Source organism: Aythya fuligula, chromosome 9, assembly GCF_009819795.1.
Source record: "Aythya fuligula isolate bAytFul2 chromosome 9, bAytFul2.pri, whole genome shotgun sequence".
Lineage (NCBI taxonomy): Eukaryota > Metazoa > Chordata > Aves > Anseriformes > Anatidae > Aythya > Aythya fuligula.
The window spans coordinates 25,028,201-25,095,378 of record NC_045567.1 but is presented as its reverse complement, the minus strand read 5'-3'; the positions used below and the strand labels follow the sequence as shown (position 1 = coordinate 25,095,378).

The 67,178-nt window shown below is 44.7% G+C and overlaps 1 protein-coding gene across 4 annotated transcripts; it reads left to right on the top strand.

Annotated features, from left to right (window-relative positions):
• Nucleotides 1-12,606: 12,606 nt before the first annotated feature.
• LEKR1 (leucine, glutamate and lysine rich 1) lies at nucleotides 12,607-64,575 on the top strand. 4 transcript variants are annotated; one of them, XM_032193643.1, is made up of 12 exons: nucleotides 12,607-12,670; nucleotides 20,508-20,722; nucleotides 30,152-30,271; nucleotides 30,762-30,937; nucleotides 33,699-33,884; nucleotides 51,924-52,005; nucleotides 53,843-53,920; nucleotides 54,217-54,420; nucleotides 56,102-56,165; nucleotides 59,663-59,815; nucleotides 60,756-61,055; nucleotides 63,527-64,575. In XM_032193643.1, the coding sequence occupies exons 1-12, from the start codon at nucleotides 12,611-12,613 to the stop codon at nucleotides 63,932-63,934; spliced, it is 2,046 nt and encodes a 681-aa protein (XP_032049534.1). In that variant the 5' UTR covers nucleotides 12,607-12,610; the 3' UTR covers nucleotides 63,935-64,575. The 4 variants fall into 4 exon arrangements, with proteins under 4 accessions (XP_032049534.1, XP_032049533.1, XP_032049536.1 ...); XM_032193642.1 differs by having other exon boundaries at nucleotides 56,072-56,165; XM_032193644.1 differs by lacking the exon at nucleotides 12,607-12,670 and adding an exon at nucleotides 13,727-13,858 and having other exon boundaries at nucleotides 56,072-56,165.
• Nucleotides 64,576-67,178: the final 2,603 nt, after the last annotated feature.

The window sequence follows — 67,178 nt, the reverse complement described above, 5'->3', positions numbered from 1 at the left end:
ATGTTCAATAAAACTGCAGAAGTGTTTATAGGAACCTACATTTTTTTTTTTACCACGTTCTGGAGGCTGTTAGCCCCTATAATGCACACACACCAACAATTACTGCGAGCAGCATGCCAGCGGAGCCACAAGCCTTGCTTAGCACGAGGGCACGCCGCGGCCCAGCTCGCTGTGGCGCTGGGGATGAGGGGCTGCGATAACAGCACAGCAGCGGTCGTTCTTGAAGAATAAGATGCCCAAGAGTGCGGAGGTTGCCTTAGGAAGGAGCAGCGATGGAAACGAGCGGTGTGGCGGATCAGCAGAGGACAGGGATCCCGCAGCGGATGGCAGCGTGCAAGCCACGAGATGATCTCTGACCTAAGAGGCTTAGAGCCCAGCCGGGGGCGACCGGCAGGAGGAACAGACTCGGTGGGAGTGTGAGCCGGGGGGATTAGCCTGGTGACAGAGGCAGATTGCACAGATTAGCCACCGGTGGCACGGGGCTGCCGTGTCCCCGAGGAGCCCCCGATGGCTCCTGCTGGCTCTCTCCTCTCCCCGCAGCCCTGCCCCGCAGCCGGTCTGGCCCTATGCAAACCAGCAGGTACAGGCAGCACAACTCCTAGTGCCAGCATCTTCCATCACCAGCTGGGACTTTTTGGTGATTTCACCAGCCCTCATGTAGGTCCAAGCCAGAAATGTGTTTAAATCCTATCGCTTTCCATGCAGCTCAAATGCACGCTTAGAGTTAAGCAGATGCTAGGTGCTCTCCTAGGCCTGGGGTTTTGCTTCTCTTTTTGCATTAAATCATGTGCTGTTATGGCATAAGTAACGTGCCTGAACTACTTTGGTGATCCTTGTGTCTGAAAGTATCTCGTGGCTTTCAGAAGGGAGGTAAAGCAAAAAGAGGTGTTGCCATTGTATTAAACAAAGCTCTCAGCAAATCCCAGCTGCCAAGCAGGGGAGCATTACCCCTCGAGAAAGAAAGAAAGAAAAAAAATAATTTGGTCTTCTAGGGTGCATTTTCCTTTTGCTGTGCCTCTGCAAGGCCAATTAACGTTAATGGGAGTTGTATATACCAGCCCAGAGCAGAACAGACCCTTACAGGAGGACCTCGTTAGCTCTTTCTGACTGTGGTTTTCATTCCGAGTTGCTAAATTTTATGGATTAGCAAGAATGCTAACAAATATGGAAAAGCAATCCTGGCTGTTGCCATACCAAAGTGCTTACTTAATGAATTTTAACGAGTCAGGTTTGAGAATGAATTGGTGGGACCATTTATAACTAGACCTCTGGAAAAACTATACAAAGGCAATCTGATCAGCCAGCTGTACAAATATCCCACTGCCTGGTCCTGACCTCTTCCACTCACACAGTGTAATTCCCTGAGAAACAGTTTCCAAGGGAAAAACACTAGAAATTCACATAAACTTTGCTTTCTCGACCTGCCAAAGAAGAGGGGGTTGCAAAGGGAGTCACGCATAGGAGAGCACCCCCAGGATCTCCTGGGGACAGCAGTGGTGCAAGGACTGCCCATCTCCAGGGATAACACTGCGAGCCCCCAGCCTGGAGCCAACCGAGCTGGTATTTTCAAGGACACTGTGTATTTAAGACAACTATGAGAAACCTGCAGCCTCTGACTTCATTCCTCTGGCCTATGGATGCTCGATTTTTCCCACGTTATGGTGGGATAACGCTAGATGTGTTTCATGTGTGGTCTCCCAATGGCATGTGAAGAGCCCTCAGCAAGGAAAGATTCTCCCTTGTTTCTTCTTCTCCCCATGGGTTTGAGGGATGCCATTGCAAGAGGAAGGCAGGTTCAGCAACAAAGCTCTTTCTCATCCCTCTCTTACCATACGCACCATGGAGGCAGCCATTTAAAGCCATGTAATTATTTAAAGCAGGCTGTCCTATGTAAGCGCCAGCAGCGCCCACAAATTCCTCAGCTTCACTCTGCAATCGCGTCCCCGCAAGGCCAGCGATGGGAAATTGGCCTCATTTTTAAAGAGAAAAAGTTGAAAATCGTGAAGAAACGCAGGTTTTGAATAGGGAGATGTCCCTGAGCAGCAGCAGGAATTTCATCCAGCCGCCTTCCTGCAGCACGCCCTGCCTCCTCCCCGCCACAGCCCCTGTCCTGTGCTGCGTGGCAATTCCTCGCCCCTCGCAGCCTGACCGTCGGCGAGGCGACTGCTGGAGCACGAGGGGCAGTGAGCAGCCCCCCCCCCAAGCTCAGCTCATTATCTCTATCAAATGAAAGCAAGCTGCATTCACGGGGAGCTTTCGAAGGCCTGGAAAGTCTCAGGACTGCCCGGATGCTCTCTTTCCTTCCCTGCAGTCAGCTTCAAAAGCATTTCTGTTCTTGTCTGCTTCTCCACGGAATATTTTCCATTCTTAAATTGATTATTTGCCCTTTCAAATGTTTCTGTATGAGGATTTATGCTGCTCCAATGAGGCACATGAATAGAAAGCTGAACTCTAAAAGCCGTGCTGCCTTGATTACATATCTCTGAATTGCCATTTTTTTCTCCTGACTGCTCACCCTGAGCATCCACTTATCTCTGTCTGCATCTCTGCTCTGCACCAGACAGGTCTCGCTGCTCTGGGCTCGCGGCAGGGCAGACATCATTCATTGTTCTTCCCCCAGCCGACACGCAGACCGAGCACTGCTAGGAGAGCACCGCTCGCATTTCACCACTTTGCTTTTGAAATTCTGTTACGTTAAATCGTGCCGTGCCCTGGCTGGGGCTCACTTGCATTTTTTTCTCTACTATGCAGGAGAAGCTGTAGCTAGTGTGCCAGCTGGGGCAGGCAGGCCCAGGGCTGAGTTCAGGGATGCCCAGAGCAGTGGCAGACAGCAAAGCCTCCGAATATATCTGGGTGAGCAGAGGAAGGGGACAGCCAGGCCCCAGGGGCTGGGTGGGAGGACAGGGAGAGCCATGAGAACACCCAGGGAAGAAGGGACTGGCGGTGTCTTCTTTAATCTCAGGCTGTCGCCGGTCCATCAGTCCTCTCCCTGCCTGTCTGCACTTCCCAGGCCGGTGGTGCCCAGCCTAGTTTACATCGCCCTCTTCTCGGGGCAGGACTCCAGCACAAACCATCCCATGGAGGGAGCGGGGTCCTGCAGCCGACCCCCACAGGCTGCCTGGCCCCTCTGCTGTCCTAACCATGGCTTTCAGGCTCTGCCCTTTTCCACCTACTTCGTGGGGTTGAATTTAACTTCCTTATTTCCAAAAAATCAAGCGAACAAAAAGGCAAGTTTTTCTTTTTTTGTTTTTATTGTCATTTCCAGCCCAGCTTTTTCAATGCTATTTTTAGACTCCTGTATTTTAACGCTGTGGCATGAATCGCTGAGATTTCCCTTTGCTACCATAAAATAGATGATTTGCACTTTGGAGCTAGCAGTCAGACAGGAAACCCTTGCCTGTTGCCAAAAATGGGCTTTCTTTCATAGATCTGTATTTGTTTTAATTTCCCTTCGCAGCAGTGACACGCCAGATTAGCTGCATTGGTTTCTTGTCATGTTATGTAATGCCATATAACACGCCAGGATTAACTGGAAACGAGCGAGCAATTTTGTCTCTGTTTGATTCACCGATGATGCACGCAGCTGGGAAATGCTGGTTTGCGAGCACGCAGGGAGGGGGCTGTTTTCTCATCCCCGTAAAGAAAAACTGGCAGAAGGCAGGGTTCTGCAGGGAGCTTGAAATGATTTAAAACATAAATGATGATTCCTGTATGACTAACTGCCTTTGGGGCCTTGATAGAGTTACCTTTTGCTGATCACACGTTTATTACAAGGCAAGGAAGCTGCAATCGGGTGGGCTGAAAGCTACTGAAGCATCCAGAAGTCCGGGTCCCCTTCCAGTGCTGCCAGGCTGTGAGCGACCTGTCTGTTTTGCTGTGAAATGGGAATCAGTCTGCTGATCCACTGCCTGTGCAGTCTGAGAAGGAAAAGGGCTCTGTATAAATAACTTGCAATTAGGCCTCTCCGGATCAAAGCTAAGTCCCCAACACTCATGTCCTGTTGCTGCTGCGGCCGGTCCCTTCCTCTCAGCCAGGAAGGCATTACGTGGGCAGGCTTACGTGAAGCAATTTTTTAACATCTATTTTTAAGAGTTCTGAAAGGCGATACCTAAACGTTAGTCATTGCCATCCTTAAAATAAACCAGGAGGCAGCTCCAGGCACCTCGCCGTGCAGGGGGAGGCGGGGAGCAGGGCCGTGTTGTAGCCAGGCTCATGGCCCTGTGGGGCAAGGCTTTGGGAGCACCGTGCCAGCCCGCACGGCTCCTCACACCCCCTCCAAAACCACAGCTCGCACGGACATGGCCCAGCAGCGCTGTGGCAGCCAGTTCCAGGACCAGGGGGCAGGAGGGCTGTGTTTTATCACACAGGATGAAGCCACCTTCCGGGGTTCAGCAGCTGTTTGGGGCAGCCCTGCGGTCCTCAGAAGCGCTCTCCAAGGCGCCCCGCGAGTGCTGCTGTCGCGGGGGTGACCTGGCAAAGCCCTGCCAGCAGGTCAGCCCAGGCGAGTCACGGACTGCTGGAAATGAACAGAGAGCGAGGCAGCAGCCAGTGAGCAGATGATGCGAGACCTACATTCATTTCTCATGAGCAGATCCCTGGAGGCTAATGAAATCCCAGCGAATGTGCTGGCACAAATGCCTGCGCGCTGTTCTCACTGCAGCGTGGCGATGTAGAGGAATGTGCGTGTGAAGAACCAGGTCACAGGCAGCAGCGACAGGGAGTTGGGAGGCACAAATGCAGCCGGAGCACCAGGTACTGGCCTCGATTTATTCCTCCGTGGCCTGGCCTGCAGTGAGCGGCTCCTCCATACAGGCTACGTGCTGGGGACCAGGAGGCCAGGAGCCCTGCAGGCTCGCGTCAGCTCCCTGATATGAAGTCAATTTCTAGTGAATGAACTCATGCCCACCCGAGCAGGCTGCCTGGATGGCTGGTTTGCTGGAGAACCATTTTGCTGGCCGTGGGCAGGTTTCCCCAGGCAGGCACGGGTCTGCGGCCTCTCCTTAGCTCTGCCCCCCGTGCTGAGTGCACCCAGGCCACGCGATGGGGCTCCTCCATTGGGGCTGTGCCTTTGAGCTCTGCCGGTGCCGGTGTAAGGAGCGTTACACATTCTTGGACTAAATGTGTGCTTGATCTTATTTACTAGCAGGCTGATTTCCACAGGCAGACCTGTGTTATGAGACGAGTCCTATTGATGCCACGGCTGTCCCAGCCGGTGAAAGGTCCACATCCCATCCCTGCACTTCCCTTCGGGGTCACCCCCTCCAGGATTTCCTCTGCTGTCAGCCCAGAGCTCTGACCAGGAGCTGCTGCCCTCGGTGCCGGGCTCGGTCACGTCCAGGCATGGGCCCTGCTTCCTGCCCCGTGCTGTGGAGGCCGTGGTTGCCACAAAGGCCAGCAGTGAGCAAGCAGCCCCATCCCACCGCCTGCTACAGGCCACCAGCCCGACACGGTGTCACCTCCCTGACTTATTAATGCCTGCAGCACCCCTGTGAGAAGCTGCAGGGTTTGATAGCTGGCGGGTTGCACAAGGTAGGGGCTGAGTCAGTGGCCCAGGATGTCTGAGGAACAGGAATTGAATGCGGACCTCCCACGGCCACGGGCTGTGCTTCTGACTACCTGAAATCCCCTTCTTGTAATGGTTGTTTCAGGAGAAGAGCTGCTTTTCGATGCAGAAAGCTCCCCCTGGGCTGTTTGGGTTGTTTTTTTTTTTTTGTTTTGTGGCTCGATTCCTTCCCAGTCTGCCCAGTGGCAGGGCAGCGTGCCTCACACCGGGCGGTCGCTCCCAGCAGAGGGGCTGCAAAAACCAGCAGGAGCCAGGGCCTGGCACCGAGGCAGAGCCCTCCGCCCTCCAGCACTGCCGATAACACGCCTGGTCTGTGAACAAACAGGAGCTTTGTGAAGTGGGCACGGCGGGACAGCCCAGGCAAACAACCTCCCCAGGGCCACCGGCATGGCCGCGCTGGGGCTGCATTCTTTCGGGGCAGGGACCGGCCCTTATCGCAGGCTTTCAGAGCACCGAGCGCTGTGGACCTTAATCCTGATGGGGCCTCTAGGCGTGACAGCTATATCAATATTTAATGTGCGGAAGGTGACTTGTATCCCAAGAGGGAGTGCTGATCCCCGGGCTGTGTGCCGGTGCTGTTCCTGGGCTTTGAGATACGATGCTGACAGTAGCTGCCGGTGTGTTTTGGGGTGTACTCAACCATTTACTGCACAAAGAGCAACCAGCAGCATGGGGGGGCTCAGTTTTCTGTAATTTTCTGTTCTGCAGGGAAGAAAAACATTGGCTGTGAAAGGAGCTTGTAAGCTGGAGGATGCGAGGTTTGCTCTTCTCCGCAGCTTTCCTGTGGCTCAGGACGTGACTAATGCCCTGTGACAGCCACATGCTTGGAGCCTGCCTTTCTTACTGGTGCAGGTGGGGACGCTGCAGCTTTTCCCATTACAAATGTTGTCCCTTGCTGTCCCACGTTACCCAGGGAGCAATGTCACCCCTGTGGTGTATTTGGGCAACTCTCCAGTCTGCCCTAACTTGTACCCCAGCGGCTGCAGCCTCCGTGGGCTTTCAAGAAGTAGGAGGCAACCGCGACGTCTCCTCTCAGCCTCCTGCTCCACAGGATGCTGTGGTGAGCCCGGGCTCAGCACCACCAGCCCCTGCCTGCCACAGACCCTCTATTTCAGAGCGTACCACAGAAAAAGCTCTGGCAAGACGTGGCACCCCAGCGTGTCGATGTCACTCAGAAATTGCTGCTGCAGTTCAGTGGTGCAAAGCTACTGGTGAAATATTATGTAAACAGGAAGAAAATATGCCTGTTCCCTTAGTGACTCCATAGTGACAGGCAAATGCTGTCCAATTTCACAATCGTCTCTTTCCTCTTATGGGTCAAGTTTTATTTGTTGGCTCTCCTGCCCGGGCGCACTGCTGTCAGGTGAGGGAGACAAGCTGGTTTCAGCCCTCCGCAGCACTTTGTACTCGCAGAGTGCTGCATGGCACGACACGGCCAGCCCTCCACGCTGTGCTGCCCCTGGACTTCTGACCTCCCACCTCTCCCTGGAGACAAGCTGCTAGGCAGCTAAAACATACACCGTGAGCCCCAGGCTCCGGTAAACAGCCGGACCTTAACTTATCCCGAGCCTTATTGGGGAGCGAAGTGGGGCAGAAATCCGACCTGAAGCCGTTCCACGTGCTGATCTTCCCTTGGAGCCTGGCAGAGGGGACACGGTGCTGGTGAAAGCTGCATCCCAAGCCTGGCTGGCACCAGACACGCTCTCAGCAGAGCTACAAACACCCCTTTGTGCATACTCCTGATAAGATACTTCAGTCTCCACTCATGCTCCCAAAACATCTCAACAGTTCTGGGCCTTTTGCTGACCACCGTGCCAAATCCCTCAAGAGCTTTTTTCAAAGCAAGTAACAAAGAAATCTAGAACTTATAAGGCAAATGTTTTGCCTAAAAATTTCCTTCCTTAACCACTTGGGCTAATTGCAAATACCACACAGATTATGTAAATCACGACTTGCTGACAGGTAATTCACCGAAATGAGAGCCAACCCGATGGGACGAGTTGTGGTGTGAGCAGCTCCCCATGCTCTTAAGTGCTGTAGGAGACCTGAAGGAACCTGTAGGAGACCACCCTGGAACGTAGCTCTGTTGATTTCTGTCCCAGGTCCCCCACAAGCCAGCTCGCGTGGTGGCGGTGATGCCTGCCACAATTCATTTAGCTACGCGAGCTCTCAGGAGCTGTCAGCTTAGCCAGCATCGGAGCCGCAGCACGATGCAGGCCACCTGAGATGGCCACAGGCCACGATGCTGAGCTCACTTTTCTTTGTGCACCACTGCTGGCAGCTCAGCTGGGCATGTCAGTGCACAGGGGTCAGGGAGCACAGTCAAGTCAAGCTCACCTGGCCATCACCTACCCCTGTATCGATCTTCAGATCACTGAAACAAAACCAACCAAACCAAACCAAAACAACCAGCCACATTTTTGCACTTCAGTACTGTTACCTATATCAAGTAAAAAAATTACAGGCCCCTCTTTTGGATGGGGTCTTGCCCATACCCCGTTTGAAGTCAAGGACTGTAAGAGGAAACAGGTCAGGCTCTAAAGCAGAGCAAGAAAATTCTTAGTGTTTCGTATTTTCACCCAAGCTGTAATGATAGGGCTGTATGTTAACAAGGTTGTAGCTACAGCGTGCAATCAGCACACGCATGGTGTTATCTCCTTGTGGTGCATAAATTGGAATTGTCAGGCCGTGCCATGGAAATGCAACATTTGCATTTTGCTATCAGGATGTGCCAGGACATTACACTGCAATCGCAAATCAAGAGGTAATACTGTGAAGTAGAGGAAGGAGCAGCCTAACCCACTGCAGAGGATTTGCTGTTATTTAGCGTTTTAAAAGGGCACCCATAGCACCAGGAGATGGGGTGGAGCCTGAGGAAAGCTCCCAGACTGTTTCAGCAGTAGGTATCATGGCATAATTTCAGGGCTTGCAAACCCTGACCGTCCTCAGTAATCCTCCTTCGTATGAACAATCCCGTCCACTTAATTGGAGTTGGGAGACTGCAACATCATCCTGGCCAGCTGGATCTCAGAATGATGTATGCAGGCCCCCTGATCTGGCTCCCAAATTCAAGTCAGGCTCGCCATCCTCCTTGATATCCCCATTCCTGTAAACATCCAGGCTTCCTTCATTTGTTTTTCCTCTTTATCTTTCCCTGTTTCACAGTGACTGCAGCTCCTTCATCACAGGAAGATACACGCTTCTTCCAGTAGCTCGCTAAGGCTGCGAGGAACATCTGTCTTATTTCAGCCATTCTCACACTCTTTGTTTCAACAGGGAGGGCTGTGTGTGCTGTGGAGTCTTTTTTTTTTTTTTTTTTTTTTGTAAGCCAGCAGTATAAACGTTCCCCTCCCTACAGATTGTGTGTTTAAATTAGGAGAGAGCAGCTCTGCTTGTGGACAGGGGGAGGGGAAAGATTTATGGGGTTTCCGAGTTCCCGTGGGAGTTTCCTAGCAGGCCCCTGGGAAACTGCTGAGCCCCGCAGAGACAAACCTCACCCGTATGGATAAGGCTCTGCTTTGCCTTAGGAGCCGTCAGACACAACCATCATCACTGGCGTCCCGGAGCTTTAGGTGATCTTTCAGATATGCTGAGCCCAGGCCCTTGGCTGCCTTACAGCACAGGACCTTGAACCCCTCGGCACCATCTCCCAGGCGTTTGGGCTTCTCCTTGGCCGCTTCCCCCGAGCACGTCGTGCTGGCTGGCCCTGCCCTCCTGCCTTTCGTGCCTCTTCCGAATCTGCTGACTGCCGAAACAGCCTCTGCTCCCTATTTCTTTCTCACTTCAGCCTTGTATCTGGGACGCTTTTCCTGGCAACCTTCCCAAGCTCTCTTGCTGCCAACTCGGAGTCAGTATGAGCTTCTTGTATTCCCTTTCAAATCCCTTCCTATCGTGGCAAATAAACCCACTGTCCTCTACGCACACACTATTGATATTATCCTTGACAGCTCTTCACTCCTGGCACTCAGCTGCTGCTTAATCATCCAGATTCCTCCTCTGATTCACCTCATGTGCTCCTGCAGCCAAAAGCTTGTCTTTGATTTGGCAATGTCACGGCAGGAGCACTGGGATCTCCTCCCTTATGACTCCTGCCCTGCATGTCTCCCTGTTGTTAGCACGCTCCGATTTCACTTCTACCGGGGCTGGCGTCGCGCCACCTTCTGCGTCCCCTACCATCACCTCTGCCTTTCTGCCCCACTGCCAGTACCCTGCTTCCTTGTGCTGCCCCTGATTTTATCGTTTCCACGCTGCTTTGGAGAGTTTCCGTCCTGCTATGGCTTTGCACGGGCTGACCCGCCTGTCCCTGGCTCCCAGGTAGCCTTCACCTTCAAATCCCTCCTCCAGACATCCTTTCCCTGAGACTGCTCTCCCAGGACGATCTCGTCCTTGTGACATTGATAAAGGGGAGGGGGGTGGGGGGGGAGCAAACCAAACAAACCTCGCAAACAATATGTCTTGAAAACAGGAACTAACACGCTGTGCACGCAGCACCAGAAATAACCTCGCTGCCGCGTGCGGTGCAAACCCTGTCCTTCCCCTGACCCCTCCCTGCACGTCTCCTGCTGCCATCTCTCCTCGCCGTCAGCCGCCGCCGCTCTCCTCCCGGGCTCTCGGCACGGCTCCCGGTGCCCGTGCCCGCGGCTCGGTGGCACTGAGCGGCCGAGCTCGGTCCTGCCACGACATCCAGCAGCTTCCCCAGGTTCTCAGGCAGCGCTGCGAAACCGCCTCGCTGCGCTGCTCTTTGTACCGAGCACACGAAAAGGCAGCCCGAAACTAGAGGGCTGGGATAAAAATACCACTTTGCTTTTAATCGGGACGCTGGCTTAACCGGGAGACGTTGCGGGCGCTGGCAGACCTGTTCACCCTTACACTCGGTGACCGGGTCCTGCTTTGTGCAGAGGGTGCTCGTGTTTATTAGCCTTTTTCCCTGGCTGCCCGCTGCCATGGACTTTGCTCCTCCGGGTTGGGATTTGCAGGCAGCGGGAGGCTTTCCACGTGTGTTTGAGAAGGTACAAAGCCTGCAGGAAAACAATGGAAATAGCTGGCTTATGACTGCTGCGTGTCACGCACTCGTTTCTTGCCCGGCGGTTTGTCCTTGGAGCTGCGCACGCCGCCTGGAACCTGCTCTGCAGCGGCGGCGGTGATGGGGGCTGGCACGCACGCCGCGCCGCCGCCACGCCACGTGGGGAATGGGATCGCTGCCACCCGCAGCCATCGCCCACCCCGTGGGGCCAGGCCGGGGGAATGGGGGTCTGGGGGGGATTTTGGGGTGGCCTCAGAGCAGAGCGAGGTGGGGGCTGCGTGTCTGGTGCTGCGTTTCTCTGCAGGGCCCCCTGACTTTGAGCAGCTGGGGCTGGGGGCAGTGAAGTCCCTGGCAGGCTCCCCTCGTCCCCCTTGAGAGCCTCCTTACCGCATCCCTGTGTCAGTTTCTTCACAGACCCCATGTCAGTTTCCTCACATCCCTTCATCTCAGCTCCTTTAGCCCCATATTAGCCCCCTCATCTCCATATCACCCCCCCAGCCCCATATCACCCCCACAACCCCATATCACCTCCCCCAGCCCCATATCATCCCCCCTAGCCCTGTATCAGCCTGCCCAGCCAGCCCCATATCACCCCCCCATCCCCATATCACCCCCCCATCCCCATATCACCTCCCCCACCCCCACAACCCCCCCCCAGCCCCATATCACCCCCATCATCCCCATATCACCCCCCCATCCCCATATCACCCCCCTCAGCCCCATATCACCCCCACCACCCCCACATCCCCCCCCAGCCCCATATCACCTCCCCCACCCCCACATCCCCCCCCATCCCCATATCACCTCCCCCATCCCCACATCCCCCCCCATCCCCACATCACCCCCCCATCCCCACATCCCCCCCCCATCCCCCTATCACCCCCCCAGCCGCCCTCCCGTCCCCCCACCCCCCCGGGGCCGTGCAGGGAGCGGCGGGGCGGTGCTGCCTGCCCCGTTGCGTGCCTGCCCCGTTTCCCAACCTCCGCGGGCTCGGCACGGCAGGGCCCGGCTCGGCACGCCACGGGCGGCCCTCGCGTGCGATCCGCCGGCCCCGCCGCCCCCCCCCGCCGCGCCGGCGGCACGCAGCGCCCAGCTGCCGGGGAGGCGCCGCCGGGACCGCACCGAGCCGCGGGGGGGGGATGCGGCACCACGCCGCCTGGGGGCACACCTCGGGGGGGGGCACACCGGGACACACATCGGGGCACACCGGGGCACGGGGGGGCACACATTGGGACACACACCGGGGCACATTGGGGCACACCGGGGCACAGAGGGCACACACCGGGACACAGGGGGGCACAGGGGGGCACAGGGGGCACACACCGGGACACATTGGGGCACATCGGGGCACACCGGGGCGCCCCCCGGGACACACACCGGGACGCACTGGGGCACAGGGGGGCAAAGGGAGGCACAGGGGGGTACAAACCGGGACACATTGGGGCACACCGGGACACAGGGGGCACACACCGGGGCACAGGGGGGCACAGGGGGCACACACCGGGACACAGGGGGGCACAGGGGGCGCACCAGGACACAGAGGGGCACGGGGGGCACACATCGGGACACACCGGGGCACAGGGGGCACACACCGGGACACACTGGGGCACACCGGGGCACACACGGGCACATACCGGGGCACCCCGAGGTACACACCCAGACACATCGGGACATATTGGGACACACATCGGGACACACATCGGGACACCCCGGGGCACCCCGAGGCACACACCGGGGCGCACCCCGGGGCACCCCGGGGCCGTTTCCCCCCCGGTTGGGGCTGTGCCTCCCCCCGGGGCTCCGCGCATCCCCGCACCACCCCCGGACCCCCACCGGGGGCTCGACGAGCCCGGTCTCCCCCCCCCCCGGCTTCCCCAAGGCACCGGGGATGGGGGGAGAACCGAGAGAACCGAGACCCCCACACGCATCCCCGAGCGCGCTCCCGTTGTCACCCGCGCGGGGGCGCGCCCGGTGCCCGTGCCCGCGCCGTTGCCGCGGTGACAGCGCCGGGGCCCGGCGAGGAAATGGCGGCGGCCACGGAGCGGCCCGGGGCGATGCACGCCCTGCCCAGGGGCATCCGAGAGGTACGGGCTGGGGAGGGGGGGGTGGTGGCGGTGCCGGGGGGGCTCAGCCCCAAATAACTGCCCCTCAGGGCTGCCGGGGTGGCTGCTGAGAGCTGGGGCTTTCGGGAAAAGCGAATCACCGGGAATTTAGGAAAGAGCGAAAATAGCCAAAAGCTTGCGAGTCCCGCAAAAGGAAAGGGCGATAGGATTGGGTTTGCTCGCTCAAGGCACACTGACGGCATTCACACGTTGTCCTGTATCTGCAGCCTGACATTAACCTCATCCTCACCGTTCTCATCTTGCTTTTTACCCCAGACGCAGGTTTCGGAGCACTGGAGCAGTCCCACGTTCCTGTCCCATCCTGCCCAGTCTCCCCACCGTCAGCTCCAAGGCATCGACAGGCCAAGATTTTGGGATCGGTTGCTCATGGCTTTACACATCCTTTGCTGCTGCTCATTTCTTCACCCAGCTGGCTTGCCTTGTAGCTGCAGGACAGTTACAGGATCCTGGGCTCGCTTACAAGCCATTCTCACAATCTCCTATCCTGGTATTTTCCACCTTTTATGTGGACATGTTCTTATTCCCTTCGCATTCTCTGCTTCTTGGGTTTTATAGCATCTCTTTTGCAATCTTGCTTTTAGGTTGCTCCTAGCATAAGCAGAACTTGTGCCAGCTGTAGGTTGTTCTGCCGAACGGAGCACATGCTCCCGACATGCAGCTCGCTGGCCGAAGGAGCACGAGTACCCAGGGGGAATACGCTGAGCACTGTGATTCCAGCACCCAGCAGCGAGCACTCGTGGTTCCACAGCTGCTTCCAGCTGCCTTGCTTGGCTGGGCTGTAGGGCTCAGAGTGGGGCAAAGCAAAGGATGCAGGACAGAGCTGTCATCGTTCTGCTCTGCTCTGGAGGATGGAGCTTCAAAAGCTGCTGGTTGGTACTTAGAGAGTGACATTGCAGCCTCCAGAGCTGTGCTCCTCTAGAGGATGTCACAGAGAGGGAAAGTGCAGGGAGCGTCAGCCTGGAGCAGCCTGTCCTGCACCGTAAAGCCATGGCCAAGTCCTGTGTTTGTTTCAGTTTCTGCTGCCCTTTCAATGTACCTGGACGGGAAGGTGCAGTTTTGCCAGGAAGATCTTAGCGAAGCGGGAAGCAGAGCAGCAGCCACCTACAGAAGAGTCAAGTGACACCCTGAGTCCTCCAAGTAGCAAACAAGGTTACGCCTAATTGTGTATTTTATTTGGCAAACAAATGACCCTTGCTTAATACAGATCACATAATTAATTGGGCACAAGACATTCTTACATATTAGTAGTTCTCTCGCCCTAGGAGCTTAAGAAAGCGAGCAGTGCAGGAACTTCGAAGCTGTGTTACACATCGGGGCAGAATGTTCCGGGGTATTTGACTGTCCACCAAACATCACGTACATTGCTAGCAGCAAATGGGTACTCGTTAGATTTGCCACGTGGGCTATAGATTGAGCACATAAAGGTAACTTTATAAGCACATTACGGTAACTTTCTTTGTTGTCTTTGGACCTGGGATTATTTTCCTTTACGTAGATTCTTATATAGTTTCAGTCTCTTTAATTAGCTAAAGAATCTGTCATGCCAACAGAGACTTTCCTTGTAGATGCGAGCCGTACCCAAGGTCGTTATGCATATACTACTTGCAGTGTTAATATCAATTTATAAGCAGCAGGATTTCTGCCTGTGCCTCTGGATGTAGCACTGACATGCAGAGTGGCAGGAGGTCCTATTGTCTCGTACTTTACGAATGCTTCTTCAGATGGTGTTCACAGGTTGTGAAATCTCTGTGTTCACAGAGATTTTCAGAACTTAGCTAAAGAATTTTAGCCATTTTGATTTCATTGGGATGCCAAGCTCCAGCTACGTGAGTGTTCTCAGTGGCTGTAACGTGCTTTGGAAATGTTCGAAGGTATCAGCCCGTTCGCAGTCTGAGCCCACGCAGTGCAGTCTGAAGAGCTGGGAAGCTCTCAGCGCCATGGACCTGTGGTTGATTTGGGATAACCAGATAAACACTCTGTAGCCAATAACTCAGGCTCAGGCGAGGATCCCAGTGAAGCAGTAATTTATTCATGATTGCAATGGCGGGTGCCCCACAAGCAGGAGAACGCCCCTCCTAGCTCCAAAACACAGTTTGTGTACTTCTTGCTGACAGGACCCTCCCCTATTTCCCCATGGAGTGGGTAATGCAGGTTCACAGTCTGATACTTCACAGACTGCATGGCCTTCAGCTGCCGGCCTGTTACATTTCAAATTTCTTTTGACATTTTTACTGCTCGAAGTGGTAATGTTGCTTCACTCATCTGACTTAACACCGTGATTTTCACCTAGTTGTCCTAAGGAGTCTGGTTGTCTGCGTTTTACAAGGTCGCCTGCTAAGCTTTCTTATCACTGCAAGCATATCTCAGTACCACATTCCTTCCCTCTAAACAATGCAACTCTGCAAAAACAACATTTCTATTCCCACACTGCTGTTTGTCAGGGTGCTGGAGGCTTTGTGAGAGCAGATCCCAATGCAGGCAGTGATGGTCGGTTCTGAGAGTCCTGGTGTCGCTGGTGATCGCCCAGGGCAGGGAGGCGTTTTCATCTCTTGCTGTGCTCAGAAGGCTGGGGCTGTGTTCACGAGGTGTGAGCTTTTCGGTGTCCCTTCTGCAGCCAGTGTCCACGTACCTTGCCAGGAGTTTGAGGGTTTGCACAATCCCTCGCATCTCAAGCGTTCGGGTTGTAGCTAGGAGGGACTTCCCAATGGTTGCAACTGCAGGTGTCAAATCAGTATCGTCAGATGAACAAAAGGTTAATGACGGGCTAGAGCATCAGTCCTCTCACAGGTGTCACGGTTAGTTGTGATACAGTGGGTCAGTTATAGGAATTCTCTGCTCTGTGTTGCACCAGAGAGCTGGAGTGCTCCTTAACACAGCCCCAAGGAGTTCAGGAGCAGCAGTGAGGTCTGCATGGCATGCCAGACACATGCTGGATGTTAACAGGGCTCGTGTGTGCAGTCAGCAGCAGTGCAGCATGCTCTCTTATGATTCATTAGTCTGCTTTAAACAGGCAGGAAAAAATTAAAGCTACCTGAAATCCGAGTATTACTTCCTGCTGTGGCAAACCGATTCTTTTGGGGCATGTTTTGAATGGGATACTTGAGAGCAGGGCATTCTGGTTTTACTGCAAGGCTCTTCCTACGTTATTCATAAGTATTCAAAGCAAGTATTGTTATTTTTTATTTTGCAACTGCTTTTTTATGGAAGCTGAACAAATTATTATGTATGCAGCGTGGCTTAGCATTGCGGCCTGCATTGCTCTCTGACTGGATGCTGACTGAAAACTCTGCTCACAATAAACTTTTTTAAAGAAGTTAAAATTCTACTGGGACTCTTAAAATATTTCAGTGAAAAAAAAATAGATAATTTCAATCAACTAACTCTTTGGTTTTGCACATACAGTGGAAGACTCCATTTTCTTCCTAAAATATCATTTGTGTGGCTTGAGTAACCATTTCTCTTTGTGTAATAGGGATTAGGTAGTGTGCTAGACGAGGGAAAACAGCACAAGAGAAATGGAAGTAGTATGGTAGAAGAGGAGTAAAATGAGAAGAAAATGCATTCAGATAATCAGGTAGAAGCAAAATGAAACAATCAATACACAGAAATAATATAAGAGCACCCAGTTTAGTGTAATGACATTTTATTTTCTGGATTATTGTGTTGTTCTGCTAGGAGCTTAGGTTGGACAAATGCAGTGGTGGTGGTTGTTGTTGTTTTGGCTTGTTTTTTTTGTGCAGTCCTTGCTAAAGCGGGCTCGGCATGATGGAGCAAGTGGAGGGGGAGCACGAGCTGTTACTGCTGTACCATGCCCCGAGGGGCACGGGGTGGTGCAGGGAGGATGGTGAGTGCCTCAGTTCCTCAAGCTCTGCCTCCCCTGCACTGCACAAGGAACGTACGTGGAGTACATCTGTGTTCATGGCTCTGTTTTTATTTCAGAAACATGTTGAAAACTTTTTAAAACAATCTCATTAATTGTGGACTTAAGGTCCAGCTTTTTAGAGTCATGGCCAGTTATTAGTTTCTTCGTACTGTCTGCTTCCAGCATCGGTGACCCGTATTCTGGATGTCTTAACAACAAGGCACTGCTAAGTGCATAGGTAACTACTTTTCTTTTAACCAGAACTTAGCTCTTTATTATTATGAGGTTTGCCAGTGGAATTTGAAATACTAGCGGAGGCGAATGCAGTGCCCAAGTCAGCATTCCCTGTCATTATTTGGTCAAGTAGAAATTATGTAAATTCCTGTCACGTCATATTTCAGAAGCTTGGAGAGAAGCTTGTTATTCAGAAAGCTGAAAATGGGACAGACCACCAGTCTTTTTTTTCTTTTTTCCATATAACATATGCTGTGCATATGCTTACAGCATTGAGTCAGACAGACCCAGCCATCCTGGCTCAGACCTCCACTTGTCCTTGGTAGCTAAAGGTAACCGTGGAATAATATTAGTTCTTCCAAAACTGAACGCAGCTCAGAGCTGAAGCTACTCCCACAGCTGCTGGAATATGGTAGTTAGAAATACTGCCTTGCGAAGTGATTTGTTCTGCACATAGCTCTGTCCTTCCTATCAGAACTGCAGACCAAAACCTCACGGATCAAATTCATTTTTAGCTTATACACTTTGTCCTTAGTGAGTTGCTTTCCTTTTCTTTTCGTCTTGCTAACTCAACTAGCAGGCTTTTTTGAGGATCTTTGTTTTCTCTGTTCCCTGTATCTCTGTTATCTTTTCGTTCCTTGTTTTCCCTGAGTTTCTCTGTCCAGGATGACCAAAACCACAATATTAAGTTACATTCCTTTTTAAAAATTCCTAACTGATTTTTTTTTTTCTATTCACTGCTTATCCTCCCAGTCACTTTTCTAGTTACAGTTCTTCATTTTCTGGTCCTTCCAAATTGCGTTTCTTCCCTTATTTTTTTCCTGTTTGCATTTGAGATGATGACAACAGTCTTCTGATCAACTGTAAATAGGGAAAAATAGAATCTGAAAGTGCAAATGGCCATGCCAGTAATACACACTCTTAGCAGTTACTCAGTACTCCTCTTCCAGAAAAGGTAGCTTTGTAAGCAGAGAACCAATGAAAATTTGCTTCCTGTATATTTGTATGTAATGATTGATCAACTTTGGTGCCTCAGATGCAAGGAGAGGTGTCTGGTGAAATCCTTTCTCCAGCACGGACCCTTCACAAGGCCTTGCCCGTGTGGATTATCAGATGAGGACTGAGCTCACGCTCCAGAGTTTTCTTCAGTAGGAACTCATGAAGCCTTTCTTGCCCATCTGGCTGTCCAGCACTTCTAGACACTCAAATATTTCTGCCCTTAGTGTCAGGTTTGGTTATAAATAACCAAATGTTCTGGTTCACAAATCTTTGAAGGGTGGCAACAGAGAAACACACGAAAATTAATATTATTTCCCTTAGAAGTTGTGTCACTCTGAAAAACATTTCATGCGTGAGTAATTTTCAAAGCTATAAAATACTGCCTGGCTCTGACCTTTGAATTGGTGTAGCCTTAAGATGAGTGTCGTTATTTTGGCTGAGTGCAGCCAGCATCTGCAGCCTGGCAGCACTGCTCTGCACCTGTCTGTGGGCACTGCAGCAGCTCCTGCAGACGGTCCTGCGGCTTCAGGAGATGCTCTCGGTGCCAGCGAGGAGCTCATGGGGCTGCTGACACTGACAAAAAAGAGAGATTGAGAAAGTCCTGCGTGTGATTTGACCACTGTGGGCACGAGGTCAGACTCCTGAATTTAGGATGAGAATGCAGGCTCGTGTGCCCCTTCCTCTGCTTGGGTCAGGCCTTTTGGGGCTATTTGCTGTCACCTGGGTCCGTCCTGGGCCATGTGTCCCCTTCCCTCTTCCTATCAATTTAGGAATGGGTGTGAGGGAGAACAGGAGCCTTTTCCTGTTAAGTCGGGGTGTATATTGTTCATTGTGCTGTGACATGATTTATTTTTAGGCTCAGCAGCAAAATTAAAGTTGAAAACTGAAAAGTTTTAGTACTTCCATCATTTTTTTTTTTTTTTTTAAATCCTAGCACCCAGTGGAATTTCTATAACTGTTTATCTGAAAGACAACAGTGGTGGTGCTGCAAGAGAGCACAGTGTTCTTTTTGGGACAAGAGCCACCTTTCTGTCCTCCTAATAACAGCTCATTTTGTCCTTTTTCATTATAGTAATTTCAGTGCTTTGGAACCTTATGGTATTTATCCTGAGTAACAGTTTCATATTTCCAAGCACAGTTTGCAGCTGCCAGGAAAAATAAACTTGAATATTCAGTTCATTCAGAGCAACTGTAACTAAGAGTATTTTAAACTGGGGCAAAACTTAGAAATCGGAAAGTAAAGGTTGGCTTGGTAATTCCAGGGCATCCTGAAATATCATTTTTATCAAGCTATATTTAAAAAATGCTAAAGGTTATTGAATCATGGATAATGAACCTTTTTTATTTTATTTTATTTTATTTTTTGAAAGCTGTTTTCCTTCACCTAAGTATTTATGATTTTTGTAAGTCATTTTGTTATAAGCCTTGTAACTTTTGGTAATTGTATGAAAGGTTAAAGCACACTCTAAGCTTTTGGTACACAAAGACCACGCTGCTAGCTGCCACCCATTTCCCATCTTTCATGTCTCAAAGCTTGCCAATAACTTTTTATATTTGTGGCTTTGAGGTTGTCTCTTCAGCTGTGTGCTGCGTGTCCTCTGATGTAGCCGTAATTCTGATCATTCCCTCTCAAATGCATCAGTGCTGTGATGCTCCAAGAATGGGGTAAAACCTCACATTTTCAAGGGTCATAGAATAGCCCAGGGCTGAAGGGACCTCAAAAGCTCATCTGGTCCAACCCTTCATGGGAAGGGGAGCCAAGATGAGATTATCTAGCCCTGGTCCCGTTGCGTCCCGTTGATCTGTGCCGGTAAGCAGGTGCTCGCGTGTCCTCTGTGGAAGTGTCAGACCTTCAGCATAGGTCTGGTGAACTTGTTTACTCAATATCCATTTCTTGTGCAGGCTCAGTTCCGTATCACTTGTAAACTGAGCATTGCTTTCTGGAAGGGAAGAAGATTAAAATACACAGGAATGATACACTGAGTAACAAGAACGTACTGAAGTCAGGGTACATCTATCTGTTCATTTTTATGAAGCTTTGCATGCTGAAAAGCTTAGTAATTTGATCAATTACAAAAGTATTGTTCCCAATTTAATCAACTGTCTTTCAGTTAGATATCTATTACTTTGTGTTTTTAATCAGTGATGAATATTTCATACCCAGCAAACTGCTTACATTTTCCACCCCACTCAAGTGCCATACATGCTACATCACGATAACGTTCCCGTCTTGAATTATTTTTGTAAAGATGACTGAATTATGTCACTCTAGTCTCTTTTCATCTTGCCTGCTTAATTGGATGTGACTTGTCAAAAACAGAGTAAGTAACATTTTTCTGGCTCACACAGTCAGAAATTTCTTTAAGGATACAGTTTTGTAAAACACGGAATGGCTCATTTTATTTGAAAGTAGTACATCAAGCATAACTTGGGGGTACTTCAGTTTGTAATTCCAGTGGAGGTTTGTACATAGCTAATTGCATAACTGATCTGCCTTGGGAAGTTTCTGGTAAGCAAAAGTACTGCTATAGTTTGTCATTTTCCTGATGGTGAATTTTCTTTATTATTGTAATTACATATTTGATCATAAATGTTCCAGCACATTAAATAGTTTAAACTGTTTGGAATAGAAACTAGTCATTCATTTTTTGTGTTGTGCAACTTGTTTCTCACATACAGTCTTAAAATTGTATCTCTTTCTAGATGTCTCGGGAGGAGACTGTGTGCAAATACTGTGGCGTCAGCTATTTGATTCTTCATGAATTTAAGGTGATGGAAGAAAAAGTGAAAGCATTGGAAAAGCACATTACATTTTATGAAGGAAGTATAGAACGGGAAAAAAGACTTCAAGAAGAATTGCAGTCTCTTTACCTAGACCTTGAACACTGTCGAGCTGACAGGGAATCAAAAACAGAAAGGTCAGAGCATGTTATCTAGTCTGATGTAATTTTGCATGTGTATGTATTAGGTAATGCCGTTCCAAAGAAGTTAAAACTACAAATGAGATTTGGCTGTCTTTTATCAGATGTAGCATATAATGTAATGTGTAAATCCTATTTTGTATTATTCTGCAGAAGTGAGTTTTTAATTCCTTAACAGTTTAAAAACAGTCAATATCTTTAAAGTGAAAGAAAGGCCTGAAGGCACTTCAGAGGTATTTTCCCCCTACACTACACAAAGGGGAAATGATCAAATATTTAATCTTATCATTTTTGTAATAAAAAATGCTTCAAAAGAAATTCCGTGATACTGGGGGTTTTGCCATTCTGAAGTTTGTACTTACTGTCTCCTATCAACACTCTTTCCCTAAGAAGCCTGCAGTTCACTATCAGTATGATGACAGAGAATGCTAAATCAGTTACTTGGGTGCTGCTTGTGGCTTTCTTCCTCAGAAACGGGAGCCAGCAAATGCTTACTGGCGGTATGTGAAGGCCCATGTTAATGGGGGAAGTGTGCATTCCTCAGATCTCTGGTATGGCAAATTATATCTGTGGCTCTGTTCAAATTGACTACTGTTAGAATGATGAAGTGTAAGCAAGGGAATCGGAAACTTCTCGGTAATTCCTTGCTCATCTGAGTCAAACTGTTTGCCAGAAGCTTTTTACAGGAGCAATATTATGATTTTAATATTGGGACAGTCCTTTTGATTCTAAAGACTCCCAGTTGGGGTGTTTTTGCATGCCTGACTCACACCCAGTAGCAACTGGTCTAGGCCTGAAAACATGGAGCTTTTGGGGTAGTAAGGTACTCTCCCGAGAGACTGGAAGCATTAGAGAAGAAACTATGGGTTGTCTGGAGGTGAAGCACTTGCATCCATTTACTTTTTGTTTTGTGAATCATTCAAATACTGTAACAATTTAGCATAACTATTATTACGTTTAGTTAGGGTGTTTTAGTGTTTGTTAATGTAGCCAGTGAAGCGTTCATTTCGACACACAAGTTCACCTAAGGTTGAACAAAATGTATATTTTGTGGATCACCCTGCTCGTACTGTACTTCAGGATATTATTTTCACTGGCACCAAAACCTCCCTCCTCCCCTGTCCCCAGAATGATTTCTTTGGTGTAACAGCACATTTCTGAAGAGCGCGTTCACTCCTTGTTCCTTTAATGGCTCTGGGTAGCAATTATAGTGGCAGTATTCAGTGTGTTAGCAGATACAGTGACAGCATGTTCTTCTTGTTGAGGATCATTTGCCAGAGGAAGACGTAAGTTTTCATTTAGCTGACTTTTTGTAGCAAAGCTGGAAGAGTTAATGAAAGTTTAATCTCTGCACTTTTTCCCCCTAAGGCTTGGCTTGATTCAAAACCTGCTGAAATCAAATGGAATACTTTCAGGAGGCTTTCATTCAGCCCATAAATCAACTATTGTGCTTTGTTAAATCAGCTGTCTAAATATTCCTTATCTCCTCTCTACTATTTTGGGTCTCTCGTTACCCTGTGCCATTGGCATGAACCAACTTACTCAGTGTACTATCTTTCTCCGGGTTCTTGCATGGTTGACAAATCGTTCTTCTCAAACTGCAAGTTTTTATCAGAAGCCAAATAAGCCCCTTTTCATCTTTGGTAGACCAAGAGATTTAATCCTTCTCGATAGGTGCAAACTATCTCATTTTTATATTCCTGTGTGGTTAAAGTATTGCTATTGCTCGTACCTGTGGTTAACATTGAAAGCAAACTGGGAACTTCAGCTGTTGTGGAACTCAGTTACCTGCCCTTCTGGAATTTTATCAGAAGAAGGGGAACTGACCGTCCTGCAGGTAACTATACTGATTCAATCTAACACAGTGCTGTGTGTTTCACACCTGTAGTAAGAAAGCCTTGGTACTGTTTGAAGAGATCACTAATGTTACCAGAGCATCTTTGCTCATGTCTGCAGGGAAGCTCACGTACTTGCATCTTTCTGAAGATTCATGCTTATATCCACTCAGCCCTTTAAATGATGCTCACAGTTTTCCTTGCTACGGCAGACAGTCCAGCCACATAAATTGTTATGATAACTTTGTCTTGATTTAAACTTCAATTGCGTAGCTTAGAAGGATACTGACCTGGCTAAATATCCTATACAGTGTAGGTCACTGTATAAAACCTTCCCATGGGGATGCTGCTTTTTGTTTTCACCTTCAGATTTTCAGTGTGCAGAACTTTTGTGTGTCAGTGCCTTTCGAGCATCAATAGCAGTAAGACGGATGGAATCCCTTCCCACCCACTTATCCCTCCACTTTCTATGCCCCCTCCCACCCCACTGCCCCCTAAAGGGAAAACAAAGAACCCAAAACCCCAGCATGATGTTCAGGTTTGTGGTTTCATCAGAGAAATCTTGTGTTACGTGAGCCTTGGGAATTTTGGAGTTTCTTTTTCATCTAGTCACTTTGGATATTGAACTGTTTGTTTAAAGATTCATTCTCTCCACGTGGTCTTATCAGGCCTGGTTTCTTATAAAATTCCAAGATTATGAGGACTATTGCAGCTATAAAGAGACCTTCCTCAAGGAGTTTACGCTTCAGAGAGGACCTTTAGATACTCCCAGGTTTTTCATTTGTCCTAATTTCATCTCTTTATCAGTGTTCTCCAGTCATTAACTAGTCTAACTGCAGTGGGTGTGCACTTTCTTGTTTCTGTTTTTCATTTGTCAGAACTCTGTTTGTTGTGTCACTATGGAGTGGTGGGAAGAAAGAAGGAATTAATCAGTGATTATGTCATTAATTAAGAAATAGAATTACATTGAACTCCTCCCATTTTCAAGCTAGGAGCATGGTATGAAAGATGCGTTTACAATATCCTTGATGTTTCCAAATCACTTGGAAAACATAAAAAGCTCTATTAGAAATGCATAATTTAAAAAAAAGTATCAAATATAGTTTGGGTTATGCAGTCAGTTATTCTTTCTACATGTTATTTTATCTGGGTAACTTGGGAGTCTTGTTCTTCTTTTCACTGTTTTAGGAAGCATGGCTAACTGTAGAACTGCCAGGTACTTTCAGAATATTGGAATATCAGTTATCTGAAAAGAAATCAATTCATAAAGTAGTAGATGAGTACTTCACCACACTACGGGTGTTCTGGGTGAGTCTTTGGGTGCTTGCTCCTTCAGGGCTTGGTGGAAAGAGGCGAGTAAATACAAGAGGCACTGGATGAGCATGGGCTTCAGCAAGTCCCCACGTTTTGCACAGATCTTTTCCCAGCAAAAGGAAATAATGTATTGTTTTTTGTATTGTAGGGGGAATACAGCAGTGCTGGATTTTGTCTGTCTCTTTCTGCATTTAATTCTACTTTTAGACAGCTCAAATTGCAGCATACAGAAGTAAGAGTACAAGAGCTGTTTTGTACTGGGAAGTGCCAAGTGCGTGCGAGTTTTTTCTGAAGAGAGGATATGAAATTTAATCAGAGGCTGCCTTCAACATATTTAATTGTATTTGTTTTATAGTGCAACAGTACATACTTCTTCAATTAGCCACATGATAATTTTAGGGTGTACTTATTAACCAGGAAAAAGCAGAATTTTGTATAATGCCAAAGTGTTTTAATATGTTCCCTTCAGTGCTTGCAAACTGATCTGTATATTCTGTCCTGATGGTGTCATCAAGATGACTCAGGTATTGCTCAGGCTTGTGCAGAGAGCCAGCAAAAATCTGATAAAGTTTAAGTGAGATCCTGTGTTCACCATCTGTAAAAGCAGTGAATTTCACCTTTATATTTAAAAACAAACAAACAGGAATGGGAAACCCCCCCAGTGACAAAGCTTGTCACAGTCTCAGACAACTGATCACCACAGTGCTTTGGGGAAGTGACCTCTTGCTGTTGGACTCTTGTGTTAGGGATGTTGAAGCCAGTGACTTCCCTATACAAAACATCCTCTTTGCTGACTGGTGGTAGCTCAGTCCCGTTCTTCTTGTGTCAGAGCTGTGATTGTTCTAGTTTTGTCAAATTTTCTCTATTAACATCATTAGCTGCCAAGATCAATTACTAATAAATGAAACAAGCTTGGTCACTAAGGTAGTCCAAAAGCATGATTCACAAAGCACAAAACTCTGTGATAAGGTTTAATCTTCTCCCAAATTCCTGATAAAAGGAACTGTGAGACAGAATTCCCTATCTGGAAGAGGCAGCAGTCAGTGGAAAATGCAAAAGGTAACATGCAATCTGCATTTTTGCTTCCGTGTGTTCTTTTCATAAATATTTCATTTAAAATATTTTCATATTTAATAAGTAAAATTAAAATGTAGATTAAAAATCACAGATGTTTGTATCTGAGAATGGAGCCACATAATGCTAAAAAGGCCTTAATAGCTGTAAAATGTTTCTGGACATAATTATAAGGCTTTAAATGATTTCTTTCAGTTCACACTCAGACAGAAAGAATCACTAAAATCCACAGGGCTTCTGCTTCTTTATCTGTCAGAGTGAAATTAGAAAGCTCTGTGGTTATTTGCTGATCGAGGTTAATACATTTCGTGCATGTGCTTGTAGGACAAGGTGTTATTTTCTGGTGTTTTCTTTGATCACATAGGAATGAAACTCGGATGGGACCAGGATGAACTCTGGCTAATCCTTGAATACCTCTCCCCTGTGCTGAGAGGCCTATTTTTACTTTGGCCTTTGACTTGCTCTTGAACTTGACGCTGCTATGGTGACTGCAGAAGGGGAAGGTGGCTGCCCAGGATGCGGGGTGAAAGGGGACGCCTAGTTTGGGGGGAAAAACACCAAATGCATAAAATACAATATATTTCTAGTTGGCTAGATTTGTGTTATGTTAGGGAAACACAAAGTATCGTCTTTTTCTATATAATTATGTGGTCTCTACTGTACCTGCAAGGTCTAGAAAATTTCTGGTTAGGAAGTATACACTTACTTGTGCGCCTTGAGAAACTTCTCTTGAAATATGCAGGTGCAAATATATAGTATAAGTAAAAAGTCACCTATAAATTTGCCTTAACTCCATTTCTTTTCTTACGCAATTATCAAATTACTCATAACTGTAATCTCATTTATTAATCTGTTGAGTCAGATAATTCTACTGATTTATAAGAAGTTATTCCTGAATAACACTGCTGTGACAGAGACCATGTAAATTGCAGCTGAGGATGAAATCGGCAGCTGGGGTGGTAGCTCTGAGAAATAAAACCTTAGGTTTCTGCAGAGATGAATTTTGACGTGGTTGTGACAAGGCAGTCATCCTTCTGTCACTATTTTCCAGACCTGTTCCAGAGTTTTACCTTTGCTTGAACAAAAATTATCCAGGTTGTCTTCTCAGCATGCTTTTTATCTTTTTATCTATCTATATTTATATATATATTTATATTTATGTTGTGTTAATAAAATAACAATTAATGCAAGATTTGAAGTGACTGTCAGCTTACATGAGACTCGACAGAGACCTTCACAAAAAGCCTACAGATTGGTAGCCAGAGAAAACTTCCATCTGCTAACCTGCAGTCCACAGGTGAATGATCCTGTAGCAGCAAACAAAATCTATGAAATAGCCTGGTCTTAGCTTGAATGGTCTTAAATGGTCTGATCAGTCCCATAAAGGCGCTGTGTACCACATAGCCTGCAAGAGGGTTGCTTTTACAAATCTTAACTTCTGAGAAATGCAGCTTCTTAAATTTGAACAGTCGTGGTAATTGTCATTACTTTTAGGACACTGAATATTATTTGTTTGCTGGCAAGAATCCCTTGTAACTACTTCTTTATTTTCTCTGGTATTCTTTTCATTGCCAGCACTGGTGGTTAACATGTTATAACTCAACTCCCACTCTGTGCAGGCTTCCTCCTGTGTTCACAAAGTATGCTGCCTGCAAAGATGGGAAGTTGATTTTCACAGTTAACGCAAAATACAGGACAGAGGACAAGACCACTGTGTTCTCACACTTCTCTTTTAATTGTGTCATCTAATGATCTATTGAATTCTTTCCTTTGTGCTAAATATCACCAAAATAATATACTTATTTTTTTCCTCTTGGTGATGAGAGTAGACAGTTCAACTTTCTTGCATTGTCCACGTATCTTTTTGTGTGCAAACAATGGGAAAATACCAATAATGTCCCTTTGCACTTTGAAACTGCAATTCTATGCTAACCTCACTAAATCAAATGTTTGGAGTAGGGAAAAAAAAAGTCTGCTTATTTGGAAGTTTTATTTCAAAACTGTAATCCCAAGAAACTTACACGTAGGTATGGGTTAATTTTCCTGGCAAGGTAATGCTAGATTTTTTTTAAAGTTATTTTCAAAGTTATTTTTATTTTATTTCATTTCAGTGACCACAGTTGAGCCCAAACAACTTACTTTTTAATTATTAGATGTTCAGTTATGGTTTTGGCAGAGCTCTGCAGATCCAAGTTTCTTTATCAGGACTCCTATTTTTTAAGTTTGCATTTTGGTGCAAATGTGTTGTAGATGATCCATCTGATAACATAAACTGATGCACAGAAAAACAATAGGCTTTGTTGTTTATTTTTAAGCTATAAATCATTTTCATTTTCATTTTTAAATTGAAGCAAATGCTAATGTAATGCTTCTGCCATCCTTTGGTTTTGTAAAATACTTGTGTATTCAAATATTATTTATTTACTAGTGACAGTGAGTCACTAGTAGATAAATACACCATTTACTTTTACGGTTAATCTAGTGCAAGTAGTGTTGAAAAGGACTAGTTTTTAAATTACATGTCCCTGTCATTGTGCTTTCAGGGATAGAAGAATATACTATAATAACTGCAGCTAGCAACTGAAAAAAAAACACTAGTGTAAACTGCTAATGAATGTTGTATGTGATAATCTCTGTGATATTCTCTTTGCACATGTTACATAGGCGGATATCCTGCATGGTTCCATTCATTTCATTGCAGTTGTGGGAATAACCCAGGAGTCATTGAAAGAACAATATTTTCAATTTTATTTACACTGCTAAAGTTGTGCTTGACAAATACACAGGTCAGAACCACTGCTGTAATGAAGAAGTTCAAAAGGTAAATTTTAGAGGCCAAGGCGAATGCATAGGTCAGTTTATCCGTTCCTTTGAGCTGTCTGGCTGTGTTTGCTGGGGCACGAGGATGGGTCATATCCTGTGCGTGCAACAGACCTGCACCTGGAGCTGTGCACAGCCTGAGGGGCCGCCCACCTGCAAGCAAGTGAAGGTGGAAAAGAAATGCTGGGTTGGTTCTCCTGCATCGTGGGCCTGTTTTATTTCAATATATATATATGTACAGAACTATAAGCAAGTTATATAAGAACAGTAAGAACTAACGGAGAAAGGCACATGAAGGTTGTTCAGCTACACGTCTTCCATAACTTAGAGATGGCATTAATTTGTAGACATCCACTGAGTGGCTTTAAAAAATAAGTACAAAAAATTGCAAAAAAAAACCCCAACAGTGTTAGCAACTAAACTGAACGGCCACAGCAGGCATCTCTGCGTGTTTCCAGGGGCTGCAGGAAGCTGCACAACTCAGCCCCAGCTCTGCCCGCTGCGTCCCGTGCCGCACGGAAAGGGGAAGGCTGGGAAGTCCCACGGGCAGGGAAAGCCCCCGCCGGCCGGTGTGCTCAGCCGAGAGGCGGCTGGTTTCGTTCCCACTTCTTCAGGTGGGAAGGGTGGTGAGGATGGGGCGCAGCCCCTCTCCCGGCTGGGTGTCACGGCTGCGTGACCTGCTGCTGCTCTGCGGCGCTGAGCGTGGGGTTTCATCACCTCGTGCTTATCAGGCACCTCAGCTTGAATACTCCTGTGCCTAACCATCAGCACCTGCCTGCTATTTCTGTTCACCTTTCCCCTAGCACAGATACTTGACTTTTCAGTGTCATAACCTCGTTTGCATAGACATAACTGAAGTACAATGGGACAAACATTAATTTGCATTTTTAACGTGCACCTTGTATTTGTGAGTCCAGATAACGCTAAGCTCCTTTCCTCTCCCAGTCCCAGATTTATGATCTTTCTCTGGTGTCAGATTTGATGGAAAAGCTCAAAGCACAACCCACACTGCAATTTCAAAGTCTGTTGCACGCTGTTGTGACGACGCAGGAGAAGACTTTTCGGTCTATTTAAGGCAAATACTTAAAATGTGCTGTGACAGCGTCTCCTTCGATCCTCTGCTGTGGGGACGCTGCTCGAGGAGAGCCGAGGCTGTGGCCCGGCCCGGCGCCCTGCCAGCATCTGTCAGATGGAGCAGCCACGCTGTGGCCTTCCCACCCCAGCTTGTGGCCAAGAGCTTTCTCAGCCCAAAGGCTGCTGATGTATTTTATTTTTATTTTACTTCCTGGAAGGAAGAGGGGGAGTGAAGAGAAATAAACGCAGACTTTCTCTGGTATATCATTAATCTAGCTGGGAACGTAGAAACCTAGCTCTAGTCCAGAGCTTAACTCTTCCCAAAGGAAAATACAGGAAGGTGATCCCACTGACGGGATGTTGTAGATCAGTTTGATACCAGTGTGATTGCTTGAGTAAGTACAAGTAACACATGGTGAGAACATCTTTGTGAAAAGCTTCTCTTTAGACAGAATATATTGTGTGTATTTTTGCATGATTATTTGCTGAGCACTGTTAATGTTCTCTAGTACATGAGAACTAGAATGTGAAACGAGACAAAAGCAAACGAGCAGTTGGGATTCGTGTTTCGCAAAAGCCTGAAACCGCGAAATAGATGAACAATCAGAATGGAAAAAAAATGACAGTGCCGGTAACAAAAAGTTTGGTATTTCCTGCTGGTTGGCTTTTGGCACGTCCCCCTGCAGCCTGGAGGAGCGCTCTGTTTGCCTTCGCTGCACGCCTGCCCTGCATCGCCTGCAGGGATGAGGTGCCTGCTTGTTGGGCATCGCAGCATCAAACCCTGTTGTACAGCTCAGTGTGTGCTTTTGGAGGATGGACAACAAGCACTGATCTGGGGGCTGATACATCCATATGTTGGATATGGCATATTTTTTTCAGAAACAGTTACTTTTGATATACACACCTTAACTTTAGAATGAAAATTAGCTGTGTTTGTCATAAAACCTCTTCTTTCACGCCCTTGAGATTAAAAATATGCAGGTAAAAATGTGACTGTAATTTAAACAACTGAGTAGTTCTGTGTGGCCTCTGTGGATAACACCGGATTCATTAGTGTATTTGTAACAGCCCCTGAGCTGATCCTGTGTGCTTCCATGTTACTGTGCAAGCATCTTTTGGGCATTATTTGGAGGGAGAGTGTTGCTGAAGCATCAACACAGTGGGCTGAAGTCAGATTCTCTCCATGTGAAGGTCTGATATGTCAATCTGAAAAGGCAATTACCATAGGAAGGACGTTATGTACAGTGGAAACAAAAGTCACAGATTGGTTAATAGTGTGAGTAATACTTGGCTTTATTTGAATCTATAGAATAACAAACCTCACAAAGGAACTAAAAACCAAACAAGATGAATTAAAAAATGTGAAAGAAGATCTGCGGTATTTCCAAGAAGAAAAGGAAGCTGCCTATAAGCAATCACAAGTGCTCAGGTAAGAACCCAAACAGCAATGCTGGAGTTGTGGCTCCTGTGGCGTGCAGTCCATTGAGGGGATTCACACTGTAGTGTCACCAGAGGTAACCAGAAAACGTCACTCCTGATTGCTGATGCTGTTAGCAACAGGCTAAGTTCTTCACAAATTTCAAATCATTAGTAGCTCTTAAAAGCAAGTGTGTGCCACTTTCAACACAGTGGAGATAGAGTATTTCTTACACAGGTTGTTTATTGCTCTGATTTCTCAATAAAAAGTAATTGTACAATTTCATTTTTACATATAAGTTTAAAATGAACATTTAGAAGGGTGAAATTTCTTACAAATTCAATGTTCAACATACTTCATTCACTGAATTGTTGTAACACAATATACTATAAAATGTCACATAACAGAAAAGTAGTTATCAGGTTTACAAATAATTAAGATATTTTGTCATGTATATTTGCTTTTAAAAATGCGTGTCTGGTATTACTTTTCTGTCTTGCAGAAATACATTGGAGCACCATTGCTCAACTCTGAACAAGGCTGTCTCACTGTTTCCCTTTATCAGAAGTGAACTAGAAAATATTAAAGAAGTCGTGTCCAGTAATCTAGAGAGCTGGGCTGCCCTGAAAGAAGAAATTTTTGTCCAGATAAAAACTGTTAGCAAAGAAGCTTTGACAGGTAAATTATCATATTGCAATAACTGGTCAAGGTGAAATATTTTTTGGTAGTTGAGTGGACCACCGTAAATTCGAAGGTAAAATCAATTAGATAATTTCTAATTCTAACATTTAATTTGGCCAGAAGCAAAGTAGTACAAAATGTCATGGCACTGTGAATGGCATTGAGCTAGTCTGGCTCCTGCAGGATTAGTGTGGTGTGCTGCTCGCTGAGGGCTGACACAGAAGTAATATGAGTACCATGAATGCTTGGATATGGAACATAAATAATCTAAGTTCTTATTGTGTGTAGATAGGATTGCAGTGCAAAGGCGCAGAGAGATTTAATTTGCTGTGTGTTTCCTGCTGCCAGTTTTCTTCACATCTCTTCCCTTGAGCAAGCCACTGGTGTAGGCATTGGGTGGGCTCCAGTACTGGGGCCACCGCAGCGAACAAACCTGCACCTGGCACCTACCAACTGCCTCCTGCTGTGCCCAAATAACAGCATTTAATCCCCAAATACCACTCTTTATCCGAGGGGACTTTGGAATTGAAAAGGGCATGGAGCAGCCCATGGGCTGAGAATAATTCAGTTGGCCCACAGCCTGCTTCCTGCTCAGACAAGGGCAGCCTTCAGGAGGAGAGAAGCTGGGAGCAAGTCACAACTGGTGGCTTGCTCAGGAAGGTCGTACCCAGCCCTCGGGCTGGTGGTTGGACTTGAGAGCTCAGATTTATCCTTGAAAACCGTTTTTGCTCTGCCTGGGTTAAGAGATTAGTTTTGCTGAAAAAAATATGCAGTAGTGTAATGACAGACTGCACCATCCAGAGCATCCAAAAAGGCCATGTGTTGGCTTTTGTGGGTTTAATGGTCTTTGGACATAATTTCCATATACGCGTTCCTTTCCCTACAGTTTTTCAGTGTGTTCTGTATTAGCTGATAAGCCAGTATTTGGTCTGGAGCTTAGTTTTATCAGGGTTTTAAGGTAGGCAAAGGAGCAGGTGAGCTGACATCACCCTTTCTGTCCTCGTGAGAAGGACTGTGAGGGCACGGTGGGCAATGTGCATCTCCCAAATCGCTGTGCTGGTGAAACTGTCTGCACCCTGTTGTAAATGCATAGCTTAGGTGACACCTACACACACGGAGTGTCTCAGAAAACAGGCAGCACCATTTTAAATAATAGCTCCCCAGTTGCCGATTCCTCCTGTGAGATTCGAGGTAGTTTTTAATGTGTTCAGCAGTTGCTTTCCTCACACAAGGAAGAAGTGAGCGGGGCAGCTGTGCTGAGGGGGCTGCATCCCCTGGGGCATCCCCTCAGCCCTACAGAGTGCTCGGGGTGCTGAGGCTGCTGCCTGCTGGGACTGGCGTGGTGGGAAGGTCACTCTGTGGTGCTCAGCTGCTGTGCAAACAATCGGGTTAAATGTCAGCACCAGTATCTTGCATTTTGATTCATGAGTTCATCTCCTAATTAGGCTGAGCACAGAAAGTATCGTGTGTTCCTACGAATTCCTCTCTTCCTGTGTTCTCTGTGTTCTTTCTAGTTAATCAGGAGAGCATGTACATGCTTTTCTGCAGACAGTTTCAGGTTCAAGGAGTTTCATAACATTGTAAAGCATCTTTTTCTTTTACTTTACTGTTATTTGCACCAAGATTTTCAAAGCTTTTCTACATCGGGTTTTCAGAAGAAAAATGTTGCATAAAGTGCTACTCTTTATTCCTCAACCAGTTTCCTTAGTTAGTTTGAAAAATACACAACAAGTTATAAAACACTTGTGTATGTAAATTATTTAGCTTTGGTTAATTAGTGGCAAATAGGAAGAGGTATAAGAAGTTAAAATCTTTGGGAATTTACATCATTTAGTCCAACAATAAGTCAATGTAAGTGTCAAGCACTTAGACAAGATAGTAGATAATGAAATTGCAATTTAAATTTTGCACCTAGGCAATATAAAAATATGTAACAGCTGACTTAATGGTATAATTAGGCTTCATCTAACGAGAATTGTCATCACTAATATAAATAAAAGTGATATAAGTTCTTTGGACAACTGAACGTTTAGGTCTGTAGTTGGAGAGGGCATAGGAAAGAATTGCAACTACGGGAAATGTTAAAGGGCACTCATCGAGCTAAGCTAAGGTCAGGAAACATTGTAAAAATGTAAGAGATCCACTATTCCCACCCCAATTTACTTACGTACCTTGCAGTGAAAACTACCTGGGAAGCTCCCAGGGGACTGCTGCTTTTCCAAGTTGAAGAGCTGATGAAAGCTAGAGTGAAAAAAAACTACCTTTAGTGTAATGGATTGCTTTAACAGCAGAAAGGAGAAAATAATTTGTAATACACATGCCCAAACATCTTCTGAACCAAAAGTTTCACCCTGAGCTTTAGCAGAAGCTAACCCCTTTGAGATATCTTCTCAAATTAATTTCAAAACGAGCTTGCAAATGTTTTTGTATGTCAGCAATGTTTTGTGTCTCTCCTCAAGATAAAGTCTGGGTTCAAGCATTTGTCACCTGTGGTTATTTCATTTGGAGTATATATATTCTAATTTGGTATTATGATCTTAGAGGAAATATGTATTATTGCTTAGAATAAAATTTGTATGCTTGTCAATCGTATCTGTTTGGCTAAGTACAGGTTACCCATGTGAAGATTTATCACACAGGGTACTTTCGTTGGTCCTCTGCTCTCAGCAGGAATCCTGAGGTCTTAATTCAGGTGAGTTGCTTTTTAATGAAGAAAGTAAATTTGACAACAGGCTATATGATTTTTTTTTCTCCTCAGAAATACCCAAATTGAATCAGAGGTTAGCAAAATCCCAGAGAGAGAATGAGAGTCTTCAGGAAAAGGTAAAACATCTGACGCTGGTGGCTGACACGGTTGAGCTGAAAACTCAACAGCTTCAAACTTCTCTTCAGCAAGGGAATGAGCTACAAAGCAGGTGCCGTGAACTACAAAAGGAAACATTAGGTAAGAGAATTTTGATTTTCCAAGCAAACTTCCTAATAAAATGAAATGCAAAAATATTTAATGTGTTCAAGTTCTGGCTGTTACTGTGAGTGCGCTCAACAGCAGAACTCAGGCCCTGGTAAAGCTTGGATGGTGCATGGTCAGAAAGACAGCATGTCAGTCTGAAGTCTGTTACCCTGTTGGAAACACAAGGTAGTTTTGAATAACAAATAAAATTAAGGGAGGAAAATAATGCAGATGGTGGTAGTACTGTTATGCTGTTACCTGTCAATATGTAAAACATCAGGGAGGTGCTCTCATTTTGACTGGGAAGGCCAAGCTGATCTATCAGCATCAGAACTGATGAATGTTAGCCTAAGCTAGTCTCTTTTCCCCTAGATCTGTTGAACTTGAATCTGTCTAATGATTTGCCCTTGCTAGTTTGTCTCAAGAATGGAGGGTCCTCTTGAAAACTGTAAGAGAAGTGGTAGCACTTGGAATTATAGCATCTTGTGAGCTTTGTTGAGACAATGACTCATTACAAGAAGATTATTGTGTATTTATGTTAGTATCTCTTGAATCTGTTGTCTTTGTAAATCAGGATTGTGTTCATGGTGCTGGCTCAGAGACATTTTAAGACATTCAGAACATATAGAGGTTGTGCTGTTCCACACATGGCTTTGAGTCATCAAATTGGCACTGTAATTACCTCGCTGCCTTATGCACAGTATGTAATTTCAAATCTAAAGCAGTAGCTCTCGGTGCTAGTCATGATAAAGGAATTTCACTGATCCTTCAATAGCAGTGATAATATCAAACGTGAAACTGAAGAGGGGAAGAGCGCAGTGACTGTGGAGGACTCATCACCCAATGAGTTATCAAGCCAGATGGCTGAGGGCAGTCTTCATTTCTGTCACTGGATAACAATACTGATAGGAAAGCTTCAGATTTGAATGCCAGATATGAGCAGATATCTGAGCAGATGTGAGCAGATAACTTTACAGCCTTCTCCAGGCACCATCCACACAAGAAATAATTTTTATATATCTTCCTTTTTTGTGGTATTTGTTCACAGAACTGACTTTAAATGAGTACACAATCAGTTAGACTTGGCTCTGAGAAGCTTCTTCTCTGTGGACTGTTCACAGTGTGCTGTTTTGTCTGTTTTTTCTTGGGGAGCTATGGAAGTGAACATAGTGATCCAGTGTCTCAGGATCTTGTCCGTGACGTTTTCTGGTAGGCTCATTGTCTGATCATAGCTACATCCTGTTTCTTAATCCTCTGTTCAGAGTAAACTCTGGCAGGCAGGATCTGGGGGGAGGGCTGCCTTAAAAGTGTTTAATTGTCAGTAATTAGTCACAGTAGCTCATTCTGAAGATCTAATTAGATTGGAAGAAAGGCATCAATTTTATTTCAATTTCATTTTTTCAGGAGAATCTTGAACACAGTGAACACATCTCAGAAAATGTGTACCTCTTTTTTTGGCTTATGTGTAAAATCACTAGGTGAGATTTGAAGAAAGCATGAAATAAAATACTGGGAGTGCATAAATGGTAACTGCTGTGTTGTTTTTTTCAAGAAAAGTAACCGATATTATCTGTACACACGCATATACATATATATAATATTATGTGTCTGAGATAAGTGCCTGGGTTTAAAAAAATAAATAAACCAAAACCCGAAATAAGTTAAAGATAACATCACTTAAAATGATAGAATTGAAGGCCTTAAGTAGTTACATAGGTTTACCAAATCACGTTGCTTGCCCCAAGAGCATAAGGTCGCCTGTGACTGCTTATGTTCTACTTGAAACTATTTAGAAAAAAATGCTCAAAATGCATTCATTTCTATAGAAGAGACAAGTGTGTTTCTTCTCCATTAAGAGATTTATGTTTTATCAAAATAGTCTGTGTACATGTCTGGCTGCCAGGTTTGACTATTACAAAACCACAGTCTAAAACTTGGAAGTTGTATACTTCAGAATTCCTTTTTTTTTCTTCTTTCTTCCTTTTTTTTTTTTTTTTAATATGTTTTTCTGTCCATATATATTCTGAAGAAACCGGAGAGATTGAGCTCGGAGGCTCTCGCAGTACTGGAAATTGCTTGAGCAGGCAGTATCACGGAAAAGATAGCCAAGGTGACTGGCTCAAAAATAGCACAAGAGTTGCAGATCCTGCAATAAGACTTACAGCAGTGATTTATTAAGTTGATTAAGCTTTTCTTTCTCTACTAAAAGGGTAGCGTGGATGGAAGGTTTGTTTGGTCCTTAGTGTGGTCTTGTGCCATGTAAGGAAAACGTCCTGAAGTGCATTAGTACAGCAGTCTGGGTGTTCTACTGAAGTGCTGAGAAATTGCAGTTATTTACAAGCCAGCTTGAGGATGGTTGGCCCCAGTACTCTGTACAGAATCTGGGCACCACTGCTTTGGTCCCTGGTTGCTGCCTGATGGAGTAGGGTCATGTTTTGGTCATATTGTTGTGTTTTCTAAGTAGCAGTGGATACAGAAGACTTGTTCTGCCCTAATACCTGACTTTCTTCTGTGTTCAATATAACCACCAAACTTATTTTCACTTCCTTTTTAGGAATAACTTATCCCCTAACTTTGTATAAATAAGCACAAATAACGGTACCTCGTAAAGCAGTTACAGACCGTTTATTACTTGTCTTTCTCTAGAAACCTGAGTGGGTGTGCTAACTGACTGCCTTGAGGAAAACATAATTACGTTTGACATGTGTTTTTCAGGTGCAAAAATTAGTTGAAATAAAATAATCTCAGTGCAGAAATAGCTCCTTCTCAAGTGCACTTTGACATTCCATTTGTGTTAAAATGCCTTTTAATTCTCTGTACGAAATAAGAAACTCGTGGGCGGCACGAGTTAAATTGCCACTGGAGCCATGCAGCCTATTGTAGTTCCTTCCTCAGGGTAAGCACTGAGAACGCTCCTGCTTACATCGCTCAGGACTGAAGATTTTGCCTTTTATAAGGTGCCACATTCAATCTATCTCAGATAATCTCACACGTTGCTGAGTGAAGTGGCTGTATGTGAGAGCTCAGTGATTTCAGTGGTAGTTCACATGCATTCTTGGGAGCTGCAGTGTCAGCACTCGCTGCTGCTGGAGGAAGTCTAAAGCCCGTTTAATTCAGCGTCCTGTCCTTGCCACTGAAAACGGCGTGGTTCAAAGGAAGGTACAGGAACTCTACAACAGCAGTTATGAGATAATCTGTCATCCTTACGTGTCTCATCCTGATCTAGGAGGTCATTGAATCTAATAAGACAATCTGTTAAGCTTTGAAATATGTGGCTTAATATCTTTACATAAGGCGCATCGTCACATTTACTCTGGTGTGAAAATTACACAGGGTTATCATTAGAGTTCCCCTTTCAGTTTTGTAAAGCTGTGTACTTCACGGGTTCCTGTAAATAAGGAGTTCCATTGGTTGTTTACATGCACTGGAGAAATACATTTTCTTGCTTAGTTTTCTACATTTTAACTCCATGGAGAATTGCCTTATTCTTGTGTTAGAAAATGAGAGAAAGTTGTTCACAGTCAACTTCTTTTAGGTTAACCAGCGTGTAATATATTTTTGTGATACTTGCATGGCTTTATGACCCATAATCTTGAAAATCTGAAGTTAGTTCCTTAAGTTAGTACACCGCACCAAAACATCACACCAAGCAGTTATGGTTCTGTTCTAGTTTTTTGTCTTTAATATGCATAACAAAATACGTTAACTGTAGTATATGTATGCCACATCATGAGCAGGTTCAGACTAGCTCACACAGGGCAGCTCTACTTGTGCTGAAAAAAAATGATCTTTAAGCTTACAAAGAAGTTTCTGTTCTAGAGGCCCTATTGTACTCTGTGGATTTTTTTTTTTTAAATATTGTTGTATAAGTCTACCAAGATTGCTCAACAATTCCTAATAAAAGATCATTGTTTTCAGTTGCTTGGAGTATTACCAAACTTAACTAATCAATGAATTTTGAACAGTAGTTGCACAAAATGGGCATAGCTTTCACAGGGGTAAGATGGGTGGAAATGTCATTGGATTTTATGTTTCAGTCTTACTATGCAAAAACTTTGTTGAAGAACCCTTGGACCTTCAGTTCCTTGAGAAAGGACTTTGAGCTGGGGGGTTTGACAGTATTCTTGATGCAGAAGGCCATGTTGAACTGATGTCTAAGCCTCTGAAAGCATTAAATATCTATTTATTTCTATGGTGGCCAAACTCTGGTGTTCTGGCCCCAGAAGACCGGGCTGAGCGATGCTTTCCCACATGTTGCATGTCACCGTGGTGCTGGGCAGCGGGACTGAAAGCAAGGAGGGATGCGGTGGAGACCAGCAAGGAGCAGGAGTGAAGAGGTTGGGGTGTCGTGATGGGGAGGCTGGGGAACTGTCCCGTCAGTAAGCCAGGGAGTGCACGCTGAGCAGGGAGATGCAGGTCTTGAGTAGCTGGATTCTTTGCCCTTGCAGCAAGAAATCAGTATGCTGCTATATCCTGAGTGACTGTTTGGTAATGTGTAGTTATAAAGCATGAAAAAGCCATCTGGTATTAATGTTTTGTTCACCTTAAGCACTCGCCACAGTCACTAATGCAGGGTTTGTGTGTATCTTGAGTGCATCCTAGACTGCACACTTGGGTTGCTCAGGGAGGCAGCATGGTCAGAGCCATTTCCCTTTTGGTTTGAGACCTGCCGTCTGCTGCCCTGCTCTCCTGAGCCATCCCTGGACCTGTGGTCACTGCAGGGAATGCAGTTCACAGAAGGAAACTGGAGCCGTGTCCTAAAAGCAGTAAGTTGATCTGAGTAGGATAGCCGTGCTGCCTGGGAGGAGGGTGCTCTCAGCAGGACGTGCCGAGCAGCTGAGGGGCTGCTTCCCCAGGCTTCGTGTCGTGCAGCGAGGAGACAGCTACCAGATGCTGTGTGGTTTAACGCAGCAGGTACGGGAGGAAAAGTGAAAGAGCTTTTCCTTTTTCCCCTCTGGCCTCGCTCCAGCTGAACCTCACGGCTGACATGTTCTGTTGCATTGTGTATCCTCAGCTGAGTAACAGCCCCCACGCACTTCACTGAGACTTCAGATTTTGGTTTCTGTTCCTCTGTTGCCAGTGAGCCGCGTGAGGGAGGGCAGCAGGGAGGGGAACACACAGAGCAGGCTTTTGCTGGGGGCTGGAGTTTCGCTGGAGCAGATCCGAGATGCCAACAGCAGCAGGGCTGCAAGCCAGCCCCTTCTCTACCTGGACACACGGCTCCCTTCCACCTGCAGCCCATCACCGGGAGCTGATCATGTTCTGTCAAGTGAAATTTTTGATGTAATATGCCCCTTTGCCTGCTTCTGATGAGAATTTTTAACTCTGTCCCCGTAAATCCTGTAGCTTTATACCTGTATTGGCACTGCCGGTGGATTTTGTTTCTAGGTTTTTGAGTTTCATACTCCATATTTATCATCTGAGGAGCTGCATGTTGTGGTTTCTCTAATGATGGAGCTGAATCCCCATCTGATGGCTGGCTGGCAGCGACTGTAATCGCTACCACGTATGGGACCTTGTGAGCGTTCCTCCTTTGGCCTTTATTTCTTCCATCCTGCCTCTGGGTGCCTCCAGGAATAAGGAGTGCTCACAGAACTTTCTTCCAAGCTTTATTAACCAGATTTGGATATCTTCAAACAAGTTTGTTGGCCTCTGTAGGAAATTGCAGAGTAGAGACATCAATCAGCCGCCCAGGCGGTGGGTATCGCGTCTCGGGGCAGAATGTAAACTTAACACTAACTCTCCCTGAGCTCCTCCCCACAAAAAGAGAAAAAGATTGCTTTCATCCAGACCCCTTCTCCAAGTTAATGCGGGGAGGACATTTATGATTAATCTCTCACCAGTTACGCTGCTCGTGGAAGTCAACTCTTATTATAGGCTGCTGGAGATTTCTGATTTTGATGAGAGACAAACTGGGATTTATTGAACTAAGTTGTCATTTCTCACTTTGGTGTAACACCAGTGAAAGTAAAGGCATAACGCTTGAAAGAAAAAGCCTGAAATGTTAGAATATTTTGAAAAAGCTTTATCCATGTTTACATCTTCATTAAAACTTTTCCACTGTTAACATTGATAGGAGACATAACCAAGAGCTGCCATCCAAATTTTTGTGATAAAAATAAAGCAACTGTTTGGTTTTTTCTTCTTGCCTACTTCAGAAGAATATTTTAGAAGCTGCTTGTTTGTGTATATAAAGAACCTTGAAAACTTAGTGCTGTGCAGAGGTGCTTCTTCTCCCAAGAAGCCTGGAAAGTGCACTATTGTGTGATCTCTCCTGCTCACTCTCTTTTTGAGCGTGCTTCCAGAGAAGAGGGGCTAACAAAAGAAGGGTACATACTGGGTTCACTTTAAAGTTATCTCAGCAGTTAGTGCGACTACGGATTCTCCAGCATCCCAGCAGCATAACACTTGAGCAAAAGGGTCACCGTGACCGCTGATCGTATTGCTGTGCTGTTTGACTCACTATTTACTTATTTTGCCTATGTCAGGTTTCGTTTTCAAACTGTGTACGATACAAACTTGAAATAGCAGGAGTTTTCTGGAGAAAACATAAATACAATGTCATATGTGGAATAATTCATACTGAAAAGTATTAATGAGCTAAGATCCCAGCTAAGCATGTCAACGTGTTACGTGAGGCATTATTTTTAATTTTTATTAGTAACAAAATGTATCAGTTACTTAATAATAAATCAGTTATTAATAAGCAATAAAATGTGGATATCTAGGACTTTTCAAGGCAAAAAGACTGTGAGCTCAGGCATTTTTCTTCCACACTTTCTGAATTGCTCAGTAACCCACAAATCCATTCGCAGTTGAAGAGGTCTGTCTATACAGAGCACATTACTGGATAGGGGTAATAAAGCTGGATGACTCGGTGATGATAAAAATCTGTTTCTCTTTCCTTTTGAAATAGAAAGCGTGATTTTATTCATGAAACAAAAATAATATACAATGCTATCTTACCATTGTATTAAAATAAACTAGTAGGAACAAACAACACATTTTTATTGTCTCAGTTGATCTTAGTGAAAATCAGTTCCAGTTAGTAGGTTTACACCACATAGTCAGTGTGTATGAGATCAGTCTGATCTAGAGGGTTCATGGCTTTTGGTTTTCTTTTTCTCTTTTTCTTTTTTTTTTTTTTTTCCCACACAAACTATTGAAGCTAATATCCCTTTTTGGTTTAGTACTGAAGTAGTTCTGTGCTCCAAACAAACAAACAAAAAACCCACGCAAAACCAGAAACAACCTGAATATATTATGTGTTTTGAAAGGATTTTAATTTCTACAACCAACATTATGAGGATTCTTGTTTTGTATATTTTTGGCAAATTGTAAATTATTGCATGTTTCGTATGATAGCAGTCATTTGCAAGAGCTGAAACTAAACCTTAGTTTCTACTATTGTTTCTTGGTTCTCCTGCTTGTCGTGACTTTATGAAAATTACCTTCATGAGTTACATTGTGCTGAAGAGGTGATTCGATTGCTGATCTCATACCACTTTTCAGAGTCATGATGCATCATCTGGTTAGCTAGAGATGACAGGTCTTGAAGAATTCTCAGCTAAGGGCAAAGTCTGGTGAATAATTGTCTAATCAAATAGACTGAAAAAAAAGAAAAAAAGAAGAAAAAAAAGATAATGCCATGTGATGGTGTCATTGTCTATATTCCTGGGCTTAGGAGCAGTGGAGGAGCTGCAATAGCACATGCTCCTAAAAGATAGGAGCTAGTATCCCTGCTGTCATTTTTATTGCCAGCCAAATCCTTTCCTTCACTTAATCACAGATACAGAATATTTTTTCTTCACAAAGCCATTGCATAACCCATTTATAGTTGCAGATTTACCTCTGTATGGATTTAAATTGCTGGCTGTGCACATGAAATCTGTCTCTTAAGGCTTTTGATGCTACTGCTTGATAGTCTATTTAAGTTACTAAATATAAACTTAGCAGTGGTCTGCTGACATAATAAGACTAATGAGAGATGATAGAAAAATGCAGGCAGCTGTAGGAGTAGCAGGGAAGTTTAAGTGGGGAATGTTAACACTCTTTGTGGAAAGGAGGAGCGGTATTTTCATGTACATGAAGTGTCTCTAACAGCACTTTAAAGACTGCTTTGAAAATCCAAAGAGAGAATAGTTTCCTGTAGTTTTAGGTAGGCTGCAGTTCAAGTATCCCCTATTCATGCCACAAGTACTGTTGAAATATTTTTCTATTAATTCCAGCTGCGATACTAAGAATTTGAAGGGCCGGAGCTGGGGAATGCAGTTTGGTGTTTGAACAGGCTGTGACAAGCGGGTTAGACCAAGCAATGGCTCATCAGTGCTTTTCAGCAGCCTTTTGAAATGGAAGAGGAAATACATGACTGTGATGGAAGGAACAGCATCCTCTGCTCTCCAGCGAGGTGTCTGGATCGTGATGTGCTGGAGCGTGTTTTCCTTACGGAAGAAGGGCCACTCTTCACTCTTTTTCAGGAAAAGCAGGAGCCCTCGTTGAAGGAACTCTATTGATCGTATTTTGTTTCATCTGCGTGGCCTAAGCACTGACAAAAATACGTCTCCAAGGAATTACTGTCAGAACTCTTCTTACCTTCAGTTCTCCTAGCCACTAGGTAAGGAACTCAGTGTCTAGGCTCAGTTTTGAGACATAGGAGAAGGTCTGTGGGAACAATTCTGCCTTGCACCCAGTTACCTCGGGTATGAAAGGGCAGGAATGTATGCAGAAACTCGGGGTTAAGGGGCGAATCCTTTGAGACGTTCAGCAAATACCATGTAGGCAGTGTCTGACTCCAGAAGCGTGTCTGATGTGACACTGGTTAATGTGTCCTGTGGAGCGGGACGGAGAGGGAGCAGGGCGTGTTGAGATAGCATTGTCTCTGGAAATAAGCACATCATAAGGCCTTGGAAAAGACTGCCATTGCTTTTGTGGTTTGTTCTTTTCAGGGCACTGAGTGATGCTATATTTATACAGTGAAAAAATGAGAATCTGGTCCCTTCTCTTGCTTTCTTTATGCTCGTTTTATATGCGAACATGAAAGAGCTGATGTGCTGGTTCAGATCAGAGGTCCAGAAAGCCCACTCCTGGCAGCGGTCAGGAACATATGCGTAGGCAGATAAGAACCAGGCACTCCTCTTCTGGCACATCCTCCTGGTTCCTGGCAGCTTTTAATGATTTAGAGCCTTCCTGGTGGCACTGGTCAGGCCTCCAGAAGGGATGTCAATCTACATGGCTGGAGCCCGTCCCTCCGCTCTTTCCAGACAGGCTTGTGCTTGTGAACCTGTCAGGCAAAGTACTTTATTGTCCATACAAAAAAAAATATTTTTTTTAGAGAACATAGTACATGAAATACTATAAATAAAAGCAAATAGTTCTGTACTGTGCAAGCAAGGACTTTGGGTATTTAGTTCTCTTCTTTGTTTTCCTTAAAAAAAAATAAAGTGAGGTGAATTAGTAATTGACAAAATTACAAAAAATACAAAAATGACAGTAATTTTTCATGCATGTATTTCATATTTAACTCACAGCTTCTCTACTATGTGTAGTAAATAAATGTACTTAATATATCTGTAAAGTGTACATCCTAATTTGCTCTACCATTTATATTCTAAGAAAAAGGAAGTATTTTACCCTTTCTGACACAAGTAATCAGCCAATATTCAGGGCCTAATAGGTTGGTACAGGGAGCAGGCCGGGTGATTAATTCAGGCAGTTCGGTGCGATTCTGTTTGTTGCTGAGGAAAACCTGCACACTGGAGGAATTCAGCGGCAGGGGCTGGGCTCCAGCCACGGGCCAGTCTCAGCCACTTTCTCCGTTCCCAGACAGTCCCTCACTGTCTCTTCCTGCCGGTCTCTGTCATGTCACCGAGCAGCACGTGCCCTGCTCCCCTTCTCCCCAGTTCTCTTAGGACAATATTGAGGCTCCTGCTCTTGAGCTCTTGTTCCACCCATCCCATCCGTGCCCGAGAGCTGAACTGCTGCTCGCTGCTCCCGATGAGGGACGTTTCTCACAGCCAGCACCCTCGGGGAGGTTTCAGTCAGTCCCCAGCACAACAAATACTATCTTGGTCTCAGACAGCCAGGGAGTGGCTCACGGAGTACTTCCGTTCAAGAGGATTTGGGCCAAGTCTCTGAAACAGATTATTCGTAAAATTAGATTAATCAGACAAAGGAAGCCATATCCTGGTATCGTGGTGAGAGCTGGGCTTGTCTGTAAGTGCCCAAAGGGGAGGTAGGAGCATAGGAAGGGGCATACGGTACGGCAAGGGACATCGGCTGCAGCCTGGGGCTTCAGGCTGGATGTCAGGAGCAGCTTTGTCAGCAGAGCACAGCACAGGCAGAGGCTGCCAGGGGCTGGAGGAGCCTCCATCCCCAGAGCTCGGCAAGACCTGGCTGGATAAACCCTCAGGCCATCTCTGCTGGCTTTGTCAGCAGCAGGCTGCACCAGCAGCCTCCAGAGGTCCCTCCCAGGCTGAGCCTGGCTGAGTCACGCTGAGAACATCATGAAGCTTGGTAAGAACAAAAATGCTTCAATCTGCGATACCTGCACCACGCTGCTGGTACGTGTGTGGGTATTTCTGGTCAGCAGGACTCGAGGGCAACATGTGCAGCCTACACAGCCTTTCTGCTTCTCAGGGAGCGTGAAGGGGGCTGCCCCAGCAGGTCTTTCTCATCGGTGACCAGTATAATGAGTCAGAGCTTGTTGTCTTTAAACCAAAATATCTGCCAGTTTCTTCCCCAAAGCAAGCTTAGGTGAAGGGAAAACAAAACTACTTTTTCCCTGTGCTGTTTTTATGTATTGTAGTGCAGTGATGTGGTGAAAAGCGGCAGTCGCACTTGTTTTGGTACAACTTGTCTGTTCCCGGACGGGCAGTGGGAAAGGGGCTGTATTTCTGAAACAGGGGGCAGAAAAACTTCGTAGGCATGCATTTATTCTGAGGTAGGCACAGTCATTTTAGACCAGAGACTTGGCGGTACGGGGTACATTCATACCGTGACCAGCACTGAGGTGGAGCTGAGCTGTGAGTTTCTGCCCGCCAGCCCCTGAGCTGAGCTGGTGCTGCTATGGCAGAAGGGGCTCCAGCCGTCCCTGGGGTCTGCGTGTCTACAGCAATGGGTTTGTGTGGTGCCCGGGGGCCTCTCCAGAAACTGAGTTACTGGCAGGTAGTCTTCCTTGTCTCACGTGTGCAGAAGACACTGAGCTTTTATTTAGATGAAACCAAAGCTTTCAGAAAGTATCTTGGATTGTATTTTTTTTTTTAGCAGGATTTGCAGGAAGAGCAGAAAATTACATAGCTTTATCATGCATGCTTCTGAACTGATATCATTGTGAATCTGTTACAAATTAGCCGGAAAATTGATGGCTTCCAGAGTGGCTGCTTACCCAACGTGGGTGTAGTTCACAATGGGTGGTTGTCTTTTTCTTTCTTCCTTTCCTTTTTTTTTTTTTTTTTTTTTTTTTTTTTTCTGAAGACTTTACTAGTTGTTGCTATTTGCAAACCAGAAACTGGGACCTTCACTGAACACTGTGCCATTGGAAAGGACGCAAACTGGGTGGCTAAATTTCTTAAACCCATTTCCAGGCAGACTCTATGCTCTCTGTTCTCAACTGTGGACTGTATGTCGTGGAATTTGCCCAAACAGGAGGAAACAGCGACCAGCTGTGGTTCTTCAAGGTGCCTTTTCTTTGTGCATCTTCCACGCTGTGCCTCCTCGGTCTCTGTCTGTATCACAGCAGAGCCTCCCCTCATGGAGAATACGATACTGCTGAAATGCAGAAGTGGAGGTGAGGCACCCTCTCCTCTCATCCACCTTTTGTACCCTCTTGAAGGCAGGGCTGGCTGCACATGCTGCCCAAAAGGTTACTGTTGACTCAAAACCTCTGCTGCCAGAGAACAAAAAGGTTCAAGAGCCACAGCTGGCCTCAAGGATGGGCCCCAAAGAACCTCCCTTGCTCAGTTATTTCATGAAATAGGCGTCTAGTCACTAAAGAACTTCTCTAATTGTTACATTTTTGAAAGAAATGTCCATAGACAAGAGTAAAGTTTTGTTAAAAGGTTAGTTTTTCTCTGATAAATACAGTGAGGTCTTATATTGGTCAAAAGACTTGCTACACTGAATTTCTGAATCTTTTTTCCCCTCCCATAATGAATAGTTTAAAAAAAATAAGGAACAAAACAAACGCTAACAGTTCTTTAAAAGTAGGGACTAATGACAGTAAGAACAATCAAACTATTTTTTTCTAAGGTTTCACCTACTAGCCAGTAAAAGCTGTCTTTTCTTGTTTGCTGCCTGGAGTATGCTGGCCGGTGTCTGGAAGGTGGCTAGTATACACCTAAGAATTCACAACACCAAACTGTTTTTGATGCTATGAAAAATTACTCTGGAACTAAGATTGGTGTCTGTGGTAAGATGTAATGTGAATCACAAGGATAGATAGTGTTAAACACAAACAATACTGAGATGTATTTGGACTGAAGATTCTTCAAAATGTGATGCTACTTAAAATGTTAAAACGAGTATCAATACTATAAAGCAGGAATGCTTTTTGTTCCGTGTTTTACAATAAGCTTTATTTTCCTTACTGGAGAATGCTTTTTACAGAAGTATTTGAATATAGTGTTTTCTTTATTCAGTAAGTTTTCAGCTGAAGTTTCCATTTGTGTTACCATTCCCCTTGTTAGTTTCCTCGGTTTTCCTGTGTCCTTCAAACTCGGTAGAAGTCTGTGTTCCGTAGTCGCTGTGGGTGTGGGTCTGGTCCCTCAGACTTTCTACTAACAGCTCCTGTTGACTTTGGTGGGAACTCTCTCTAGAGAAGACTTGCAGAAACCAGCTGTATAATTGAATCCATTTATTCCCTCATGAGAAACTCCCGTCCAATGCTCAGTCATTATGAAAACTTCTCTAAACAAATTGAGTACAAGAAGAAACAGAGCTGAAAGACCACCCAAAGTACCAGAACCAAAATAACCATTATCCTTTTCCTTTTTTCTCGACTTGTGTCCATACTCTCACATCTAGGAAGAGGAGGGGAAAAACACACACAAAAAACAGTTGTTTATAATTGCTCAAAATGTTCTATAATCACAGAATTAAAAAAAAAATAATCATCAAGATCAGATGTTTATGAAAAGCTGCTCTGTAGCAGCCACCCCCATGCAAAGAAAGGCAAAGGGCTTTCTCCTTTTTGTGTTGTTGATCTACAATAATTTGATCTTTACTTAATCTGTTTTAATAAAGCAGTCACATTGCAGCAGAGTTTGTTGTTGTGAATTTTAGATCATTCCCACATGTTCTGTCTAACATCTGCTTGGTGTTTGAAGCCAAAGTTTCCCCTTTTTCTGTAGGCATCCAGAGCCATTTGCTTCTTAAGCCAACGTCAGGATGAATGACAGGAAATTAAAGTTGAATTATGTAGCTTTGGAGAAGTGTACAGAACAATACATTACAACAGAATGCCCAGTTGAAGAAAATGAAGTAAACGAAAATAACTGCAGGTGGTCTAATCTGTCCTTCGTGTGCTTGGCCATGACTTCCCGTCCTTGCAGAAGGCCACAGTGCCAGGGGGGAGCCGATACATTGCGGCCTGGCCCGGGGCCTGTTGTGCAGTTCTTGGTGCAGACAGCAGAACTTGGGTTATAACTCAGCGACTGCATGACTTGCATGGCTGATTACAATGGGGGGTTTGTCATAGACGTTTTTAAAACAGCTGAGAGGAAGTTTTGGCAAGAGCACTGTCACACAAACACAGTTTCTGAATAGCAGTACGTTGCTGGAGATTTATCTCTAGGGGTGCTGTTTGACAGCAAGCTTGGATGCTCGGTGGCTGGGAACTGAGGGAAAATGTGGTTGGCCTGCCAGAAAACTGAAACAGTGAGAGGACACTGGGAGATTATAAACCACTGGTTCCGTGTTTCTGACAAGCAGCTATGCTGTCCCTGCCATTTGTCATGGCCCTATACCCATACCATCATACTTGGGGCAGCGTTGAGAGCTTCATGGAAGAGCTTCAGAAGCTTTCCATCAGCTGAACCCTAGTCTAAGCGGGAAAAGAGGAGGTACCAGCCTCCCTATCTTCCTGCCAGGAGTCCAGGTCAACAGTCTTCAGCTGCTGCTTATTGCTGAGTGCTCATCCTTGGTCATACCCCACTTAAAAGTGATGCGATGTGGAATACCGAGAAACTGTAGTGTCTGAAACAATATGATTTTTTTTCATCAAAATTCCTTCCTAATGCCTGCAAAGCCACCGATTGCTTAACACAAAAACGTGCAGTTATAGCATGGTAAGGATGGCTGCGGAGTGCGGATGAAAAAGCATTGAACTGGGTTTTAGCTGAACGGTTTGAGCAGGGTTGCGTGTGCTGTTAAATAGGATTACTGCCACCAAGCAGGGGGGCCGGCAAAGAGCTGTGTGAGGAATGCCTCTTCAAAGAGGCGACCGACTGTTCCTTCCTCGCCTCGAGCTCTCCCAGCCGGGCTGCTGCTGAGCCGCGCTGTGTTTTATGGTGCGAACATGCTCTGCGTCTGCTGCTGCTCAGAGCTCTGCTTTGGGACGTGTTCATGCAGTATCCTGAGAGGCTTTGGCCTCCCCCCAGTCAACTTTATGCCCACAGAAGCAGAACCATGCCGGTCCTTGCTGCTCTCGGTGCTGTGCCTGCACAGAACTACTCTGCTCTTCTGGAGAAGCGGCAGGGAGCAGGCCGTGGGGGTGAGGAGGCCGCGTGGGATGGAGCACAAATGGAGTTTTAACTGCTGCCAGACCTTAGCTTGATGTATGTGTGAGGCTTAGTGTAACTGCTGCCAGACCTTCCCGTTTTTCGCTCCTTTTCAAGAATGTCGTGGGAAAACAGGCCTCACCACAAAGCTAGAAATATCTCCTTCCTGTGTCGTGAGGAGAGTTCGTCTCCATGGGTTTCTTTTTAGTCAAAGTGCCAAGGCGTGGTGTTCTCAGGTAGAGCTGTACCTAGCTGCTCCTTTTGCTCCTGGGGGCTTCTGAAAGCCTAATGTAAATGGTCAGTACTCTGTAGTCACTGAAGCGTTAATACAAATAAATTCTCGTTTACATATTTTATAAAATGTGAAAAAAATTGCATTGTATGGAGTTTGAGGGAAATGTGAAGGTTGGCAGTACCTCATAGCAAGCTGTGTACCTGAGCATGCCTTGCTGAGCGAGGGAGACCTCCTGTGTCCGCGGGGTACCGAAAGGTCCTCTGTTCTGCTGGCAGTTTTCTGAGGACTGCCGAGGAGGTGTGGTGGTGATGATTCACCTGGACGTGGTCCATCAGCGCCGTTCTCAGCTCCAAATCCTCTCAAATACATCACTTGAACAACAGATGCCAGAAATTGTTGGAAAGCCAATAATGTAAATAACTTAGATATTTCTAGGAAGCCCTGATTTCCAGACAAGTTTCTGTGTCTTGTATGATTCTGTGCAAGGGATTTGTAAATATCTGTGATCAGTAATGTCTATATTAAAAACCAGCAAACATTTGCTCTACTCAAACATAAGGAATGTGTTTCGTATTTGTCAGCTAGACATTGCAACAATATTTAGAGAAGTGGTCTTAAGCTTTGAATTCTGTTTTCTTTAATAATTTTTTTTTTGGTAATTATAAGGGTTCTTAGTAGTAATATTGTTGTCTCAATTCGCTTAATCCAAATTATCAGTAAGTTTAAAATGTTTTTGTTTCTATGTAAATAATATCAGGTGTAGAGTGCTTGCAGACCTCTTCCATGAAAAAAAAAAAAAAAAAGAAAGCACTGGTTGCAGATTCCCCAGCTTCATATTATTCTTTCTACAACTTTGAACTAAAATATTTCAGATGAAAATCTACTCTATACAGAGAAAGACATAAGGTACTTTTTGTACTGAAATGTTGCACCAGAGACCTCTGGAGACCTCCCTCCCCTCTCTGCCACTGCTGCACCCTGAGGAAGAGGGGTGAGTGCACGGGGCAGAGCCGGGGGCATGCCGGGTGCTGCTGCGCCCCTGTCCTCACCTGCTGCACAGAAGCTGAAAATCACCTAAGTGCAGATGATACTGCTGTTATCATACCTGCTACCACAGGAAGCTTTGCTTTCTACGTGCCTTTTTTAAGAGTCTTGTGAGAAATGACCTTATTGTCATTTTTCACTTCTTCAGTAGCACTGAGCTTTCACTCAGAGCTTCCACCTGTACTTCCAGACATGAATTGCTCACATAATCTCAAGAACACAATTTATTTTTGTTTCTGAGAAACAGCGTATCATTATGGACTCTTGGATTTCCAAATCTGGGGCAGGAGAAATTCCACGACCATATGCCATTTTTCCGTATTTGGTTCTGTTAACATATTATGGGCTAATACACTGCAGAAGGAAGGAAATTCCTACAGCTGCATTGCAAACATAAGAAAAAACAATGACTGGGAGTGAATAATTCTAGACCTTCCCTCCAGTTGTCTGTTCTCATGGCACGCTGTTGCTTTCTTACTACATCTGTAGTTCTGTGTGGGGTATCTATACGTGCTATTTATCTGTGTGATGCTGATCTAAGATATACAGGATGATTAAATATGCTTTTTAAGTTTTCTCATGAAAACTGTTTTTGCAATCTGTTCAAAAGTTGCCTTTTCTGTTGTGTCTCATCTTCCATGGTTGAATTGTTTCAAGGAGACAAAAAACAAATGGGGATGACATCACGTCTGAGGCAGCTCACCATGGGCACAGCGAAGAGCTATCAGCATCCCCTGTGTGCTAAAATAAATGAATCGAGTAACTCCAGGAGGACCTACAAAGTCCAGATCTGTTGGCTTCTGCCAGTCAGGGCTTGCAATGAGCAGCAGTGCTCAGTATGAATCTTTCTCACATATTTAAACATTTAAAGGCACTTTTTTTTTTCCCTAAATATCTACTTACACTCTTCCATTTGCTCACTTAATTATCAGTGGAATCTCACTGATAGGGATCAGAATAGAAGCTGATTCAACATTAAAGGACTTAGTGACGTGGCAATGTCTCTAAGCAGTTACAAAAATAAATGCAGCAGCACTGTGTCAGTATTTTTGTCTTTGAAATATATAAACATGATGATAATAGAACGTTATACAAAAATATTCCATCTGTTTTGTCTTCAGGGGCAGAGACCTATATGCAAAAATATTCATAAATGCAGGGGACATACTATGAAATATGTTCATAGTTTCAGGGGACTAAGCTTATGATTTTTTATGGGGAATAATTTTTATGGGGAATTCCAGCCTTACAGGGCTGGAAGCTAATAAATCAAAGCGTTATATAGGAGTAAGTTTGTCACTTTTTCACTGAAGTGAGCCTGTGCAGAAGAAGAGATACTTGATAGCACTTTCATCTTTGCACTGTATTTTCTTTGGAAGTAGTTTGGTTGTGTGTGTGTGTGTGTGTGTGTGTGAAAACAAAAAAAAAAGGATAATTAATCTTATGATATAGATGAAAAGGACTGGGATATGTACTGAAACAAATGCAATGGCTGTTTGAAACTGGTGGGTGATGTGTTCTGAAAGATAACATTTAGCTAAGAGAGTATAAGACAAAATATATAGTAGCACTAAGTCAGTTTCAATATTTTAGATGAAGTAGCGTTAGTGGCTTATTTTCTTATCCACCTTCCGTACTTCTGCTCTGCATTATGTACAAATGTGTATATGATTGAACACACTTGTATTTACATTTAGTTGAATTTGATGTTTCCTGGGAGAATAAAAAATAACACAGCTTCTTGCTATTCAAGCCAGCCTGTGCTCAAGTCTGAATAAAAATTGGAAGGCTGTTCTGAAATGAAGTGTACAGCAGCGCAGCAGCGCTCCAACCTTTTCAGTAAACATAATTGTTATCCCCAAGAAAATAAAAGCATCTGGCTTGCATGGTTTGTAAGCAGAGAGAAATCAGGTATTACAGATCACCAAGCTGCTTGGCACAGAGGTGGGCACAGGGACGGGCGGCTCTCCGGCCAGAGCACCCGCATAAAGCATGGTGTGCCTAGAAGGGAATGACACAAATGCCATGTTTCCATTGCAGATTTAACCAACCAAGTAGAGACAACCGGACTCAAGCTGCAGAAAGTAACAGCGGAAATGGACCACTACAAAAAGCTGCTAATGTAAGGTTTCTGTTTGCTTGTTTGTTTTGCCACTGGGCATAAAGCTGTGCTTGTTTGTTTTGCCACCTGCTGCAGAGAGGGACCTGTGCTGCTGCCTGTCTGAGTGGTCTGTGACAGCTACGGCCAGCAGAGGAAGTATTTTATATTTATATTACACAGTCTGTGTTTCTAACCGACTGATTTAATGTGGCTCTCTGAGGGAGGGGGCTTGCTTTCTCCAGCTGTGTCTAAGGACACAGCAAAGAGGAGGGTTAAACCAGCTCAGTCTGACACTTCATGCAATGCACATGTGTAGGATACATTTTGTGAAACCCACATAACTTCTGGACTGAAAATGTGCATGGAAAGTAGTCTTTCACGTTGCAAGTTGGGGATGGAGGGAAGGGTGCAGTAAAGCTAATCAGAAACGTTAGTGTTTAATCAGTGACTACAATTTTTTTTCCCAAATGTAAATTTACTGTATTTCCCATGCACCAGTATGTTATGATTTGTACTTTTACTGTGTTGTATGATTTAAAATAAGAAAACACAAAGCCTAAATTAACAGAGAAGAGAGAACATGTCACCAAACATTTATCAGAGCTAACCAAGGAAGAGCAGAGCGGATGGCTCAGCAGGATCCAACCCACAGCGCTGCGGCCGAGCCTGCTCCTGCTGGGGCTGCTGCAGCCCCCGGATCAAGGGGAGAGCAGAGGGGAGACCTCCCTCAAGGGAAGGAGATGCACCTCGTTTAAATGCTGTCGTGCTGTCGCACACTGTTCTGGGGTAATGTTCGAATGGCCCAACAAGTGGAGTTGGAGCAGTGGAGAAGGGAATGTCCCCCCTGCTGCAGGGGAGGCCGGCCTCTGGGGCACGGGGCACTGCGAGCTCCGTCCTCAGAGCATCCCGATCCCGAGCAGCAGCTTGGGACCCCGATGTCCCCTCAAACACAACTGTTCAAAAGTACACAGAGCTCAGTGAGAGCAGTCACCACCTTTAAAAGCTAGGGCATCAGGGGTCTGAGTGCTTTCCCGCATTTAAAATCCGCGGTGCTTGCATAGAAAACAATTCAGCCTGCACAGTACACTAGTGAAAATAAATGTCACGGCTTCAAATATGAAGCTCGAGGGTAGGGCACGAGCATGGACAATCTTGAGACAGAGCTATCATCAAGCTTTTTATATATTTTCCTGAAATTCAAAGGATTCTTGTCTGAGGCGTACTCTCTGTTCTCAGCCCCTATATTCACAGGGGCTGATCATAACACAGTTGCAAATATTTGGAATGCTTAGCAACAACGTATTTCAATGATAATACAAGTATCATGTACAAAAAAAAAGATTTCATGAACAGAGTTAAATAAACAGTACAGTGTTTCTAAATGTAATATTAAAATTTCAATGTAATATGGGTGTAATTTAATAAAATAACATATTCTATATCTGTTTAAGCATAAATATGAGGCTTTGCCATGGTTATTAATTGATGAAATGATGACATAATGAGAAATAACCTTCAAAGTTTCCAGACCTCTTGCATACTAAATTGTTATTTGTTCCTTTTTGTTCATATCTTGCTTGAAACATTCATCAGTGTTGCAAGCTCCCGCTTTGTTGTTTGCAACAATAAACTTTTTGTGATCCTGGGTTAGGCTGGGTTTACACTGCAAGTATAAATCGTGTTACTTAAAAATGTTAGCTGGAACTAATGGAGTTTTGTTGTTGTTGTTTTTATCTGCATTTTAATTAAATAGAAAATGCAAGGTAGATAGTAGATTAATTAATGATGTTCAGGTTATTGCATGAGTAAAGACTGTCATTGCTTTGGACAAATTAACTTTTTAAAAACATTTTCTTAGGATGAAATCAACAGAACTCGATGTCTGTCAAAATGAACTGAAAAAAATGAAATACGAAAATGGAATTTCTGAATCAAGGTAAATGCTGAAATTATATCTCATGACATGTACATTTCTGAGCAATAAGAGCAAAAATTTTATTTTATGGTTTTAATGCAGCTTCTATACAATCTTTTTTTTTTTTTTTCTCTTTTCAGTTTCTATTTTTGTGTTCAAGTCACTAGATTTAACTTCATAAGGAATTAATACTTTTTTTTTGTCTAACGTTTTCTCTTCCAGGTACAGATTATTTCATCTGCTTAGTTTCTGTTAGTAAATGAGGATGTGATAACTGTGGTGTTGATACTGCTTTTCTCTTTTCATTTCATCTGTAGACTTACAAAAGAGCTCAAGGAAAAGGAGGAATCTCTACTGATTTCCCAACAAGTATGCAAACATTTACAGGAAGAGGTGGCTGAGAAGGAGAGGAGAGAGGAAGATCTAAAAAGAAGAACCAGCCGATCAGAAAGTGAACTGGAAACACTTAAAGGTCTTCTTCAACAAACAGAGGAGGAGGTGGTGATGTTGAAGCAAGAAAGGTAATCAGAGCTGAGTCACCACAGATAATCGCTGTGTACACTCACCCTAGGTTTTCTTCTTGGACATTTCTAAAAAGTTAAACATTCCTCCTCTGCCAGGTCTTCACCCCTCTGGCTGTTACTGGAGCCTGGCTACGGGCACTGGGCAGACTGGGAGAGAGGCGCTGTGCCCAGCTGTGTCCTGCCCCTGCCCTTGGCCATCTGCTCCTACAGGCAGGACAGCCCTGAGCCATGTCCCAGAATTCTGGAATTCATTGGATGGGGTTTTTAAATTATTGGAGTATAGGCAAAAGCTGAATAGAACAAACAAAGCCTATAAAGAAAATAAAAATAGGAAAAAAAGAAACCCAACAGCCCTGCTTTGCAATCCAGGGCAATCCTGCTCAAGCTTAATCAAAACACCTGTTTGTTGCCGTTGTTATAGTTGCTATTTGTTATGTGAGCTTGTAGAGCAAAAGCCCTGGAGACTTTAAATTCTTGTAACTTATGTTATTAGCAACTTGCAAGCGGTAACAATGCTGTAAATACTGCAATATGGCAGGTTATTGGGTATGGCTGAGAATTCAGTGAAGTGTATGGACAGCTTCCTGCCAGTCTAATCTCATTCTGAAGGTCCTCAGCTGCTGACAAAGCTAGCCTTTTCCCTGTAATTACTTTTCAGATGGGAAAAATAAAGCACTGAGCTGCAGAGGCTTGTTGCTTCCTGGAGTGGTATCCGAGTGCCTTTGTTTTAGACTTCTCCACTTATCAACCTAAATCCACATTTTTTCTTTAATTGCCTTGAAAAATCTACATATTTGGTTTATTCCTAACATTCACTGAGTCGTTTTTAAAAGTGTCTTGCTACTACATTTGCAGTTACTGATAAATTAAATTGTCTTTTATTAACAAAATAGAAAGTGCTGTCCCTTACTTACGACATGGCAGTACATTATTTGTTTGATTTGGGAAAATACATTTAGAAATGTGGGTTTTGGAGAAGATAAGGATTTTTTGAGATAGTAGTGTACACAAGAGGCATTAAGCTATTTTTACATCTAAGGGGTTTCAGTATTTACTGTACGTGAGTACCTGCATGAAGAGATACTACATGTTAATTTAAGAATATTTTCAGTTCAGTGAGTTGTTCCAGTCAGTACATTGCTGATAATCTAAGTTACGAGAATTTAAACTCTCCGGGGCTTTTGCTCTACAAGCAAAACATAACAAACAGTAACAATAACAATAGCAACCACTTGGTGGTTTTAATTCAGGAGCTATTAGATTTTTTAAAAATAATGATAGCAATATCCTGAGTTCATTAAATACAACAACTTGTTTTGAGTATTATAAAAGTTAGTATTCATCTTAATTTGACTTGAGCATTATGAATATATTTGAGGTTTACACATGTATATGTGGAAGAATGATCAACTACAGTATTTTCTTTAAAACACAAATTTCAAAAACTGTGTGACAGCAGTATGCAAATACAAAGTAGTGATTATGGTTGTGCCTCTGGGCTCCGGACAGGATTGTTAGGCTTACTGCACAGAATACTAAACAAAGAGGAAAAGACGAGCCCTTGCCACAAAGGCCTTAATTGAAGGAAATGGCACACCACCAATCTGGGCAGAGCACGTATTTACATACGAGTTTTTGTGGTTTCTAGGGAGTTAATGCTGATTTCTCATCAGAACAGAACAGAGCAGCTGCAGGAAACATTAAGACAGAAGATGCGGAATGAAGATAACTGGAGGGAGAAGGTAACGCTGGATGTGTAGTTGGCACAGTTTCCATTTCTTCTTTTTTTCAGCTCTAGTCAGCTGTCACAGAGCTGTACCGCCAGGCAGATCCCTGCCTCCTCAAGTGCAGACACGTCAGTAGGATTCTTTGTGCCAGAGGTCTCAGAGGGTGATCTCTGCACAGGCTGGAACTGGACCTAAATGGTGTTGAGTGTGAGCGTTTACAGGCGTGGGTGCTCAGACTGGATATGGACTGTCGGGGAACTGAAACCGGGGGTGGCTATTTGGGAAACAAATCTATAAAATAGCAAAAATGTCCTCTCCCTAGAAGGACGGGCATTTGCAAACCAAAGCAGAGCCAAACAAACGAGCTGTTGTAGCATGTTAATTCCAGAGCTGTTGAAGAGCAGCACGCCCCTGAGCGTTCAACTCAGGCTGTTCAGCTGAGGAGGCAGCGAGGACGTAGGGCAGGGTACGTACGTGCTGGTGGCAATAGGCAGCTGGAGAAGTACCATCACCGTTTTGTCCTTTCCATGCCTGCTCTGCACATGAAACTCAGGGGTTTGATGTGAACCCCTAGCTCCTGCAGCATCAGGGCAAGTCTCACGTGCATGGTGAGGAGAATGAAACCCCTAAAGCAGCATCCATATGGCTCATTGCCATAGAACAGAGCTAGGGAGCTGCGTGTGGAAGTCCCAGAGCTAGGAAGGCCTCCGGCATGTGAGAGGCACCTGCTTTTCCTGCTGCCCTGTGTCATCAGCTTCTTTTAGGCAGCAGCGTCTCTGCCACACAGGCTCCTGCTGATGACTGCAGTTCTTACGTGGCTTCCCCTCAGAGCAGAGCTGCGTGGAGGTGAAGAGTGAAATACCTCTGTGCTGCGTTTGAGAAGACCTCACACTCCTACAAGTTAGCTTCTCTGTGAAAGGGCCCAGCCTTCGTGATTTTAGTCGCTGGTTCCTTCAGAAGCCTGCAGAGCCCCCCTCACACGCCTCCCCCCCAAGCTCCTTTGGCAGTTCCTTCGTGGTGAGGGCAAGGGAGAAGGTGTGAGGGGGAGCGATCGACCTCCCGTGTGTGTGTGAGACTTTATACGTGCCTGTCTGTAGCTAATGGGGGAAACAAAAAATACACACAAAAAACAAATGTAAGAAATTATTTAAAAAAAATGTGAAGGAAGAACTGCAAACGGTGTTGAACAATAACTCTGACATTTCTGATTTAGGCCTTATGTAATTGGTGACTAAAATTACTGTCTTTTTCGGGTTTGGTTCAGTATGTGATAAGTATCTGAAAGCTTTATTTAGGCTCAGGAAATTTTTTGGACTACCAGCAATTAAGATCTGTTACATCTCTTTTAAAACTTCTTAACCTCTGTGTGGCAGGATATAATTTTGGAATGAGGTCACACTGTCTGCATAATCACAACGTGTTGTTCAGCTTGACATTAAAACAAGATAAAGGCTGCTGCTAGGAGGAGACAGCAATTACATCTTTGGTATCACAGCCATTAAAATGCGGTGAACGTCAAGTACTCTAAGGATGTTCTCATCAGACAGAAGTCAGAAATGTGACAAAGTTATCTTTTCTTGGGTCAGTGTGCCATTGCCTAAGTATGAAGTGTTCCAGTTTTATATGTAAAATGCAGATAAACCTTAAATTGTGGTGGGTCAAAAATTTTTCTTTTACAAACGACTTTAAAATCGATGTAAGCATTTGTGAGTTTTTTGATATGTAATTAATGGGGAACACATAAGTAGTTTTAAAGCAGTTAGTAGTCATTATGCTTTCTTTGGAGATCACCCATCGTTTTATTTCCTGTTGTGGTTATCAGCTACTGGCTTCAAACGGTAAATGTGAAAAGTGCTTGCATAAGCTTCGGAATGAGCTCAGGTTTTTGTACTGCTTGTATTTTTCTAGTCTTAGTCATCAAGTAGCCTCCAGCTCACGACTTGCTTCTATAATAATATGTAGAGTTAATAAATAAGTTTTTCTGTGGTTAGAAACCAAACTCCCATATCTAATAAATATAGACATATCTTCTACGTTATTGCAATAATAATAATAATAATCATGGTCTATTCTGAGGGTCTTACAAATGTACCAGTTTTAAACTAAATCTCAGGGGAGGATTTGTGCCCATTCAATGCCCAGAATTGTGTATATTTTGATTTTTAAAATAATAACAGTATTTCTAGTTTATCTTTTCCCCCCAAAGAGTTAGAGGAATTTGTAACACTCTTGCTCATAATTAGTGTACAAAATTAGATTGCTATAATTAAGCTCATTCTGGGCTTTTAATAATTTTAAATAACTAGGATATTGCAGTGCTTGTTTAACATGACTTTTATATTCTTTCAGCGTACGACAATTAAGTCCATTAGAATGCAGCCTGCAGCAGTATAATATTAGCAAACCGGCTTAGGAAAAAGAAAAACTTCAAAACACAGCTGTCAGTATTTCTTCCAGAATCCAGGCTTTTATTTTGAGGCGATTATTGCTGGATTTTTAACTTTAAATTCATAACACTTAATACGTGAGGTGCTGTAAGGACTGGGATGTTTTACCCACAATTTATAAACCTTTCACTTACTCGTCTCCACTTTTGATGCAGAGCTTCTCCAGTGTATATACCATCAGAGCAGTGCTAAAACATTTGAAGAACAATTTAAAAAATGAAAAAAAAATAGTGATAAGTGAGCCGAGGTGGATAAGAGCTGCCTCCTTCCCATCCTGCAGCTCCAGACAGCGATGGGTCCGTGCAGCTGCCGTCGGGCACCAACCGGTGTGGGGGGAGGCTCTCGGGTATGCGCCTTCCCCTCTGTTTTGGTGCTTGTGACAGATGTAGTGGACGGAGGACACGCGAGGAGATAGGGATGCAGTGCTAAGATGCTCCATACCTCCAAATTGTCAGTTAGCACCTGCGGTATGTGTGTGCTGTGAGCAGGGCCCCTGGGAGCCAGCAGAACCTCTGCGTATGGCACGTCGTTATCTGCTGCGAATGGCAGAGCGTGCATAGAAAATGATTTCATAAGCAAGCCAGTATTTTTTATTTTAGTGTTGAGCTTACGGTCTATTTTTAGCACAGCATATCTCACTTACTGTGAAAAGTTTCATTTTGCTGCGCTTGGAAGTAATAACGAGCAGAGGTTTACCTCCAGAGCAAACGCTTCCAGCAGAATAACGATCTGTTCTCAGGGCTAGCGAGGGATTTTGTGAATCAGCATTTCGTGGTGACCCCGAGTGAAGCCTGGCTGGCCGTGGGAGGCTCGTAGCACCGCTGGAGACGCCGTGCCCTGGGCAGCGAGCTCCTCGTGGCTGCCCCTGGGGCTCGGAGCTGGAGGGGCAGTGGGTCGGGGGAGCTCTCGCTGGCTCAGGTGCTTGCAGGCGGTCGGATGTGGTTGTTCAGCTCCCAGCGTCTCAGTCTGCCAAATTTTCACACCACTCATTACAGTACTGTGAAATGTGAAAAATAAATCCTGAGATGAGTTGCACCACGTCGTTAAAATGCACTTGTTCCCTAGATGGAGATTGATCTGGCCAAAGGTGAAGCACGACACAAAGAAGCGATTCTCAAAGTCAAGGAAGAAGCAAGAGTGGAACTAGACATTGAAAGGCAAAAACAGCAGGAATTGATCACAAAATATCAGAGAGATCACGAAGAGCTCCAGAAGAAGGTGTGTGACACTCGAGGGAAAAATAGCGTGGCAGTGGATCACGTAAACCCTTGAAAAATAGTATGTGAAGGAATACAATCTTCTTTATGTGTAGTCCTGTGTCTCGATGATACAATACTTTTTCCTGATCTTAGTGTATAGCAGGTGTTTGAAAGTTTGGAAACTGGAACAGGCTGATATGTAGTTACTGTGGTTGTGGATGTTTTATCAGATTTTCTCTATCCAGAGTTCATCCGTGTCCACAAACTGTAGCTGCTAACAACTGACAATGTCGTATTTTAAAAGCCTTTGGACTGTTCGAGACTATGACAGGTTGTCACAGAACCATCTGCACTGTTTTATCCCTTCCAAAATGCATTCCTCACCGATGGGCTAAGGTCCAGTTAATGCCTTCCCTTGTTTGTTGCATCACACACAATTGGCCATTGCTGTTACCCAGACATAGAGTGTTTGAGGTTTTATGTAGAAACTGAAAAATGTGCCTATTGCCTTAGTTTTCAGAAGATTTGACATGTCACTTGAGAATTCTGGAAAAATCAAATAAATTTGATGGAATTATATTGTTATTTAAAATTCATTACATTACACAGTGTTTTAAAGAACAATTTATCACAGTTTGCTTTACAAATATGATTTTAGAACCCAGAAGAAATATTGGCTTGCTGTAAAGAAATTAAATTTTCCCATTTTTACCACTATTTCTCTGTTTGATTTTGGACATATTAGTTAATCTCTGCTCTGAGGGAGTTTTGATACACTTAGAGCTCTCTGATATCCTCTGAGAATATAATGTAAATTCAAAGCATTTTCTTTGTCTCTGAGGACCTGCATGCTTGCATTTCTACATTTTTTTTTTTCCTGAAGTCATTTGTCTGATACTTAATTCTACGTGTCTAAAGATAACCACTGAATGTAGACTTACGCAACATTTGTCGTGCAGATACCTGGATTAATAACAAGTGCCACCAACAGCTTAAGGATGGAGGCAGAAATTCTTGAAAAGAAGTTACAAGATGTCCAGATCAAACTTGCAGAGAAAGATGAAGATAAAGAAAAGGAAATTCAGGACCTTAAAAGAATAATTACTGAACTTGAATTTCAGCTGGAGATGGAAAAGAACAATAATGAATCATTTCTGGATAATATGAGGAAAGAAATTAAACACAAGTCAGATGAACTGGAAAAATTAACCCAGGAGAGGACACAGCTGATTCATAATTTGAGTCAAGTTCAAGAGGAGGTAGGAACATGACCAAGGAAATGCCTTGCTATTTTTACTTTGAGACATGTGATTTCTAGAATCACTCAAAGCATACATTTTTTGAGACCGTGGTGCACACTGGCTTAAAAACAAAACAAAACAAAACCTTGAAATTAAAAGATTTATGAAACAAATTCGTAGTAATTTCATAAATACAAACTATCACAAAATGTGTGAAATTTTTAATTAGACAAACATTTAAAATATTATTTTATTTAAAGAAAACATTTTCAGGTCTTTTAAGACCCTTCTTTCTTAGACTGTAGCCTCACATCCCACTATATAAGTAAGTAAACAATAAAACATTCTTCAAGGTTCCTGAGCAGAAGACATGGATATTTCTCATTTGGGTTTGTCCCACCTCCAACCAGTAAATCCACATTCTGTAACACAATTGCATAAAAGTGATCAAATATGAAGAGAAATTTGCCTGCTGGATATTCTTTCCGCAAGCATTTGCTGAATGTTTGGACTATAGTGGGAAGGGAGGAGAGAGAGCTGTAGTGCTGCATGAGAAATGTGAAAACAGTGGAGTCAGGGACTGCAGATAAGATTAGACTGGAATGTTTGAAGTAATTAGTGGCAGAAGAAAATTGATAAACAGTGAAAATGAAACTCTTCAAAATGAATTAAGTCTTGGGTTGACGTTTATTTCATGCATGAGAGAGGTTCAGAAGCACTGTGTTGGTGGCATGAGAAGGATGTTGGCAGTTTTTCTGTCCTGTACGTGTGGGAAGGGCTCTTGGAAAGACGTGTGCTTTCCAAGTATTGATCGGGAACTTTGGTGTCGTAAGGAGCACATTGTTACACCCTGCCATGAGGTTCCTTCAGCTTCACTTATGTTCTTAGTTTTCCTACTCCGAAGCATAGTTCTTCTTCTCATATAATGGTATCAGGAAATGGGGAGGTCAGAGTGGCAGAAAATCAAAACTGGTTGTAAAACAGATTTCACACTAGGACACTCAGATTTTCATAGTAACACTTCCCAGATCAGTTCGTGGACTATCAGTGACATCTGAGTGGCAGAGAGACTAAGGTCTAACTTCCTGTCATTAAGCTGCTTGCACAATTAGGTATTCAGAGAACAAATTATTTTAGATATTCCCATCTCTCCTACTTCTGCAAGCAGTTGTGTTCCTCCTCCTACCACTCCTTCACCTGCGGTAGGTACAGAGGTTAGATCTCATCTAATCTAATTAGGTTCTAATCTAACTCAAGGGGCCAGCAAAGAACTTCTATTTGCTCCATCATTTTTCAAGTTTTGAAGGGAACACACATCCAAAAAATTAATAGTTTAATAATAGCCTTTTCTTGGCTAAACAGAACCTGCCCTATTCCGATTTGGTAGCAACATGTTCCTGTTCTGACTTTACTGACGCCAGTATTGTCCCTTCCAAACGTCAAAGAATTGCCATTGAGATTATGCTTCTAACACTTTTTTTTTTCTTTATATATACTCACTGTCATCTCGCTGTAGAGAATTTCAGACAGATGTTTGTCCTCACTTCGGTGGTATGTGGTTCGACCCTGCCCACCGCTTGTAGTTTCAGCACTAAAAAGGTCTACATAGAAATGTTTGTGTCCGGGCAGTGGGGCTGTGCACACCCCAAATATTTTCTATTTGACTTGCTCATCATTCTCTGTGTCAGAGACTGTCCTCGTGGTGGCTTCCCTTCCATCCTCGTGTACCTCCTGGAGTCAACAGCAATTGCTTGCTTAGAAGAGCTCAGTTAGGAAGGTGGCTATTTTTTGCTTCTGTTGAACTGTCAGGGTTCTGACTTTCACGAGTCCACATAGCATGTTGCCCTTTGTTATTTATTGACTTTTTATTTCAGCTGGAAAACAGAAAAGTTAGCATCACAAATAAGTTCTGCATAATATACTGACCTGGGGACCTCTGTCATACAGGAACAACTTCAGTTGTCTGCTCGAGGACCACTACTAGTCATTTACCATTTGGGTGTCAGTAATCACAGTGAAAAGTTTGTGAAAACTGCTAGATAGATAATCACTTATCAGAATTATTTGTGAAATAATAATCAATAAAGTCACAAAAAATCAGTTCACAACTGCTTAAACACAGAGGATGATAAGTTCTGGGACATCTTATCATAATAATGTGACAATGTAGTACTGGGACTCTACATTGCTGCTTCCTTTCCAAGAGTAGGATTCCCGGTTCCCCTAGTTGGATGACGGGCAGGACAGCAGAAGTAGCTCCTGATAACCTACTTCACATTTTCCATTGTCTCCTGAGAGAATGAAGTATGTATAAATGCTGATGTATGTCCTTGGAGCAACTTTCAGGGGAACCAAAATACTGGGAAGCTCCGATGGCTCTGCATGCAGCAGTGCCCTCCAGGCACCCCTGCCTTGAACCAGAGGACTTTAACGGGCAGACTTTTTCACTAATGGCATTTTGTAAAGCGAGTGTTTGTTTCTGTTTGCAGAACACTCTTCTCCAGGAAACGGTGCGCAGAGAGTGCGAGGAACGCTATGAGCTGACTGCCGCTTTGACTCAAGCCAGGGAACAAGTGCTGGAGCTAAAAAAGCTCAGTGGAAACTTCCCGTTATCGCCGTGTTCCCTGGCTCAGGGCAGCCTAACCTCCTCGGCTGCCCTGCTTGGTGATTACGGACAGAAAAGCCGCCCCAGCCCCAGCTCGGGGAAGGAAATCAATCTCTCCGGACAGTTTGGTATCTCCAGAGCCGCTAAGGCGCCCACCTCCAGTAAGCGTGGCGGCAGCGTGGCTCTGCCAGCCCTCAGCCCACCGCATCCTCCCAGAGGCCGGGCGTCCTCCCTGAATGAGCCCAGGAGCAGGATTGCTGCGGTTATAAGGAGGCAGCTGAGTCAGCTCTGACAGCTGCACGCGCATACGTAGCACACGGGGAACTATTTCAGCGCATAAATGTCCATTTACTTGTGGACCCTGGGGTCAGATATTACTGGATGCAATTCATGCTTTCCTACAGATTAAAATTAAGTTAAATTATTATATATTTTTGATGCATTTTTTTTTTGTCCACTGAATATCAGTGTAATTAAATGCTATCTACATTTCGAGATGAGAACAGTATGAAGAAAAAATATTGCCTCTCCAAGAGGAGCAGGTCTTCAGGAGGTGTAATTAAAATAATTGCCAATTTCAAATGCTGTCTTCCCCAAACCATTTTGTTGGATTTTTCCTCCTTTGTATGTTATTCTGTGTAACTTCAGTGTCTGTTTCTGGTGTAAAAAAGTGTTTTGATTGGTTAGAGTCAGGTATTTGCAGTTGTTTAATGGAGCAGTGGGGTACTTGCATGGACCATGTGGGTCGGTGGGAGGCTCTGGTGCTGGAGCACGCAGTGCTCAGCATGGACATGCGACAAGTCCACATGCTCGCTGTGCTGACCGGTGGCAGGCACACACCTTCCCTACTGCTTCTGTGTACGAGTCTTCTCCCCATGCTGGCTGACAAGGAGCTGAGGACTTCCTGGAGAAGCTTGTGGTGGTTGATGTAATCTGGAGTGCAGCACTGGAATTTGATGTTGAAGTGCTGTGGAGATGCATGCAGTGATGCCTCTGTACTGAAAGCAAGGGCAGAGCACAGGTGAGGAAAGCATCTTGTCCCGCTTTAACCCTTGTATAACAGAATACCCCATTCCACCTTGTACCCATTCGTGCCGTGGTGCCCCTGGAGCCACGCATGCAGGGCAGACCCCAGATCTGGGCTCAGGGCTGCTGCTTTAGTGCTTAGGTCCTGTAGCAGCGGCAGCTGTAAGGACTCACCGGGCATTGATAAACTGTAAGAAAGGAGTAGCACATAAACTAATGAGAGCAGCCATGGAAATAATGTTTCTAGCAGGAGGGAGAGCATAAATCATGGGCCCAAACTGAGTCAGGAACAGATATTTCCCGTATTTCCCCTACCTGACAGAAATCCAGGGCACGCACTGCTAAGCAATAAAGTCTGTTAGTATCAGGAAGCCTTGTTCACCAGCGACAAGCTTTTAAAAACAAATTAATTTCACGCAGTGAAAGAAAGTTTACAAAGCATTTCTCGCAACGGAATGAAACGCAGCAGCGCAGAACGCCACGGAGAATGCAGACACCTAATTATGTCCCCACATTTTCAGGAAATAAAGCTTCCTGGAGGTAATACATCTTGTACAAGTGGTGTCATTTATGAATGGGTTTTTCTTATGCTGGACCTTGTACTCTAGGACTCACGGCACAAGGGAATAATGAAAAAAAAAACAAACTTGGAACAAATCTGTCTCTGTGGGTTCCTGACCCGCTGACTGCAGGAAGCCAGCCGTCCTTTCACTTCTCAAGGTTGCAAGAAAATGTCCTACAGCAACGGGTTGTCTTGTTCTGGCCTAATGCAAAGGCTTCTGTTTTCCTCCTGGACAGTGCTGATATTGTTGCCAGATCGGGAGCAGAGTCCTAAATCTTTCCATGAAGCACTAACCCCGCTAGTAGACGGCCACTTTGCATAGCAGGGTATCCAGTACACCAGCCTGCCGTGTTATTACCACATTTACCCAAATTTATTTTTAGCCAGTAGTCATAACTTCCAGGGGAGTTTCAAGCATTTGGAGTCTGAGGGGGCCTCTGTCTGCCCTCCCTGCCGGGCCTGGCTCCTCTGGTCAGAAAAGCCGGGGTCAGCAAAATTGGGCGGATGCTTTAGAGCAGGCTTCGTGCAGGCATCAAGCATCAAACGTATTTTGGCCGCGGGCTGGTGGGCAAGGAAAAGCTTGGTCCCAGCAAGAAGCCTGGGCTTGGGCTGCCCCCACCGTGCTCCCTGCCTCACCTTGCATGCTCAGATTTAAAGCTCAGGCTGTATCTCGGTGTGGGTCACTACTTTTCCATTAAGTTTTCCCCAAATCTCTGCATGCTGCACAGGTAGAAATGCAGAGAGTCAAATCCAGTGCTGGTGACATGGAGCTGCCTCGCTGCTGCTTTGACAGGAGGTGAAATTAGTGCTTGCCATATGTACCGAAGTGCTTGCCATCTGTACCGTAGATGTAAGTGCTTGCCATATGTATCAGACATACTCCTAATATTACAAAATAAAGCAGTGATGTGCCTCATGTATTGGAAATGATAAATAGCCCTTTAACCGAGTGAGTGTGTGCGATCTGGGATCGCAGCCTGTGGCTTGCACATGGAGTTTTTCCATGAAGGAATAAAGCAGACTCCAGAAAAAAATCATCTTGTATCTTAGCAGCATTGAGAGTATATGAAAATAGAAACCAGAGCCAGACCCCATGCCATATATCATTAAAATGTATTAATCAGAAGAAAACATAGACAGTCGTGTGTGTTTTTGTTGGTTTTATTTTATTATTTTTTTTTCATTTAAAGAGACAGTTGTGCTGCAAGATGTTCTCTGCTTTAAATTCTGGATTTGGCTCACAATGTTTTATAAATTGCTTGTAGTACGCTGCATAAAGCACTGTACATTTTTTAACAAAAGAAAGAGCATAAGAGTGAAATTGGGGACATTTCCTGTCAAAAGCCACACGTCTTTATTTTAAGTTATTTAAAATGGGTTGTTATTTACACAATGAAAATTTTGTGCTAGGTTTTATCTTTATTTGTAGGTATTTAAGCTTGTTCTACTGAAGAAAGAATAAATTCCATATGCAACTATAATGGTGTGAAATAATATAACCAAATATGTTTAGCACTTATGTGGCTTTTTTTCATCCTCAAAGCATAGTACAAAATTAATTTTGATAGGATAATAAAAAGGATACTGCACAAGATTAATGTTGAAGAGGTTTTAACACCGGAAATATAATTTGTGTGATGGAAAATATGAGCATCTGGCATTGCACTGTGAACTGTTCCCAGATAATGAAAAAAAAAAAAAACCCTTCCAAGCAAACATGGCCAGTTCCAGCAGCTTGTTTTTGCTCGTATCTCAGGAGATAGGGCCTATCTTCTGAAGGGAGCAAGCGACAAACGTTCCATAGCTGCAGTTTTCCATCTGGAGCCTCGAGTTGCTGGTGAGCTGAGGTCAGTGCCAGGATGTGACTGGGTTTCTTCCCAGTAAGCCAAAGGATGATGGCTGCGTGGCCTGCAAAAGTAACACTTTCTGTTTGATCTACATATACGGG

Excerpts from the sequence above, each read along its gene's own strand:
- LEKR1 (XM_032193642.1), top strand. The coding sequence starts at position 12,611 with ATGGCGGCGGCCACGGAGCGGCCCGGGGCGATGCACGCCCTGCCCAGG. Across the intron at positions 12,671-20,507 it reads TGCCCAGGGGCATCCGAGAG|ATGTCTCGGGAGGAGACTGT; the intron begins GTACGGGCTGGG and ends ATCTCTTTCTAG. Across the intron at positions 33,885-51,923 it reads ACTACAAAAGGAAACATTAG|ATTTAACCAACCAAGTAGAG; the intron begins GTAAGAGAATTT and ends TTTCCATTGCAG.